This window comes from Sinohyriopsis cumingii, chromosome 7 (genome assembly GCF_028554795.1).
Source record: "Sinohyriopsis cumingii isolate HCF-2022 chromosome 7, ASM2855479v2, whole genome shotgun sequence".
NCBI classification, from domain to species: Eukaryota; Metazoa; Mollusca; class Bivalvia; order Unionida; family Unionidae; genus Sinohyriopsis; species Sinohyriopsis cumingii.
In genome coordinates this window covers 66,771,287-66,830,998 of record NC_142967.1, presented here as the reverse complement: position 1 = coordinate 66,830,998, position 59,712 = coordinate 66,771,287, and the positions used below count along the sequence as shown (strand labels likewise).

The following is a 59,712-nucleotide window of genomic DNA, read 5'->3' as shown; positions in this document are numbered from 1 at the left end:
TCGCGACGGTATTGTTAGAAACCGCAGACTGAAGAAGCCGGTTGGTACCGTAAATAATCACGGATACTTGCGATTTAATGCTGGGAAAAAAATCTGTCTTATTCACAGGATGGTGTATGAAGCGTTTAACGGACTGATCAACGACGGTCTCGTTATTGATCACATTGATGGATGTCCTCAAAATAACAGACTGTGTAATCTAAGAGCTGTTACACCGAGTCAAAATTCCAAATTTGGAAAAACAGGAGGGATGAGAAAGGCAAAACCCGTAAAGTCATTTGATACAATAACGCACGAGGAAAAAATATTTCGCTCTATGAATGCGGCTGGTAAATACTTCGATATTTGTAGTAAATCAGTTTTAGATGTTGCGGAGAATATAACTAAAACAGCGATCTCAAAAAAGACGGGTCACAGAATTCGATTTTCATATATAACATCAAAGGGAGATAACTCGTTTTGTGATAGCGTCGCATGACAAGAGTTACGTCCCTTGAAGTCTAATTAATGTTGCGTCCCTTGAAGTCCAATTAATGTTGCGATTAATTAATCATTTTACGATGAAAACTAATGAAATACACGCTATTATATAACAGCTGTATTCTTTTTTTTAATGTTTTATTTGAGTATTTGGTTTCATTTAAATGCCGTGAAACACCATTAATAAGTATTTAAGGATTCAAACGATTCAAGGGAATTCAAATTAACACACACCTTGTGACTGACGCCGCTGTATTAGTCACTTTATATATAAGATGACTCGTTATAAGCCTGGGGCTTTCGAAAGCCAATTCAACTAATCAAAACTAACCCACGCTCTTGACCCGGGCGTGTGGTTGTCTTTTGTTCACAATCATGCAACCGGGTTAATTTAATTGGGTTGCTTTTGATTGGTTGAATTGGCCGTAGAGTTCCGCCCCGCCGTTTTATGTTTGTGCTGTCTTGTGCCGTCCCATCATCCATCAATCATTTCATTGTAAATATATTCATCCTTAATTAAGTACATGTAGTGATGTCCCCCAAGCATATCTTCTGGGCGGTCTACGATGACGTTTGTCACCCTAGGCCTCCCTCCCGGAGATGTATGCTTTGGGGTTCCAAGATGTGAATGTCCTTAATTAAGTATATGTATATGCCTGTAATCTGCCACAACACTCGAGTGGAGATCTACGGCATTGTACTGTCCATGTATGCCTGCAATCTGCCACAACACTCGAGTGGAGATCTACGGCATTGTACTGTCCATGTATGCCTGCAATCTGCCACAACACTCGAGTGGAGATCTACGGCATTGTACTGTCCATACAAAAAACGGGGTCAAAAATGGCCCCAATAATTTTATTAAAATTTTTGATATTAGAAATAAGATGTTTTATAAGAATAATGAATATCGAAGACATCAATAATATATTAACTGAGATTTCAAAATTAAAAAATCAAGGAATTGAATTATCTGATGGTCTCGACAGTGAAAAAATATTATCCGATTATGAGATTATTAACGAACAGTCGAAACGGGGGCGTTTTACCCTGGCCCGCGAGTATTTTTTTATAAAACGATTACAACATACGATCAATGAAAACTTGTACCACAATGACGCAAATGCATTCATTGGACTATTCACTGCCGTTGAAATAATACGAAAAAAACTCGGACGTGTTTATGAACGACGCCGGGAGATTTCTAGTAAGATCAAAAACATTAGAAGGATTATAGACGAAAACTCCGTGGAGCCCCCGATGGTACACTCGGCGGAAAATTAGAAAATTGCGGATCAATTTACAATAATGGTAGGTGAATCACTTACTACTCGGCTAGCCAGAGAGCGGCTAGCAGCGCTTAAAAAGTTTATACCGTTACGAGACAGGGTGAGAGAGAAACTTCAAACGCGACAACAAATGCAAACCGATTTTACTGTTGGAAGCGAACAACTCTTTGCCCCGGTAACTAAAGCGACTAAGGATGTTACAGCGGCAACTGTACCCGTTCTTGGTGCGCTTGAAAAGATAGCGGCAGAGACAAAACAAACAAAAAGGTCTTTAGAAACACTCCCTGCAAAAATAGCGGCTGCTACAACACGGAGGCCACCACCACTCGCTATAACCGAACCACAAGAACCTTATGTTACAATGGCCGATGAAGAAGAACTAGGCGCTACTGCGAAAGAACCAGAAGAAGAAATACCAGAAGAAGAAATACCAGAAGAAGAAATACCGGAAGAAAAAGAGGGGAATATACCCCGTATTGTACTCAAGAAGAGCACAATAGATCAAATTAGAGGCTTCAGTAACAGGGAAGAATTAATTAATTTTACTGCCAACAATTTTGCTAAGAACATACGAGATAAGAAGCATATCAATAGCGGTTACGAGAAAAATATAAAGTCGTTAAAGGACTGGGCAAGAATAGTGTATTTAGCAAGTAAACATAAAGATGCATTACCACATCGTAGTAAATCCGATTACGACGCATTCCACAAGGAAGTTAAGAGTATAACACCAAAAAAAGGAAAAGGATACTCTGTTGGTAAAGAATCCTACGGCGTTACCTGTCCTAATAGTGTTCTCAGTGATATATCACGGCTGGAAGTACTAATCGGAGGAAAACGAGCCGGAAATAACTCTACGGAAATAATCAATGAGGCCGCTGATATTTGCAAGCGGTTATTTGCAGGCGGTATTATGGACATTAATGCATATCGAACGCTCATAGACGAACTCGTGGATGATTAATTGGAAAACTGGTGTTTTTAATAAGGATGATCATACACTACAACCATGATAAACCAGTACTCGTCTACGTGGTAAACTCGCGATTGCCTGTTTACCGCGCGTACTATGGAGATGGTCTCGGTAGCACCATTGCGGGGTTATTTACAAGAATGGCTCCAAAAGTAGCGCCGTTAGCCAAACAATTAGGAATGAAGGCTATTGATGTTATTCGTGATAAGGGTATTAGTGCCATTGGAGATGTTGCCGGAAGGGCGTTTTCAGCCGCGCGGGACAAACTAATGTCATTGGTGAAATTCAGGAGAAAAAAACAGAAACCACCGGTAATGCCATCAACGACAGTGATGCCTGCAAATGTCAGTAAAGTAATAAATAACGCCGTGGAAGAAAAATTAGAGTCGTTGGCGGCTCAGCCATCCGCCGATGCGGCAACCAACGCGCTCATGAACGCGATAGCGGGGAGTGGTTTAAATTCAAAGAATTTACGACGAAAAAATCGCAATTGAAAACATCAACATGATAAATAATAGAATGTTTGCGCGTACCGCTGATCCCGCGTTTGATATGGACGCCCCAGTGCGCAGGGATGATTCTGTCCGTGATTATCAATATTATTCTTATTATGCAGCGCAACCCGACCTACGATCGCGAATTGAACTTCAGGTCCAAGATACCAGTAAATACTTTCTGCCGTGTGAAGCGTTTATCGAAATCGAGGGAGAACTCGTGACAAATGCCGCCGATAATGCACCATACGCAGATGACCATCGTGTTCGAGTTGGCTTCGTCAACAACGGTATTATGGCGTTATTTGAGAGCGCCAGATATCTTATTGACGGGCGAGAAATTGAATCAATAGAACGCGAGGTTGATGTTGCAACGACGATAATTGGGTTAGCGAGATACTCGGATGATTATACAAGATCGGCGGGCCCATCTATGATGTTTGCGAAGGACACCACCAATAACGCTGACCATATTCAGTACATCAACGTGCTGGCGGAAAGAGATACCGCAACTGACCCACAGGCTGAAGCAGCCAATCCAGACCGCAGAGCAAGACCAAGTGCTAATTTTAATATTATAAAAAGCACCAACAATGATTACAATCTAGGATTCGCAGCACGAGTAGGAATGTTGCAAGGACCACGCCGACAGTTTTCATGCGCGATTCCACTCCATCACATATTCGGATTCTGCAGAAATGTCAGAAAAGTTGTCTATGGGGCTAAGCATACAATCGCGCTGACGCGAAGGGGCGATGATAACAATGCAATATGGCATGCTGCTGGCGTCGCTGCCGGTAAAGTCATTTTAACTAAAATGGCATTGTGGATGCCGGTGCTGACTCCATCAGTTACCACGGAAGCACGATTGTTAGCATTTATGGAACAGGGAGGGAAATCGCTGTTGAGTTGGCTAGCGGTAACAACTGATGCTAAAGAGGATAACGTCGCCGATACGTTTACATGGCACCTGGCGTCAAAACAGGGTGTTTCAGCCCCGCGTCATATATTCATAGCGCTGCAGAATAGGAATCGATTGGGTAGTCAAGAACACAGCCATATGATATTTGATCAATTAGGAGTCAGGGATGTTTCGCTGAGAATAAACGGACAACAGGAACCATCCGAGGATATACAGCTTAATTACGGCGACAACCATATCGCACGTGTGTATCATCGATTGCTGTCATATATGGGTCGTGATCAAAACGTCGACACTGGTTTGCAAATATCACAACTTGATTTTAAAAACCTGTATCCGATTTATTACTTTTCGTTGGAACATCTTGATTTAACGAGACAATCCGTCGTTGATATACACTTCCGAGCTCGTATAGCCCCGGGTGGTGTTAATTATAGAGCGGTTGCTGTCATTCTCAGCGATAAATCAATGCTGTTGGAAGGCGTTGGTGGACGAATGAGAATCGTTGATGCACCAGTGGAAAACATGTAATTGAAAACACAAACGCGTTTACAATAAAATGTCGTATAGTGTCGTCAGTGTAGAGTTGACTGATGGTCAAGTCAAGAAATTACGATCAAAGTCGGCTAAACAATGCGGAACCACAATAACGCTGAAGCCGTCACAGATGGCGGGTGGTAATCATAAGATATCGTTGACGGCGCGTCAAATAAAACATTTCAATGATGCGATGAAGAATAAAAAGGGTGTTCAAATAGATTTTTCCGCCGCAGCAATTAAAAACATGGAAAAGACCGGTGGGATATTTCCGCTGTTAGCTGCGATTCCAGCGTTGATTGCCGCGGCCGCACCAGCAGTGGCTAAGGCGGCGGCGTTGGGGGCCGTTGGTACCGCGGCGGGAATGGCATTAAAGAAGGCAACCGGGAAAGGCTACAAAAAAAAACGACCCGTGGCCGGAAAGGGTCTAAGACTACCGGGAACCCCGTATTCATGGTATTCGGGAAAGGGTCTAAGACTACCGGGAACCGTTTATTGACTCGGGAGTCATTGACTCCAATGTCTAATTTTGATTTAATAGACGCCGCAAACGCGCTAGCGATAAAAAACTTCAGAGGTGTTTTTATGAGGGATCAATTACCGGCGGCCCCAAGGAATACTGAAACAGGCATAATTAACCTCGATGGGTCCTCCGGAGCGGGAACTCATTGGGTTGCATACGCGATTGATCCGCGTGCGATCGTCTATTTTGATTCATACGGGTTAGCCCCGCCGAAAGAGTTCATGCGGTATATCCGGGAGTGTTCAGCCCGGGCGTGTTCGGCCCGGGTTTTTTATTCCACGCTGCCAACACAGCGATTAAGCGACCCACCGATATGTGGCCGTGAGGTATTGAACGTACTTGCGGCGATTTCATCATCGCGAAAACCACCTCATATGGTTGTAAACGAATATACTAGTGGGGTCGTAGAAGCTCAACGGATTTTAGAGAATAACATTTACAATAATAATGATTGATATTTGGGGACGACCGGTTTCGGCGCTGAAAAAACCCACGGAAACGCCCGCCACCGATGACATAAAAAAACTAATTGAGGATGAAATCGCTGATACGTTGAATTTAACCAGTGTTGACCCGGGCGAAATAGTTGTATTTCAAGACCGCCAGGGTAAATTGAAATCCAGTAATGTGTCACTGAATGACGTTTTAATACGACAGCGTGATGCCGCCGAGGACACTATCGCGCTGTATACCAGCGACGGACGACTCAAACCGGGTGAACATCTATCGACGATAACATTAATCCGAGACGGTTTTACAAGGTTGGATAAATCGGTGACCGAACTTGACGCGCAGGTGAAAAAATCTATCACCGATATACAGCTCACTACCGCTAGTTTTTTCGGGACCCCGCCGGTAACCGAACCAAATATTACAACAATAAAGAATACTATTTTGGAGTTTACGATACTGTCGGCCAATTTATCCTCGTTACGAAAAAATGTTAACAAGATTGATAGCGCCGTTGATAAATTCTTTGGTAAAAAAAATATCAAACCGGATGAAATCACAATAACTATAAATGATATCACTGCGTATGGACAGGAAATAGAAAAAATCAAAATTATTGCTGAAGCGTTTAGACAATCACTATTGAAAACAGATCAATCCGAAAGAATAAAAATCTCTCATGAGAATATCATCAACACAGTATACACAATTCAGCATGGATCATTCGATTGGACTCTTACACAGAATACAGTATATATCACCGCAACTGTTAAGGGTATTTATCGATTGACATTGATTTCAAATACGAAGTTTAGTATATCATCGTCGAGTTCATCCGGGTTTAACAATACAATATCAACAATTATAGACAAGGACGCAACTGAACGGTTTGTGATTAAGACCGTTGATAGCAATATATTTAGGGCAGACATTACATGGTATGTGGAATTTGTAGCGAATCTAAGTAATTAAAAACACTAGCTCTTTTAAAATAAAAATGACCACCAAGGAAATTGAATCAGAGGTATCACCGACGTCACATCAATATCGATTCGATACCGCAAAAGAATTTTCCGCGAATTTGAAAACGCTTTCCGAACAATACCGTGCAAAAATAAAAAAATACCGCAGAAAAATAACCGCCATCGACGCGGTCGTGTACTCGGTGTCGGGTATAGTAGCTGGCGCCGGTGTTATTTTATCCACGGTGACCACGATAACCCCGATCGCTGTTCCAATCGCTGTCTCCGCGATGACAACAGTTGCTGGAGTCGCCAACGCAATCACTAGGAAGATATCATCGTGTTTTCAGAAAAAACTCAACGAGTATACAGTAAAACATCAAATAGTATCCGACGCGTACTCGAAATTATCCGGGTTGATCTCGTTATCGATTGATAATTTGTTCGTATCCGATATTGAATTCTCCACGATGGTCCAGTTGTATAGCTCCGCGATGTCAAAAATCGAGGATTTTCAACTGGAAGCCGAAACCACCTGGTTGTTGAAATTAGACACTAAAGAAAACGAATAATAATAATGTCGCTGAACCCCGAAGGGTCTCAATTACTTCAGCGGATCGTGGAGAACACCACTCCGGTACAAACAAATATGATATCGATAACATCAACGAAACCCGAATTCAGTGTAAACTTCCCATCGCCGGTTCCAGTAAAGGAAATAGCGCTGGCAAAATTGCGAGTATATCACAGTTGGCCTAATATCCGAGCGGACGCATTTAACGGACAACAACCTAATAACTCGCTGGTTTTTGCATGGACAAATAAGCCCGATGGGACCCCAGACTGGAATGAGGTTACAATACCAACTGGGTCATACCAAATAGAACAAATCAATAAAGAATTTCAACGCAGGATAAAATCGATCACAGGAAAGGAATCAAAAATCGCTATTACGGTTCATGAACCGACGTTATCATCGACGATCGAAATAAGCACACCGGGGTATATGGTTGATATTTATAACAGTTCAATAAGAACCATACTAGGATGGCCTAAGGAAAAACCCGCGGACTTGCACACGAATGTACAATCGTATTATAAAATTTTTCCCATTTATCTTGGTAATTTGTCTATTATGAAAAACACGTCATTACCCAGCAGGTTTATATTTCAAGACAGGGACGCCATGCAGTGGTATTTTCAGCATGACAAAACCCCTGAATCGATCGTCGTATTAACAGTTAATTTAAATGATATCACTGATATGTTTGCCGAGATTAATCGTATTTACCAATCACAACTAGAACAGCTACGGGAAACAAAAGAACGAAAACACGTTGAGATGTTAAATCAACTTATATCAGACATGGAATATATCAATAAACGAATCGTCGGGATAATATTCTCTAACAGCGATGATAATAAACAAAAATTCCTAACCGAGTATAATATCACAGAAGCCGATTTACCCGATTTCAAGTTTCCAGGATACAACGCGCCAGAACTAAGAAATTCTCTTAATGATTTTCTCGGTCCATCAACTATCCTCAAACACGATAACGGAGATGGTGGTAGGCATATTGCCCCGTACAACGTAAATATCGCATCAGTGATAGCAATCAATCTAGTGTGTGATGTTATCGAAGGGAGTTACCAGGTAGATACCAATCAATCAAATCAAGCTCAACAGGGATATATCCTTTATTCATTTTCACCAACAGCCCCTCCGGGATTTTTAATCGTTGAGAATCCGATTAATCCGGTCTATATGCGATGCCATGATCGGTTTTTAACGAGAATTAATTTTAAACTCACCGATCAGTCAAATAACCTAATTGATCTACAGGAGGAGGAGTTAGTGATCACTCTGTTTGTAAGATCATTGTAAATAACTTCTTAGCAGCAGAGGGGGCGATGACATCGACGCGGTCGTCGATGTGCTTACCGGACGCTGACGACGCTGGGGATCGGCGAGCAGAAGGTGTTAATTAAACCAAATGACGTCACCATCGTGTAGGATGGACCGTCGTCGTTTTTTTTTTACCAGGCGCTGACGACACTAGATCGTTGAGTGCAGAAAGTAATAATTAAGCAAAATAACGATTGGACAAAATGTCCGATTCGCCCCCTCTGCTGCTAAACCACATACCATAAAAAAACATGTATTTTAAAGTGTTGTTATAAAGCAGTTTGATGTAATAATATTATTGGTATATCAAATTGTGATCTGCCTATGGCGCAATGATATGCATGTATGAACGTTCCTGAAACTTTGTGCCGTTGTTCTATGCCAATAGATCAATGAAGTATTTCCACTCGTTAATCATTAGTGACATATGAAAATAACGATAAAAAGTATTGATAATCCCCGTTATCTACACGAATTGAAAATGTTACACTTTTTTTTTATCGGAATCCTTTCTGCTTTCCGTTCCCACCTCTCCTCTCATGCATAAGAAACAAAATATGCAAAAATCTGGATTGAGAGAGGAAAAGAATTTGGGCTGGATGAAAACCTTGAACTAAACCTACACCAAGTAACCTACAAGAACGATTCGTGGTAACGGTATGTTAACACTTTCCTTGCGATTTATCTACAGTGTTTATATTGTCACGGAATCGTATAAATCCCTTTATGTATTAAATACATGTACTCGGGGTTCGTTTTCAGTGAACAACGATACCCGAGAGTGATTTTTGTATATCGTACAAATATTTTGAAACAGTGAGTTCGGTTCATCGTATGCCGCACATGCGAAGTGCTTTCGATGGGAAAAACCGAAGTCTGTCAAGCGCACGGATGATGTAGGGCTACATCGTCTGGGTATAAATACCTCACCATACATTACGGAAGGTCTTGTCAGTGAGCAGTCTACTTAAGAACTTTCAAATCTTAAGCTGTTAGAGGTATGTGAGTCATTTATTAATTTCTTATGTATATTATAGGTTAATAACTATTGTACTACCACGTTTATTTTTGTATATTTTCTATGTAATTCCGGCTTGCGTAGTATAATGCAAATACTTTCTGTTCTTGTATGTGACTTAACAGGACTTGCATTTTATTAAGAAACGTGTAGTACCATAGGCTTCTTATCGGACACAGGTGGGTTCACTTCGGAACCTGCTTATTGCTTTGTCATGTTCTGCTGATAATGTAATTTGTATAGCGTAGCGTATATAACGCCATTATGTATTTTCATATGTGCGCGAGTCATTAATAGTACACGGTGTTAGATTTATTTTCAGCTGATCAGAACTGACCATGGTGATCAGAGCTGACCGTGGCAACTGTGGAGCTGATCATGGTGGTCAGGGTTGACGGGGTACCAGCTGTAGAGCTGATCATAGAAGTTGGCCATACCGGCCGTGGAGCTGGCACGGAGCTGGTTGAACTACGGGGCAATGGAGCTGATTGAACAGTGTGTTGCTGGTTGAGTGGCAGCTGATCGGGCGTTGCTGACCGATTGATGGGCGCTGATTGCTTGATTGACCAAGGAATTGAATGGTGGTCGGTGACTATCTGTAATACTGACTGCTTGAGTGACCAGTGTGACTGGTAGCCAAGTATGCTAGTGACGGAGTGTTTTGTGTAACTCCATACATGTAATCTTTTAGCCGTGGGCTAATTTTGGGGTTTGTTATACAGTGTTTTGGGACTGTAAAGATATTTTGTATGATATCTGTCCCATTGTTTTATCATTTCACTGTTTGAGTAAAGTACCTCATTTTTCACTATTTGAGTGAATACATCATTTTACTATATGAGTAAAGAACATCATTTTTTACTATATGAGTAAAATACATCATTCTTTTCGTCGTGTGAAATTACCATGAATCATTTTAAATATTTGAGTAAAACACGTCATTCTTTTCATCGTTCGAAATGACTGTGAATCATTAACCTTTCTCCATGTACTGTTGAGGTCATTTACTTGTATTTACATTTATGTTACATTATTAGGTTCGTACGGGTTGCGTTAATTAGTCCAATATTTAGATCTTATACACGCACGTATTAATCATAATTCTTTTTTTTCATTTGAGTCATTCATCAATAAACATTGTATCTGTATCACCATCAAAAGTGTTCTGTTATAAATTTGAAATCCAACCCGGTTATCTTGTTACATATATAATCAATGATATAATGTTCTAATAGACTTTCGACAATATACGGTAAATTTCTTGGTTACAAGGCACACATGCTGTAATGTCTCAGGCTCGGCTAGCGTGGGTACGTGGGAAAGCCTGCCAGTAGTTTCTCGTGGGTCGGTGGTTCTTCCCTGGGTTTTCCAGGGTTCTTCCTCCACCAGTTATACTGGCCGCCATGTATAGCCTATCTTGTGCTGAAAAATGGCGTTAAACCCTAGAACAACAACGACTCCCATTTAAATGCTCTAAAATTATTATTAATTAAATATGATAATGTTCAAAGTCTCTCTCTCTCTCTCTCTCTCGATCGATCGATCGATCGACCATCAAAGCAAGATATGGGCGAAAGTCCATAAAAAGACGAGTGTAGAATATTTTCGCTTCTGTCATACGACAATGTCTCTTGACCTATGAATTGTGGTAAAAGTTACATCAAACCGACCAAAGGAAATGAGAGAGCTGAGAGAGACTTTGAGCACCAATCCATAAATATAAAACGGCTTACCTTTAACTAGTGGTGATAACGAGAGTTTAGCCTTTTTTGTTGTAACCTAAGCACTTGCAGCCAAGATGATATCCAGCATGCTCCTCTGGTACAGAAATAAACAAACACTTACGATACGTCATAATCATTGTGAACCTTTCCAATGAATTTGTCAAAGTTCACGTAGAATGTTATCAATAGCTAATAGCATGATAATGGAGCAGAAAACCTAAAGCGCCAAAGGTGATTGTGTAATTTCTTGTGTACACTCTTCGGACGTAAAGTACGCATCATTGCAGGACAATTGATTTGCAGTTCATTATTTGTTATAAATGCCCTTCCCAGGCATCACGGTTTTCAGTTGAAGCATAGACAACAGCATTACAAATCTTACACGAGAGGTGATTGTTTATTTGAAGCTTTCCGAATTCAAGAGGTTGGTGTATTGATCACGATCCATGACCTGTGGCAGATGAACTGATCGTAAACCCAGATTGAATTTGTTTTCAAATACAGAAGATAAAAAAACGCTGTATTAAGCTCAGCCGATGATTTCACTTTTTTGCTTCAACAAAAAGGTATAATAGTTCTCTTCTTACTACGCTAGATTTATTGATACATCACGAAAACGACAACAACAACAATAATAATAAATCAAACCCAGCACCAACCCGCACCCAGATTAAATGGTCTGTGTCTTTATTAGAGCAACACTCGTGGTAAGTATGTGGACAGAATGATATTCCAACGAGAAATAAAAGTTTGTTGATAATAAAATAATAGTTGCAGGACATAAAACTGATTAGTGTACCGCCAACAGTTTTCAGTTTCGTTGCCAAACAAGCAATGGGAAAACAGTGACGTAAGTGTTAACACCATCATTATTTGAATAACAAACATAAACTGGTCCACTGTACGTCGTAAAATGGAAAGACAGGAACACACTATTAGCTACGTCACGCTCAGAACTATGAGCTAGAGCCTTTCCCAAAGGCACACTGAAGCACCCGATAAGGGCTGGTCTGGGCAGGTAGTTAACCCTCGACCCTTGGATTACGAGTCATACGCTTGAGCTACTGTTTTAGTGATTATAGACTCCGTCTCAGTCAATTCCAAGTTTTGGCAAAACCATAAATTTGTTCTACAACTCTACTGATTTATCTGATACTTTTTCTGACTTGGCTGATGCATGTTATCGACTGCATCAACGACTTCTTCTTCGTGTATCAACCAGCTCCAACTCTCTCTCTCATGTGCGTATATACAGGCTCGGCCCTAGGATGTGCGGGGCCCAAGGCAGCAAGCGATGAGCGCGGGGCCCCAAGCAAAAAACTGTATTAACGAGTTGATTTCCTGAATACGCGGGGCCCAAGGCGGTTGCCTCGTTCGCCTTGCCCTAGGGCCGGGCCCGCACATAACTACAGTAATTCAAATCATTGTACTTTATATATTTTGTATATTGGTGTGTTTTATTGTGCGAGTCTTTGAATATTAAAAAGATCATTCTTCATCATCAACTATAGATCAGCTAACAGGTACATTCCACTCGATGTAGGACAGTAACACTTAAAACAATCACTACAAGCAATGATGTGGATAGCCACAGTAACCACTATGCTAGGTCGTAGTTGATACGGAGTGAATGGATTAAAATGTTCTCCCACGACGATGTGGATTTTCCGAAATCTACGATGTGTGTAGTGTGCTTAGTTTAAAAAAAAACAATCTACTAAACATTAAAAGAGTAATTGCACTTCAAACTTTTGTTTATATACTGCATCGAGCTGCAAGCCAAAATCATCCAAACAAAAACCATTCTGACAACACATGACTGATGACATAGTTCAACGGATCTACACGTCTTGGGTGGTAATAATAAAAAGTAAAAGAATCTGCGTAAAGATAGATAAACATGTGAAAACGGTATTTTCTTAATTTATTTAATGACTTTTTTAAAGCGATTTATGACATCAAGATGGTTAGACAGTTATTGCCATTAAGTATCTTGCAAGATTTTTAAATGCCTATGTGCGTATGGACTCAATACTGCACTTTCAACAAATATTATGGTTTGTGACAGGTTTGGCGGGAAACGGCCTGCCTCTAAACCCACAAGGTTTTCTTATTTTTTTTATAATTGTTCTTGTTCTGTTTTACTCTCATACTTTGTTCATGCATTTATTCTCTTCAGTTCTCCTTATATTTTAATTTTTTATTGGCATCATGCCCAATCCATGACCTCTTATTTTAAAGGAACTGTAATTCAATTTTACTCCAAATTCTGGTTCATATCCACATTTTCAACTTTTATAACGTTATCTCTGCACTATATGTGTTTTAGAACTGTAGAAGATGGAAACTTGTTTGAAATGTTGAACACTTTTGGCATTTCTAAATCTGATGATGGTGACAGAAATTCTTTGGAAGTGGAACAACCTTATCTGAAACTTACAGAATTTAAAAATAAGACAAACAACAAAAGTCCAGGATCTGATATCTGGACTTTTGGTTTTAAATTTTTCATAAAACATATGGGCCATATCTTAATTTGAGCAATGAACTATGCTTACATTATGGATGATCTAGCAGCTACCCACTAGAAGCAGTATTACCTGCATACTCAAAGATAAAAATAAACTTCTCCAACAAGGCCCCCAATTTCTCTTCTAAATTTGACTTTATAAAAAAAAAGTATCAGAATGCTTAGCCAATAAACTTAAACAGTTTTTGCCAATTTTAATACATGAAGAAAATGCTGTTTTTCTGTCAGGCAGGCTCAGTAGGGAAGACATTACAATTATTTTTGACAACTTAAAATTATGCTGAAAAAATAAAACATCAACTGCTACTGCTAGTCGAGTTTAAAATAAAAAAAACATTTGATCCTTAAGCCTGCAAATTCATAAAAATAGTATTTTAATTTTGGTGAATCTATTATAAAATGTGTATGATCTTTTATCATAAATTGAATTTTGTGTAATAATCCATCATGTTGATTTACCCTTGGCTCAGGATGTGGGCAAGGAGATTCCCTGTCACCATATTTATTAATTCCTTATGCGGAGATACTGGCAGTTATGATTAGAAACATATGCGGCAATGAAGTACAGAAATTTAGTTTAAAGAAACATTGCCGACCTCACCTCCTTATTCCTGGGTGGTACTGAAGAATCACTTTGACAAATTTGATCAACGTTTGAGATAGCGTAATGGACTGGAAACATGAACAACAGCAATCTCAGGCTATGTGAAGAGTTCAAATGTTAAGTGGGAAACAGGAATTTTTACCTTGCTGTGCGCAACATTTTCAAGAAACATACCTTAAAATGTAAAAATAAACTTTATTCCAAAATTAAACATAAATGAGAAGAGTATTCAGTGGTCTAAAAAATGATTGCTACATATGGAAAAATAGTTATGAAAAGTTTGGTGGTATAAAAAATTAATCATTTATTAATATCATTACCAAAATGATTGTTTGTTTGATACTTGGCTAATGGGTCATCTGATAAAATCAAAAGAAGTAATGTTTGTAAAGAACATCAAGAAGGTGGGTTCAAAATCATATATTTAAAAACCTCTAACCTCCCATTATGGTCCATCATATATAAAGTCCATATATTTCTTATGGTTAAATTCAGAGGTCATATATTTCAAAAAGTGATGTATATTCAAGTATTTTTGTAAGCCATGACAGAGAAGTAATAGGGACTTTTATGCAATATAAATATTCCAAGTCATATACTTCCTTTCTCAATGCTTTGCCCTCCCTCAGACTGTCAAATTGTTTATGTGTATTGCTTATTGTATATTGTATGTACTTATGTATTGTAAGGTAATATACATAAAAACTACAGAAAAATGATTGCCACTAAAATCTCAAGTGTGTATCACTGATCTTAACACATGCTGTCTTATTACAATATGATTGGAAAGGAATGATTAACCATTTTAGAGTGAAAGGCATTTGTCACAGATGATGATTGGTCTGTCACACAGCAAGGAAAACAAAAACTATTTATTGATGATTTTTATACATATATTTCCATCATAGTGGTATTCATCCTACTTAAAGAAAGAGAATTAATAATATATTTGTAAGATTGCACATTCTTCAAATATTTTACTTTCTGTCATGTGTTTTTTCCAATATTTACCTATTACAGTATTGATTGTTTATAACATTTCACAAGAGAAATAGATTTTTTATAACATTATAACCAAATTCAATATATATATTTCAGAATGTTTATGTACATGTCCAGGGCCTTCCATTAAATATGAAGCTGGAGGGTGAGTTGATAAAGTAGGTGGGGGGTGGCAGACATTCTACATTAGGGATACAGTTCTTTTTTTTAAAGTAGCTGGGTTTAAAGTAAAAGGAGCCAGGTATATCACCTGTCCTCCAGGTGATAAGGAAAGCCCAGCATGTCCATTTCAATGTACATGTCAACAATGGACACATGTAGTAAACAATATACTGGTACGATTTATTTGAACATGTACCTAATGATAATGGAAGTTTCAAACAACATGCATTTGCAGAAATACATTAACATGAAAAGCATGATAAACCAGCAAGTTTTACCATGTAATGAAAGTGTCAATGTACATGTATGTGTACCAGTCAGTGTTTGTAAAAGTGTCATGATTAAAAAAATAAAAGATGGTCCTTTATTTACTTGGATGGAAAGAAAATGTCCACAATCACCTGCTTTTTACTAATCTGATTTCTTTTGCTGACATGTTTTTTAATGACATGCAAATACTCAATAAGAATTTCAGGTCTGCCACTGAGTTGTATTTGGGGTATTCAAAATACAGGTATAGAACAACAAATACTGACTATTTCTAAATTACTAGTCAGAAAGTACATAACATTTCTTTTTGTACCTTAATGATTCTAAATTACAAATTATGAATGAAGAGTGATTAAACCTTTGTAGTTAATTTAATGATCACTATTGTTTACCTGGCTTTGTAGTTAATTTAATGATCACTATTGTTTACCTGGCTTTGTAGTTAATTTAATGATCCCTCTTGTTTACCTGGCTTTGTAGTTAATTTAATGATCACTATTGTTTACCTGGCTCTGTAGTTAATTTAATGATCACTGTTGTTTACCTGGCTTTGTAGTTAATTTAATGATCACTAGTTTACCTGACTTTGGTGAATCAGGTTAAAAAAATTACAATGTAGCTGATTTTCTCCAACAGACCGAACAAATCAAATGCAGTAAACAAATAAGATTAAACATTACAGAGTTCCTGCCACAAATTTAGAAAAAGATAGCAGACCTTTTCCAAACTTTTTGCAGATCAAAAAATAAAAATTTCCAGACCTAACCATGAGACATGTTTATTAACCTAATGATAGCAACAAGGGATGATTTTTTCAAAATTTTAGAATATATCAAAATGAAATGTTTTCTGCATAATTTGTGTGCTGAATCTAAAACTGAACTCACCTTCATATATTTTCAGATAAATTCTCAAGAAGCATTGAAACACATGAACTGTCCACCATTTTTAATATTGGTCCTGGTCACTTTTTTCAAAATCATGACTTCCATGTCATTTCAAGCTGACATTTGCATATCATTTTTTTCATGAAATATCATGATTATGAGTCATACACAAGATGAAATTAAATCTTACTCTTAAAACAGTGCATAATTATGACGATATTCTTGTACATATATCTGTTGATCTGAAATCACAATTTAGTTAACAGAAATTGCCACTTTAGAATTAAATCATGATAAGATAGTGTTGGTCAATTTTTATATCTATAAAATTAAAGGCAAAGAATGTACAAACAGAAAAATAACTTGCATTGAATACTTCCAATATTCTACAATGGATGTCAGTCACATGGGCAAAATTGTTGAAAAATTCCTCATTCACTCTTTCGTACTGTACAGGTTGTCCACTAATTTATTATTACAGTAAATCTGCATTTCTATGGTGTAAACTGTGTATGTTGCAACATTAAAGTTTGGCTGTCAATTTTTTTGTACTTTCTTAATAATTCTGATCAATTTTGAGCAATATCATTACAGTTCACGAAGTATTAAATTGTGAAATGAGACAGTGTGAGAGAAGGAACTGCCACAGAGTTCTCACAAAATATTTATAATTATTTTATTTTTTTGCATAAAGTGATTTGTACAGATCGACTGTTTGCTCATTATAATGTCAATATTCAGAATTGATTGATATTCACAATAAATGCCATGAATTGGTTTTCTTTTCTTCAAAATAATGTAAATGTTACTCTTTTTATGTAAACTAAACATGAAAATTTTTAATTACCAATGCCTTTAGATATCACCCTTCATTTGTAAATACAAGTCTGAGTCTAACCTTGAAAATACATTGCACACAAAAAACTGTACCAAACGTTTTTATTATATATAGTTTAATAAATGAAAACATGTATCATCTGATCCCTTGGTATAAATGTTCACTTTGTCATAAAATGAGATTTTGTGTGTTTTTTAACTCAATTTATGCCATAGTGTTGCCATTATTTACATTTTTATACACCCACATGCTGGGAAGAGTCATAGGTAAGCGTATATATTCGTTTAATATTTACTTTTGCTGCATTTTGAAAAATGATATTCTTGTTTACTTCCATCGAATATGTTGTACATAAGGCCCAATATCATATATGCTAAATATAGCCAGTTGACCTTTAAACTATGAATACATTAAGATGTAATAATGTTGGCTTTTTACATAGGAAAGCGGAGAAAATACCAGGAGTAATGAGGTTGATATTTTGAGAAAAATCAAATATTGATCATAAGCATCTCCAGTGGCTACTTATGAGGCTAAAATATTTAAAATTGCAAGTAAAATGTGCAGAGATGAAAAAATATAATTTAACCTTTAAAATAAATTTTACCTTAGCAAAATCTTGCAATCTGTTGTTTACAATCCACAATAATATATATAAAAAAATTATAGTTGCAATATATGTAACAAATAATGCTTTAGTCTTAAGATTGGAAGGCTCTATCCAGACTTGAAAGTCATCAGCTTCTTCACACTGAGGTTTGTAAATGTAATATCAAGGCATTCTTTAAATGTCAGGTTCACACAGGCACACACAAAGATTGGTCCAACAATGTCAAATCAAATAAAATCCAACAAAATTAAAATGAATACTCACTGGCACAACATAAAACAAGAGTTAATGAAATAATTCATGAATAATCCATGAAATGGAAAGTGAAGATTAATCCTCAACAAATCGGCAAACACCAGTCGAAATTGTGTGTTCTTCTCCAGCAAATTTATCAGCTATACTCACCTTAGGATGTTGTGTTCTACAGTAATGCCCGAAGAGCTCTGAAAAGAGCAGTCACAGCCCAAGTTTCAGGAACAACAAAAATTTAAGACTTTTTTCAGACTTTTTAGTCATTATTACATTTTTCCAGACCTTTTCAAGTCCTGGACAAGTAATTTTCAAAATTTAAGACTTTTTCCTGAATTCCAAACCTGTGTGGGAACCCTGACATTATAACAATGCTTCTGGAGTAGACAGTAATTAGGAATTTTGGAAGAGAAATTAAACTCAAATGTTCTAACAGAAAACATTGTATCCAAGAATGTAATAAACAATCATTACTATATTAATTTTGTTTCTTGTTTTCCTGTCCACAATCATCAGAGTATACGCTGCAATCGACTCAAAAGTTTAAGTTATGTATTAAACCTTCACATAAGAAAAGGTCACAATATATTTCTTCTCATAATTTCCCTCAGTTTATTCCAACAATAAAAAGAGATTCACTGGTAGAAAATCATGCATCCTGCAAGTTTATTATTTTTTAACTAATGTGACAAGTTAAAAAAGTGAAATAGGTGACAATGTCTTTAATCTCATACTATGATGAAGTAAACTGTATCATAATTAACAAGAATGTGTTCCAAAATTAAAATCTTTAAAGATCAAGACAGTAAATGAAATGCATTTATATTGTAAACATCTCCAATTAATTACCAGTTTATAACTCAAGACATGTACTTTTGATTAAATTATTTTGAAAAACACTAAAATTCCATGTCTTCAAAAATTCTTGATATTTTTGTTTCGCGGTTATTTTTCTTATTTTTGACATATATATGGAACAAGGTTTATCATGCATGATGGTATTGGGATATTAAATCTATCATAATTCAAGATGACTTATCATGGAAAGGAAAACCCTTGTAAACAGTACAATCACCCAGAATTAAAATTTTCACTCAATTGCACTAAAACCTCTGTCTGCGTGGGTTCGAGTCTCGGATTCAACCAATGTTGGTATGTGAGAAAGCTTTCCAGTAGCTCCTTGAGGGTCGGTGGTTCTTTCCGGGGATTTCCCGGGTTCTTCCTCCACCATTAGTACTGGCCGCCATGTATGGCCTATTGTGTGCTGAAAAATGGCATTAAACCCTACAACAACAACAACAACATTGCATTGTTTGCTTCATATCTTATTACAAATTCTAGAGAAAATACCAAAAAAATTATTTGCCATGAATAAAATTTTCAGCTTGCCTTGGGCTCTTTGACAATTGGTTTATCCACTTGCTGCTTATGTTTTGTATTAAAATGATAATGAACCAGAACAAAACCTCTTGAAATATAAATTCTTGCAACAATTATACATTTAATTTTTTAACTAGATGCATTTGAAGTCTGCGGACAGTGGTTCATGAATGACAAGTGGAGGAAACTTAAAATCACAGAAAACTCCCAATTTAATATGGGAAAATAGTACTCTTTATGATGCCATATATTAAGTCTTTAAGAAAGTAACCAAATGATGCAGTAATTACATATCATTTGCTGCAGTATCTGATTTGCTTCAGTGACGTCAAACTAAAAACTAGTTACATGTTTCAACACATAAATTGTGTCCCATTATAATGTATGAAATATCACTGACTATCCCAACACCTTAAAGCAATATCAATTAAATATATTCCACCAAAAATAAAGGTATTACTTAACAACAATGAAAATTTCAGATTTTACATTTTTAGCACCTGCTTTATAACCAGACAAAGGCTGAGATCATGTGTGACCTCACTATTAAAATTATTTAAGACAAAAAAATCCATCTTTGAAATTTGACAAAATGGTTGAAGGTCTTTTCACAAACAGCACGATGCTGGGATCACACTAGGCCTTGTCTGGTTACGATAAGCATGCTGTGTAAATGATGGCAGTATACATATCATTTCTTATGCTTGATGCACTTGACTTTTGTCAACAATATCTTGATCAATGACAGACCCACCACACATTTTGAAAGGGTTCACACAAATTTTTACAAGCACATCTGACACTATGAAATTTAATTTTCTTAAAGTAATATAGATTTCTTTGCTTAGTATATGTGAGAAATTCTGAATAAATCTTTAAAGATGTATTTGAATTTATCAAAGGAAATTACTTATTTTTTGTGTAATAACATCCAAACAATTTTTTAAAAAAGGATTACCGTTCACAATTTTTAATACTTTTTCTTCTTCTTTAGGATGAAAAATGTGTCTGTTAACTCTATAACAAAGGTAATTTCAAACCTAAATTCTACATTTTGTTTTCAGACTTTTATTGACTCTACAAATTTTTTTGATTTATTTATGAACACATCCAACTTTCTTTGCAAAATTTCTCAAAATGAGAAATGAGATTGCTTGCTCACAACAAATATTTTTTATTATCTGTAAAATGCCCAGTCCAGCCAGCTTGTATGTCCAAGAACTATGAAAGGTATGTCACTGTCACCTAATTTTGTACTGAGCAGCATTCATGGAGATAAAGGCAGCCATTGGGCTGTATAACAGCACATACACAAGTGTCACATAAAGATTGATAAATGACAAAACTAAATGTGATCAGTGCAACACTGCAAGTAGGTCACTGTAACCTACTCAAAGTGCTGGTATGTATTTCTCCCCAAGGTTAATCATCCATAAAGTTTAAAAAGTTCACTTGCAACAGAGTCTGAAAATGGAGGTTAATGCAAACAATTGTTATGAATGATGGACATGCCAGTAAAAATACCATCATAAAAAGTCATGTATGTTTCCTTTATATTTTGGAAGCGTGAAAAATAAATAGTCCATAATCAAGCATCCTTGCACTGAAAAGCAAGAAACATACCTCTATATGATACAGTTATGGTAAGGCAGTGCTTAGCTTTTCTTGATGCATGAACATTTTAACAGAAGGTTAATAAATAAAAAGACAACAACAAAGATGAAGCTCATTTTCCATTGATGTACAATTTACCATATTTACTTGCGTATTATGCAGACCCAGCTGCAATCTGCATAGACAATTGGCACATTTGTTTCGATGCTGATCATAGCTGGGTACAACTTTCATATACAAATAAATACAGAAGGTGACTAATGACCTATATTTGGCATGACAATGTAGCAGTCTTCAACATATACAGGTAAAACCTGTTATAACGCGATGCTCAGGGTCCAAAGAATAACATTGTGATATAAGCAGGATCGCGTTAACAGATTTGTCTAATAACTTGCCATAGAAAATGTGCATTGAAATTTCAATGTCATCAGTCTGAACTAACCTCTTGATCATATAATCTGCTAGGGATATGAGTAATTGGCTTTACCGAGATCATGTATTTAGGATGTTAAAATGAGAGGTCACCTTAAATAAAAAAATGGGAGCCATGCTGCCATTTCATTATAAGCAGAATCGTGTTATAACAAATTGTGTTATAACAGGTTTTACCTGTATGTAATAGTAACCTTTAACATCAAAGCATTAAATGGTCTCTAGAAGATCATGACATACAAAAAATACATTGTCAACTTTTAATGACAATAATTATAGCACATGCAGTTAAAAGGATTTAGTGGAACACAATGTCTGGCCTGCCAGGCAAACTATGATATATGGTACACAATGTTTGGTCTGTCAGGCAAACTATGATGTATGGTACACAATATCTGGCCTGTCAGGCAAACCATGATGTACTATACACAATGTCTGGCCTGTCAGGCAAACTATGATATATGGTACACAATGTCTGGTCTGTCAGGCAAACTATGATGTATGGTACACAATATCTGGCCTGTCAGGCAAACCATGATGTACCATACACAATATCTGGCCTGTCAGGCAAACTACGATGTACTTACTATACACAATGTTTGGCCTGTCAGGCAAACTACAATGTATGTTATATAATGTCTGGTTTGTCAAATTATGATGTATGGTACACAATGTCTGGCCTGTCAGGCAAACTCTGAAGTAAGGTAAACAACTTCAAGGTGAATGTTACTCATGATGAAAGTGACACTGGAAAAGAGTCAAATGCTGATGCTGGTGAAACAATAACACAAAACTTTAATACACAATATTAACTCAGACAATGATGCTGCCATTGCTGTTAAAATAATGATGCCTTTATCAGGCTATCTGCTAATGCCTGGCAAGACATAATAACATAAATCTTAAATACACAATATTAACCCCGACAACAGTGATGAGATTGATATCAAATAATGATACCTGTGTCTTGCTATCAACAATGCTTGGCAAGAGACAATAAAACATAAAACTTTATAATTAACTTGGACAATGATGATGCCACTGCTGTCAAAGAATACACATCTCTAGCAATAACTGACAGACCACAAAATTTCCATTTAAGACTGGCCTGGAAATGGTTAAATGATACAGTGGTCCATCACTATGTAATTAAGTGAGGTAGTCTTAATGGGGTGCATCACATAAAATAATATAATTCAACCAATGTAATGGGATCCATGACCATAACTGTTATATCATGGTCTGTGTTATACTAAGGTGCATAATAGTGAGGGACACATGTATAAGGTGCATCACTTTAACAACATAAACATTTTAATGAGAAATACTACCTCAGAAATGTGATAGATCTTTGTCACACCTGCCATTGGAGGGGAGACAAAGATGATATGTGCAACAAGTTGCAAAAGTCAGTTCTCTTACTCTTTCATGTCTGTACAATAAAATAACAAGAGTCCCTATATGGGACTGACACTCTACTAGTCATGAAGAATTTCCAGGAATTAAAATTAAGACCGTTTCTTCCTTTTAACTGCTGAGTGATGACACCATTGCTGATATTCTTCTGCGATAACAAGATTTTCAAATTAACTACTGTGGAAGACACAATGGATGTCATACTGGCATCACTCATTTAGGATCAACTGCAATTCATAAGAAATCTTTCATGAAAACCACAGGTTGATAAGACCATCCATTCAGGAGGAGTATCAGTTAGAATATTTTAATGATCGCTGTCATGGTGGTCATATTGGATGTCAAATTAGCACCATTTTCATTCAGAATCAACTAGAGATCATAAGAAGTCTTTTAGTGAAAACATGTTTGTACAACCATCCATTGTTGAGCAGTAGCAATAAAAAGATTTCCCAGATGGCCAATATAGTGGCCATATTAGATGTCCAAACAGCACCGTTTTCATTTAGGACCAATTAAACCATGGGAGGAATGTGTATTTAAAGTTTCATGGCAATCATTCAAGTAGTTTAGTAGAAGAAGCAATAGCAAACTTGTCCTATTGGACAGAAGAACCACGTATGAAAGACCATACAATAAGTTTTTCTGATCTAAAGACTAAAAATAAAGTAACAATATTTTGATTTTAACTTCACATGTATCTAAGATGTATTTACAATCAATTTAATTGAATTTTCTTTGCCTGAACAGGTGCCTCTACTGCACTGACTGTTAATGGCCACATGCCTCCAATAATACCTGCCTGAATAGATACACCAATTGCTACCGCTAATTCTGGATCCACAGAAACATTTGGAGGTTTGTTGAAAAAGTATTGTATCAGCTCCCTCACTTTTGGAATTCTTGTAGATCCCCCTACAAGGATAACTTCATCTACTGCTTCTCTAGGTAGCTGCACTACCTCTAAAACTTTTTCTATAGGCTCCAACACCTTTTTAAAAAGATCTATGTTTAAGTCTTCAAATTGGGTCCTTGTCATTTTGTCTTGAAATATTACATGTTTGCCCATGGAATGTAACTGAAGTTGTATATCAAATGATTCATAAGTGGTAAGATGAAGTTTCAAGTCTTCAACATGATGCCTAAGAGACTGCAAATCTTCTTTATCTGTCAATGGTTTACCATATTTTTGTGCTATAACTCCCTGAAAGTGTTGAATTAACCTCTGATTAAAATCCTGGCCTCCAAGACGATTATTGCCTGCAAACAGAGAAAGAGAGAGCAAAATTAGTACAATGGTCCCTCACAAATAAAGACCCCCAGTTTTATAACACGGGTATGGTAATGTACCCTATTACATTTTTTGGATTTTATTTTATAGTACTCAAATTGTTTCACTTAATTTTCAGTCTTGGAAAATATGAATGAATTATAATGTAACTTCATCACATAGGTATCTGCATGCATGTTTACAACACAAACTAGTATCCTTCAGTTTAACTCTAAGTATTGCAGGTCACTTTTATGGCTGCCATGAAAAGTGTCATAATGAGAAGCATTGTTCTATAAGCATCTGGTGTAATAAAAAATCACAACACTCACTCAGTGAAGCTTTTAGTAGTCTCCAGCAGCCACTGTAATCATTCATAATTATACACAAAATAAACTCAGACCAAAATGATCTTGACAGTGGTACACTGGTACCTTTTCTAGCTAACTTTTTTTATATAATTTTTTATCTTTATTTTTAACTTTAAATGTTTTCAGAAGCTGAAAATTTGAATCAGCACAGTATATTAGCCAGTAAGCCAGTATTGTGTCGATATCTTGTTAAACTATATACATACATACATACATAGATACATACATACATACATATGTACGTACGTACATATGTACAAAGAAACAAACATACACATACACCTACATACATAGTGTATTTTTTTTTTTAAATTGTCATTCCAAAGATCTATTTTAGAATCATCATCATTGTGTACACAGAGAAGCCAGATTTTACTAGATGAAAGTTGCAGGCTTTACGTAACCTTGACATGACAGCAAGAATAAGAATCATGTATCAATGATTATGCTGATTAGCCACTATAGCAGTTCACTTACCCTATACTCACCCAAATTGGGCAAAGTTCTTTACTTCAACTACTTTGTCATTAATTAACCTACATGTTACCACAAGAAACCAAACCAACTAAACTCGTTCACATGTACAATGCACAGTTAACCGGTTTAGGGTAGTCTATCATTATATACAACATATGGTCATTAATATGGAAAATGGAACAATTTATGCGGTCAAGAACTAAACATAAATAATAAACCTACATTGGTGGAACAAAAAAATGTAAGCCACAGTGACCTTTTTTGTTTGAATGAGTCTAGTACTAACAGACATGCGTCTAATTACCACACTTCATGACTGGAACATAAACACCATTAAAAGATTAACACAAAATTTCAACAAAGTTATTGGACATGAAATATAAGTCATGTAGACATATTTTACAGTAAAGGTTTACAAAATTTAATGATTCTATGTTGGATAGTATGCATAAAGCATGACTGAAACCAGGTATGATCATGAGTTAAATGCAAAAATGTAACCAAAGCCCAATAAAGATTCAATATAGGTGACAATGAGGTTCTTTTCTTGTGAATGTGTGGTATTAATATAAATGCATAACATAAAATTTAACCATAGTTATCTCAGCATGAAGTATGGGCTATAATGAACAACTATTGAAATGAAAGTAGTGCTCATTGAGATGCATCCCTTTATCAAGAGCTACAAACTTTATCTAAGGCAAGAAAATATGAAAAAAAGGTCACAGTGACCTTCTTTTAATGTAAAGGTATGGTACTAGCAAAAATATGCAAGTCAATGAATCTGTTGATTCTGTCAACAGAGTTTGAGAATTAAACAAAAAATACAAATTTTAACTTAAGTCTGTCAAGTGTGAAACTTGAGTCACAGTGACTTACTTTCAGGATAGCTGTACAGTAGTTGTCAAAATTTAGCCTCTCACCAAGTTTCATGCTACAACACACTTTATTATAACATGAATTTGGATATGGCATGATCGTGGCATGCCAAACCTTTATGATAATTTCACCAGAAGTATGTATAGAATGTACAAAAATTCCTGAATTAAACACAAAAACATAACAATGTACAACTAATATTCATGCATGCACAAAGTTTGCAATGAAACCTATCCCAAACTGTTGCCAAGGACCAAGGAAGAAAGGATGTTAGAGATGCAGTGAAGCTATACACAAGAACATGCTTTTATCTGTGGATGCCTATGCTGTGGGTTAGTACAATAGATCTCCTCTACTTAATCGAGTTGAACTAAATAGTAAGGATGGAATTACTATTATGGATATAATGTGATTGATTGATGAGTACAGGCACTCTATTTATACTATACAGTTGCCAATTTTCTTATACATGTATTATGTACCAATTAATAGCTCTCTGCCAGAAGATATATACTAAATATGTAATCACTGTTTTTAAGAATTTCTCACTTAATATTCATCAATTTAACCTGGTACTGCATCAATGAAGTCTGTAATTTATGCACATCGCACCCCCTCATCCTGTATAGCTGATTCACATGCAATATTGTCTTCAGTTAACTAGTCTAGATGCTGCACAATACATTACATAACACAATGGCACTTTGTTGACCTTGACCATCATGTTATAGCAGGTTTCACTGCACATGTTAATGCAACTCAGTTTTATGATGAAAGAATATATCACAAGTTTAATTCAGTCCTCTCTTTCTCAAAATGTCTTATTTTGAGGACATATTGAGCTCAATGCAGAGACATGAGCAAGACTTAAAATTACCCCTCAAGGAAAACTAACTGGGACATTCAAAATTACGACCATGACAATTTTATAATTCCAGAACAGTACTGACCTGCCATTGCAAGAGTAAGAAACATTCCGCCCTGAACATTCAGAATTGAAACATCAAGAGTTCCTCCCCCTAGATCGATCACCATCACATTCTGAAATCCCAACACCCTGTGAAGACCATATGCTAGTGCTGCAGCTGTTGGTTCATTGATGATGCGGAAAACATCTAAACCTAAAATATAAAGGAAATAAATCATACTGATATACAAGCTCATTTATAGTTATAGCCTTTTCTGTACTGATTTATTTATTAGCCTATCCAATCGCAGGCAAACTGAAGTTAATTTCTGGCTTGTAACACCACTGGCTCAAATTCTTTTTATTCCAGATAAACATTCTCAACACCAAAAACCTGATAAGCTGATTGAAGATACAATGATTCTGTAAACTGGCTATAATTAAATTCAGTTATTTGGTTTGATTTGGCACTGTATGGTAAAGCAACACAAGTAGATTATTTTGCGCCCAGTGAAGTTGTTGTTGTTGTTGTTCTAGGGTTTAACGCCATTTTTCAGCACAAGATAGGCTATACATGGCGGCGAGTATAACTGGTGGAGGAAGAACCCTGGAAAACCCAGGGAAGAACCACCGACCCACGAGAAGCTACTGGCAGGCTTTCCCATGTACCCACGCTAGCCGAGCCTTGGACTCGAACACACGCAGACAGAGGTGAGATGGCAGTGATCCGGAACAGTGAGCGCTTTAGACCACTCGGCCAGTTGGGGCCCCAGCCCAGTGAAGTAAAGTGCCTACACAATGGTAACTGACCTGAACTGATCATATGGTAATGTTCAAACTTGTACCCTTTTAAATACAAGACTTGCACACTAACCATGGGTCCCAAACTTCAAAGTTTTAAAAAATACTTGATATTCAGATAGCTAGATTACAGATATTCATCTCTCTCTCTGGTCATATCATACCAATTTTAATATACATCACGTAAATATTTTTATGATAGAGTGGTCCTCTTCTGAAGATCCCGAACTCCTTCAGCAGCAGGAAAGTGGCCCTATAAGAGGGGTGACCTTTCTAGAGGGAGATCACAGAAAGTGAGTAATAATTACATGCATTGTAACAAAGGCATAACTAATTCAAAGTATTTAATATCTTCATTTAAAAATCAATGCATGTCCATGAATCAAGATGACAACACTTTTTCTATTAATATTGTGTAAAAAATAATTATAAATATGCATCGATCACATTGCAAAAACCTTGTCATTAAAATCAACGTGTAACCATCTGTCTGTAACTATCTTTCTCTTTCCATTCGATTTACCCACCACTGCATAATGTTTTCTTTATCTGTTACAATGTATATTTAAATCTTTTCAATGTAAAATTTCTCAGCAATGATAATAGAACTATCTCCCTTTTCAATCAGTTCACTTTTTTCTTCTAAACTGGGTATTTTCTCTTCCTTGACAACATTTGGTACTTTTCACCACAATGTATTCTTTCCTTGGTGACTATACCAATGACAAAACTCATTTATAACTACCGTATTTGCCGGTCTATCAGATGGTACTTTTTGTCCAGAAAATCTTAGTTTCGTCTTTTGCTCCAAATAGACTAATATATGAATTATGTCATCCTTTATCACATTTTCTGTATGGAAAATAATTTTCCAAGAGTGCAAAAATTAATGTGTCAAAAATATTTCATTTTGGGGAAGAGATCATTGTTTGTAATATACATTATTTAAATTTAATTACAGGTAGGTGCGTTAGAATTTACAAGTTAGAAGATGAATAACCATGACAAAGACATGTTCCATCACAATCTTCTTCCTGCACAAAATGATCAAATAATCCATTTGCCCCATTGAGAGAGAGAGACATACATACAGAGATGTCTTCACGATTGTAAATCTGTAACGTTCACTTACCTGATGACTGATTCTACTTGTGTACAAGTGCAGTACCATATTCCATTATCAATTAATACCACTAGTTAAGCAATTCCTTCTAATTTTTGTTTCTACTTCCATTATTAAAAGAATCACATGGACTTGAAGTAGTATTTACATGCTAATTAAGTCATTCCAAGATAACACCTGTTTGAGGTCAAGATTCTGCAGACCAGATCAGATTAGCAAGGCTACCAATAGGGAAATGAGGCTACCCATGGGTATTCAAAATATATAAAAATTATTCAGAATTATTCAGAGAGCAAGAAAAGTGATCATTTATTTATGTTTAAAAAAATGGATGAGGTGGCAGAGATTCTGGCTGGGGTGAATAATACCTCATATTACCTCACATGAAACAAGGGGTCAATATGACAGGTTTACTGGTTCATAAAACACCAAATTCAATAAAACAAAGATTTATAATTAATCTTACGAAAATTCAATTAAATAGGCTTTAGAATTGTGCTAGTACCATTTCAAATTCATGATGCTAAGAATTTAACATTATATCACATGAAAGTCATTGATGCTATGACCATGAAACATTACGAATGATCATGTGATATGAAGAAATATTACATATCACTGGTTGGCAAAACATCCAATGAAAAACAACTTCTTTAAGGAATCATGTAATAAACAGGATGGTTTTGAATGGCTTCAATAAAACTCTCCAATTCATTGCATCAAACCAAGTCAGAATGTTATCTTAGCTCAATAATGATATTAGACATGACCTTAATATAAATTGGTCAAAACTGTAAACAAAAACCCACCAACCCAACCCACAAGAAAATAATAAAATCAAACAAAAAAATGTCCATATAACATGGACCTCCCAATGAAAGCTTTTTTCAATATGATAAGAGCAACAGAAGCATTAACTATTCAACTTATATTTTGAGATAAATGTTGATTTTCAAACTTGCATACAGTTTTCTTATCAAAAAGCCTCATAACAAATTTGGTTTCAATCTTCTTGTTGTTGTTGTTGGGTTTAATGCCATTTTCAGCACACGATAGGCTATGCATGGCAGCCAGCATTAATGGTGGAGGAAGAACCCAGGAAAACCCCGAGGAAGAACCACCGACCCACAAGAAGCTACTGGCAAGCTTTCTCAGATACCCACATAGGCTGAATCCTAGACTCAAACCCACGCAGACAGGTTTCAATCTATCATGTACTTCCAAAGTTATTAGGTACAACAAAATTGTGCTCAACTGATAGATAGGTCAGTATCAAAGGTCATATGCACACCCATGCACACTCCATATATGTGGCAGGGGCATATATGAACATTGACATTTCATACATGTTGTAAGAGGGACTAATAATTACCTGCCAGTGTTCCTGCCTTTCTAGTGTAGTTTCTCTGCATTTCATCAAACTCTGCAGGAACAGACATTACCACCTTTGTAACTGGAGTTGACAGGTTATGTTCAGCAGACTTTCGCAATGTGCTGATTATTATTGACCCCACATCCTCAGGAGTCACATATTTCTCCGTCTTGTTCACAGATATTACAAAACGCACCATTCCATATTCATCGGCCTCCAACTGCAAATTAATAAGCAAGCATATTAATGATTGAATAAATACATAAATAAAAAAATAAAAAATAAATTCATTAAATAATAGTTTATCTATTTAATTCTCACTACAGTCCTACTTACTTATATTGACATCACTTATGTTGACAAGATGCCTATATTGACAAAAATACAAAGTTCCGGTACCCTTGGTCTATTATTAATACGAAATTTGTCATGCTTGTGTTGATGTCGAGATAAAAAACATAACTAGACAAGTCAACTCAAGCCTGGGTCCCAACCTGAACAAATTCTGCGTTTTCTTATTGTTTATGTTGACAAGCTACTAGTTCTGACTCATACTTTGCTCAACAGTTATTTGATGTTGACACCAGGCTTTAATGATGTCACATTAACAAAATGGGCAAATTTGGTCCTCAGAAATTGATTTTATCTGTGACTTCTATAGTATGTGAACCATTCATCAAAACAAGAGAGCTACAATCATTTATAAAAACAATGCATCCTTCATCAAATGAAGTCAAAACTAAACTAAACTTGTATAAACGTAATGAAATCTATCAATTGTTGCATTTTCCTAAGTTATCAATGATTGGAACAAATTTATTGTGTCATGCAAGTTTCATTTAGGCCAATGTAAGTACATGTAGCATATAAATACCATAACACCTAACCAGCCACGTAGTGTTGGCGACTATGCATATCATGGTTAATCGTTTACGGACACATGTTGGTTGACAATAGATTATACAGAGCATAAAATGAGACTAATATTTTTTAAAGATGTGTTTATACACTGCATATATTTTTTTAACGGGATATGACTGGGACAGGAATTTTCTAACATGCGACCCATTTTTCATGTGCATATATTGTACTTCATGCATTATGGATTGTATAACACAAAGGTGACACAAATTATGTTGTCAGTGTACAAGTGTATTTCATACTAGTTTTGTCTTTGGTCTTCATTTAATCAAAATCTCCATTGTTTATTTTCTCAAAGTGTAAATCCCACACACTGATGACAAGTTACTACTTACAAATGAATTTCACTTTTATGGTAAAGTTTTTTTTTAGACACCCCCACCCCCTCATCAAACGCTTATCTTGACAGCTGCTTATGTCAAAAGTATTAACTCGGACCCAAGGATGTCAAGATAAATGGGCAGTATTGTATCAAATTGAAAAAGAATAATTTGATGGATTAGACAAAAAAAGTAAAGCAACAGACTCCTGTGTTTTTGAGGTTAATCTAAAATTCTTTTATACTGAGATTATTCATGTACATAGAGATATGCCAATCGATTGACATGCACAAGACAAAAGCCTGCAAAGGCAGGCTTGACAATAACTCATGGTTCCATACCTCAAGTTTTCATTCAACAATGTATCACAAACCTGCAAAATCAGGATGATATTATTTCAACTATCATTATTATAAATGTAGTTGACTGGAAGCAACTTTGTAGGACTATTATCACTTTATTAACACAAGTTCTTCAAAGGTACTGATCCTCTCCTGACTAAAAAGAATTTCCAAGAATCGAAGACAAGATGGCTTCTTTGTTGTAACTGCTGAGCATTGAACCATCTTCGATATTCTTCAGCAAAGAGTATCTAGATGGCCATCATGGTGGACAAAAAGTGGGGTACCGTTTTCATTAAGGACCAACAAAATGTCATAAGTTTCCTTATGAAAAGACCATGCTGACACAAACATGCATTCAGCAGAAGAAGCTAAAGCAAGATTTCAAGATGGCAATCATGGAGGCCATACTGGATGTAATGTCAGCACCATTCTTATAAAAATAACAAGATATCATCTGAAATTTGTTTGTAAGAACCACATGTTGATATGACCATGTATTTAGAGTAGCAAGTATGACTTTCAAGACTGCCACCATGGTGGCTGTACTTAATATCAGATCCACACCATTTTCATGTAGGACCAACTATACACAAATCTTCTTGTGAAACCTTCATGTTGATATGGTTTTCCATTTAGGAGGAATAGTGACAACAAGATTTTCAAGCTGGTTGCCATGCTGGCAATACCGGATGCCATCATTTAAATGTAGGACCAATCAAGCATCATAGCACAGCATAGTGTTCAGGTGACAATTGATTCAGGAGGAGTGGCAATATTCTTACTCTACATCCAAGCTGTCATATTTTTTATTTAAAACCAACTAGACATTGGGATGAATGTGTATGTAAAGTTTCATGGCAATCTTCTAAATAGTTGAGAAGGGGTAGCGATAAAAATTGGTGCTAACCGACATATGATGAGCAACATGTTGACCCAATAACACCTGGTCCACAATCAGAAGAATGACCAGTAGAGTTAATATAATTACTGATATGACAAGAGAATCGTCATAGTTTTCTATCATGTCTTGTTATCTTTGTCATTTAAAACCTTTGATGGATATCTGATCTCAAAACTGTGCTTAAATATCCCCAAAGATATTCTGACAATTTTCATTTGATTTATGAATTCTTTTCGATAGTAAAGGAGTGACTTCATGCTAAAAGTGTTCTTTATATCATAATCTACCATTTTCTTTTTTTTCATCTGTCAGTTATTTTTTCCATTTCTTTCAATGTAAATTGATAAGACTGAAAAAATTAGCACATTTTTGAAAAACTAAAACATATTGGATGTAGATTGTATTATTGATGAGAGAAAAAAAATAAACATACAAACAAAAAAAACAGGAGAAAAAGACAGCAAGTTTAGTTAAGTAATATTGGGCCACTAACTAGAATGCAGAAGACAAAGGACAGTAAATAAATATACCTGAGCACAGTGTTGCGTGTATACAATTACACTCACAAATAAATGTATAAACCTGTCCCGACTCAAAACCATACATTATTCCTACTGTTCTGCTGTATATGGTGAATAAGATTGTTCAAAGGTTTAATAGCTTCGATGATGTAACTTCAAAATCAGTATGCAGACTTTGACCTATTATTTCTGAAGGTAACAATTTCTAGAATGTGTAATTCAATAACTTTGAAAAAACTAAGCCAAAAATCAAACAATGGAATCAAATGATTTTTAACCCATTATTATTTATTTGCCAAATATCTAATATATTTACACAACCCAACCCCTTTCAAACACGGGCTGGGTGGCGGGAATTTTCCTACTATAAATTTTAGTTTTAGAATAGATCCTGCTTTGTGCACTCTTATACAGGCTTTTATTTTACCCATGAAACACCTTCACAAATTTTGACGATGCTACATTGTTGAGAACCGAATTCCTTTTTTTGTAGAAACTATTTTCATCTTTCAATCACAGTAATCTCAACCTTTGACCTTTCAACCCCAAAGTCAATAAACTTTTTATATACTCTAGGTACAAGCAATCCACAAAGCTTGATCCAGGTCTGATTTTTAAAACTATTATTATTGTGCAGAAACCATTTTTTTTCTTTCAGTCACAGTGTCCTTGACTTTTTTGAACTTTTGAAACAAATATCAATATGGCTTTTCATTACCCAATGTCCTTGACTTTTTGGAACTTTTGAAACAAATATCAATACGTCTTTTCATTACCCTATGTCCTTGACTTTTTGAACTTTTGAAACAAAAATCAATACATCTTTTCATTACCCAATGTCTTTGACTTTTTTTAAACAAATATCAATATGTCTTTTCATTACCCTATATCCTTGACCTTTTGAACTTTTGAAACAAATATCAATACATCTTTTCATTACCCAAAGTCCTTGACTTTTTTGAACTTCTGAAATAAATATCAATACATCCTTTCATTACCCCAAATGCAAACCATCCCCAAACTTTGCTAACTGTAGATGGTCGAAAAATTAACTTTATTGTGCAGAAATGAAATTTGCAACACACTGACAGACAACATCGAAACATAATATACCCTGCTTTATGACAGGCACATAAAAATTGCTTTAATAAGTGTTTGTCAACAATGAACCAAAAATTCTGACAGAATATACCTTAAAAGAATATTGTTTCTGCACTTGCTGTAATTCTGCTTTGGAGAACTTCCTCCCAATGAATCTCTTGGCATCATATATTGTGTTATATGGGTTGTGTTCTGCTTGGGCTTCAGCATGATAACCTACCAGAACACCTTTCTCACTGAAAATAAACAATCTGAACTTGAATGATGTGATACAAAAAAAGCCACAGCTTCAACTATGAAAGGTTATCAAAGGTTTTGATGGTACCGTTTGGTCAGGTCTGAAATTTCAGGTCACCAAAGTCTATGTACAGAATGTGTATATATGTTCTTGTATTGTCTACTTCTGCTGGAAGCAAGAGTCCCTCAAAGGAATGGACAATGTAAAATTTGAAACGAATTTTCAGGAATTCAAGATATAAGACCATTTGTTTATTTTATAACTGCTCAATGTTGAAACAATTTCTGATATCCCTGAGTGATAGGATTTTCAAATTAACTACTGTGGCAGTCACAATGGATGTAAGATTAGCACCATTTTCATAACATTAGACGACTCACCATCCATTCAGGAATTAGTGATATTCAATATTTTCATTGTAATAGCCACATTTAATATCAAATTGGTACTAATTTCAACTAAGAAAAACTGATTTTAGTAAAAATCCCATGTTGATGTGAATTTCCATTTTCAAGAATCAACAATACCAAGAGTTTCAAAATGGTTACAATGGTATCAAGACTAGATGTCACAGTGGCACCAACGTCATTTTGTACCAGCTATGGAATCATAATAAGTCTTCTGGTGAAAACCCAATGTTGGTATATGGCAACCATATTGGCTATGAGATCAGCATAATTTGTAGTTAAGACCAATCAGATACCATAAAAAGTGTTCCAGTGAAAACCTTATGCTGATATGACGAGAAGAAACATAAACAAGATTGCCTGAAAGGGCTTGAAGCATGATATCCTGTGTTCTGACTCACACCGGAAGGAAGAGGTGTTTGCATGTGCCAGGATTGTCACTGTGCACTTTAAGTTAGTGCTTGATAGCACAACATGGCTGCTGTTCTCGAATGAATGAAAACCAAATTCTGATATGACCATCCATTCATGTGGAGAAATGATAAAGATTTTCAAGATGGCTGATGTGATGGCTAATGTCTGAGAAGTACCATTTTTAGTCACGACCAACTAGACTTTGGGATGAATATGTGTGTAAAATTTCATAGCAATCCTCCAGGTAGTTTAGGAGGAGTTTCAATAAAATAATTTCAGCATCAGCTATTGCAAAGGTCACCAAAACAGATGGATACTGAAAGCAAATTTTAAAGTAAATTATGTTTCTCCAAGAATACTTTATCAATCACATTACATTAAGAGTATTAGCCTGCTACCTCGCAAATCCAGCCCTACTAAACAACAAAAATTTGTTCTTCCCTGTATAAGGCAATAGACAAAGGGCAATAACTCTTGCCCATTACCTCCCCTTGACACCAACAGGTGTCACTAAATTTTAACCAAGGGATTACTAACAAGGATGCTTGCATGGCAGGGTGATTTGGAATGTTTCTGAGTAATGTGATTGGGTAAGTATTCTTGGAGAAACATAATTTACTTAAAAACTTGCTTTCTCCTTCGAATATGTTCCCTAATCACATTATGTTAGGAGAACAAGTATTATGAGGAGGGGATGCTGAGTATCCGACCTCTACCTTAGGTATCCTTCTAAAGAAGAATAGCTGAATTCACCCATGCAAACGATAAACCATTCTCCTAATTACATAAGCAACACAGCTTGGAGCCACTTGACCTACTTATGGTTAAGATTATTGAAATCTTACCTACAAAATTTCACCAGCAAATCCAACAGGCTGTGTTGATTGATCCAGTTGGGTCTGGTGGATTTCTATGCTACCACCATTGAAACTACAAGGTTCAACGTTGCCTTTGTGACACCACATCTCTGATATGGTGGCTCGAAAAGGTTGACTGCATGCCCGCCAACAGCTTCTATTTATATCTTGGGTTGGAACATTGCATTTGAACATGAGGCTCACAGAGATTGATTAAAACTTCTGAGCAACTCTGATTTGGTGAGATGTCAGAGTACATCAAGTGTATGACCCACTTCAGCCATGAAGAAAGGGCTTGAAGCATGATATCCTGTGTTCTGGCTCACACTGGAAGGTAGAAGTGTTTGCACGTGCCAAGATTGTCTCTGTGCACTTTAAATTAGTGCATGATAGCACAATATGGCTGCTGTTCTCGACCTGTCTATGGAAGAGAGTGAGTAACAATTCTTTGATTACTGACAGAAGGTATATTGGGTTATGAAGCTATATTGTGTCAAGAGATCTGAACTGAAGAGAGTTCAGGTTGACATAAAGGACATGCAGCTCTCTTACCCTGTATGCAGAAGCTAAAACCTTCAGGAAACATGACTAATATGATAGTGACTTTAGCGAAGTGTAGGCTAGAGATTTTAATGGATTCAAAACGAGCCTAGGATTGGTTTCATATGGAGATAAAATGAGGGACATTGGTCGACTGAGACCAAAATTATCTAAAATTATTCAATAGGTCTACATCCTGCCCCCAAAATATTGACAATGCAAATCAAAAAAGGTTTAAACTTAGTAAAAAACAAAAAAAAGAGTCAAGGTAGACTTCCATGTTTTGAAGTTGCAAACAAATCATTTAAACTGACATTCTGCCAAAATGACAAAAATGCACAAAGCAAATATCTAGTAATGTATTGAAATTACCAAGTTGCTAAACACTGGCATAACTAACAGAGTAGTTTAAGTCTCATATCAGAGACCTATGGCCCAATTATGAACTTATGCACAATGCTTAGTTATTAATTAAACCATAGTTCTATCAGAATAGCATGAAATATGAACAAACTAAGCATAAATATCATGCATCACTTCCAAATTTCACTAAGGAGAGCTCCATAACAGATGGTATAAGCGAACCAAGTCAAAGGTACGTTATTCATAATGACCTTGTATAAGGTCAACAATAGTGTTGTGTGACCGTTTTCTTAAAAGACAAAGTTCCAAAAAGTGAAAAAGTCACTCAGAAATTGGCAGAAATTGTAAAATAATGCATATAACCTACAGTAGATTGATAAATCTACACAATAAATCCACAATGAACATTTTACCAGCAGGAACACAAAAACAGCTGGATTGTCGGAGGAGGAATTGTACGATGGGTGGTCTATACAAACCTGTATTAAAGCATATAGATAACATTCTGCTGATGTTACCAGTAAAGACATAAAGCTAAAAACTAGTGACACAAGGCAGTGCCAATGGGGGGGGGATAATGGGCAAGAGTTATTGCCCTTTGTCTATCGACTGGTATGGCTGTATTCGTGAGACAGCTGGCTAATATTCCTAATGCATTGTAATTGGGGAATGTATTTAAAGGAGGTGAGAACAGAGATAAAAGTTTCTGTGTTGTGGTGGAGAGGGTAGGGTAAATGGTTGAATGCTCATTTTATAATCACATCTGGAATAGCTCATAATAAAATAGTATTAATCTTATGAACTTGTTCACATTTCTGAGTAAATTACTTGTATTTATAAGGTCACCAATCTTTGAAAATCATAAAAACATTATTGTAAGAGGTTTAAAGACATAACATATCTACCAGTGAAAACACTGTGTAACAGAGCACTTTTCCTCTTTGCAAATGAATGTGGATACATACTAGTGTTAATGTTGATTTTGAACAATCAAAATCGTTTTTGTTTTTTAAATGACCAACAGTTATCTTCAAAACAACAATGAAGCTCAGTTTTCTATTTTTATATAGGTGAAATATTTATGCTGTGAGTTCACTGCAAGTAATGATGAACATTCTGCTAAACCTTGAGAAAACCTCAAAGTGCCAATTCATCAACGTTTGGCTCATTAAAAAACATTGGAGATGGTTCTCCAAAATGAACCATATCAAAGAAGCTTGGACAGAAGTAAACTTTTTTGTTTGGTTCCCTTGCTAACCTTGATCACATCTATGAATGATTAGGATATGCCAGTGAATAATGTTAGATACATTAATGATGCTATTTACATAATAATATCAACGGAGTAAAATTGTTCAATTGAAACAAGTTGACTTTATTACATGTCTGTGTCCACTAGCTCTTACACAGGTAAGATCACGTCTTTAATTGGTTTTTATTTAACCCCTTGATTTGATAAGAAAGATGTATTTATTGTAATAATACAAAGCTGGTGTAATTTTTATTGACTGTAACAATGCATATCAACAGAATACAATTAATACTAATTAGATTTTAACAAAATGCTTTGACAGTTGATCAAAATCTTTCACATTTTAATACAAGAGGGCATATCACATTTATAATGAAAACACTGAACCAAATTAAAAGATAAAACTGAAACATGAAATTCATTTGACAAGACTTATGTAACTGATATTTATTTCTTACAGTGTTAAAACCCATATGCATTTGGAAAATTTTCGTTGGTCAACATTGCATCATATATTATCATTTACAGTGTACTGAGAAATTTTTATAAAACAAATTCACAAATACATGACGTTTTATTCAAAGCAGCAAATGTCATGATGCTGATCACAAATTTCAAGACACTAACTTAAGTTTTTGACAATAAAATGAGCAGCATATCAAGGTTTTGCTTATTAATTTTTATCGCAATTTTATTAAAGTTCAGCAAATATCATCTTGGTATCTTCTGTAAGGACAAAGTAGGATCCACCCAAAAATGCCCCCATTTTATAAGCAGGTTATCAGGGCAAACTGAAATGAGGGAGCAGTGTAAATGTACCTGGATAATTACCTGTAAGGACAAAGCAGGATCCACCCGCAAATGCCCCCATTTTATAAGCAGGTTATCAGGGCACACTGAAATGAGGGTCGGAGCAGTGTAAATGTACTGGGATAATTACCTGAAAGCTACAACGCTAGGAATACACTTGTGTCCATCTTGTGTATCCAGGATATCTACTTCACCTGTAACAGCATGATACAGCCCTACACAGGAGTATGTTGTTCCTGAAATAAATAAGATAAATTTTAAGATGGACATTGACAGGTGCTCATTTCAATGAAATTGATGAAACAAGCCAAATTATTTCTAACTAGACTGAAATTATTTGACAAGATTCATAAAATGAAGTATGGTGAAATCAGTGACTTGGAAATGCATTTGGATGCCTTGGTCATTATGCTTGTCCTCTACATGATTTTATATCAATCGTGATGTATGAGGTATTATTATATGTTACATAAATAAAAAAAATGATATGGGTGTATTAATGTAAACAATACAAGAGTCATGTGAAAAAATAACTGCTACCTTTCATTGTTTTTAATGAAAATCTTTAAGCCTATGTATACATAAACATAAAACAATTTAGTTCTCTCAATAGCGCTCCAAAACTAGATTTTAAATTAGTGCTGTAACAAGAGATTTTAAATCTCAATAGTGCTCCAACAATAGATTTTAAATCTCAGTAGTGCTCCAACAATAGATTTTAAATCTCAATTGTGCTCCAACAATAGATTTTAAATCTCAGTAGTGCTCCAACAAGAGATTTTAAATCTCAATAGTGCTCCAACAATAGATTTTAAATCTCGATAGTGCACCAACATGAGATTTTAAATCTCAATAGTGCTCCAACAAGAGATTTTACATCTTTTGGTTATGATTGGGAATGGTTTGTTACACTCAGCACGATCAACTTCAAGGCTGATAGAGTATACACGATTCATATACATACATTCTGTCATCTTGTGCCAACCTTCAACTGAATGAATGTCTGAAAATTTAAATTTGCAGAGTTTTATCAAAGGTATGTAATCCTCCAAAATGTTGTCCTCCACCTGCAAAAAGGTTTCTTATCAGACTTTCCCATCAACTCATTTGCAAGATGAGTCCAACTGCAAACAACACAGACACTGATCTGCCATTACACAATGTGCCAGTAGTGCAGGGTCTATTTTATTTTTCTACTGAATCACTGCACTGAAACTCTGATCTGCTGGCACATAATGCAATGGCAGATCTTGGTCTCTGCAGTTTGCATTTGGACTTGACTTCTAAGCAAGCATAGATGGCATATATCTTTCATACAAAATGATAACATTGTTCATAGCAATGATGCTACTGTTGCCACAGAAAAAGTGATCCCTATGCAATACGCTGTTTAGTTACTCCTTACAAACTGCACAGATCCGGATCTGCTGGCATGTTATGTGACTGCAGATCTGGGTTTGTGCAGTCTGCAGTTAGACTTGTCTTATGAGCGAATATACATGGTAGCAAGAATGCACTGTAGACACCATGTGACCCTAGGAATTCTGAACACCACTTTCTTCAACTTTCATCACACAGTTATATATTTACCCAGGTCAATCCCTACAATCTTGGGTTTTGGAGGAGGAAGATACTTCTGAGCCAAGTAACCAGCAAGAAGAAGTGCAAGTATGGAAGTACCTGCAAGAAAATGAAAGAAATGGATAAAACACTGTCATCATGTATGTAAAGTTCAACTGTCAGTGTGTTGTGAGACGTATGCATCATGATAACCAATATACATAATCCTACTTTTGCACATTGACCGATCACTAATTTATCATTGCACAGTGGCACAGTTACTATGCCAGGATTGCAATCGTAAGGACACTGGTTCAAATCCTATCATTTGATCAGTCCAGTTCAGTTACTGTGGTGTGCAGAGCACATTACTCAAATTAACTCTGCTATAAATAACCTACCTTCATTGTTGTAAAAAAAAGAAAAACACCCTTTCACACTATCAACAACTGTAAGGTCCAATGTCTGGACATGTAAAGAAAAAACTTACAGATGAAAGTCAGAAATGTAAAATCGGAATGTGTGTGTCTTGCTTCTTTGCTAATATTTATCCTGTTACTTTTGAAACAAATTCTGGAACACTGAGTGTCACAAGCAGAAACAAATTTCTTCTAGCAAAATGTTTCTTAAAAAATACTTACCTGATCGTAATAACTTAAGGGAACAACTACTACCTTGCAAATCCCATCAATCCAGGCTAAAACATTTTAGCCACGAGTCTAAAAGTTGTCTGTCCACATAGCGTGCTGACTCAGTGATCTCCGCTTGATACAAGGATTGAAGCCAATTGCCAAGAATACTTTAGTTACTACTGGAGTGGAGTGCACACTCTATATATGGATGCAACTGCAGGAAGGCAAAAGGATGTATGACTAGGTAAGTAGTATGGAACAAACATATTTTACTATTCAAGTATGTTACCTGATTATAATAACTACTGAAAATAGGTACAAGGTGGAGTGAGTTATATCAACTTATCTAGAAAAGTCATCTTCAGTCTCCTGAGGTATGTGAGGCAGCTTCAATAGAATTTACTATATATGCCTGGTAGTGGCTTCTCAAAGGGAAATATTTCTGTCCTGCGAATCCAGTGGAAATCATCAAGTCATATCCTTAGGAAGCTTTGAATGACCCAGGAAGATAACCTGTTAAGCCATGGCAATATGCCCCACCAGGTCTTGCTGAGCCCTTTAGGGCGTATGATCTCCGAGATCAAAGCTGGAGAAAGTGTACTCTGATCTCCATCCTCTGACTTGCATAATATTAGCTAGGGAAAAGTTAAGCTTCAATGCAATACTTCTTGCAAGAACCCTAACTTCATTAGCCAAGCTGTGTACCAATTTTATTTCATATGGTTGTTTACTGATACCAGGAGCAAATAACTCATTTTATCCAGGATGACAGTGCTGGTGCTGATATGTTTTTCTGTCACTCTTTGAGATGAAAGAAGAGGTGAGCACTTTCTTGATGCATGTTCCAGATCAGTCATTTTCTGGTACCACTTCAGCGGTCTCACTGGGTTCTGTAGACAACCTTGAGATGAAGTGTCCAGAGAAGAAAGATTTATTACCATAAAAAAACCTCATTTCCCATGAATGGGAGCCTATTCTTGGCAATGAAACCAGGGGCTGTCGTAAGTGACATTGACCCCTCACATGAGCACTGCAAGAGGTTTGAGTCAACTGATAACACATCTATTTCACTAATTCTGCCTGGCGTGACTAGTGAAAGCAGGGAACAGGACTTATATGAGGCAAACCAATTAAGAAATAAAGAATGGTTAAAGTGATGTCAAAGTGCTTTCAAAGGATAAGGGATTTTCCCTTCAATGATTCTCTCCACCACTTATTGACAGAACTGTTTGGACGTGAGCACTTGTTTAACATGATCCAGATGTGCAGGTTTAACTCTATATTGGGACATAATGACTGCTTGGGAAGATGAGGAAAAGTCGCTATTTTCCGGGGGATTTCCGCTACTAGATTTATGAGGTTGGTGATTCAAGAATTTTCCTACTTGAGTTGATCAGTTAGGATGAAGCAACGCTCTGACGTTCTTGTTTTCCGTATCCCGTCAGAAATCATAGGTGTTGGTGGGTAAGTATAGGCATTCAAACAGTTCCAATCAATGGAAAGAGGATCAATACACATGCACACAGGTCTTTGGATCAGGGACTAGTGAGACGAAAGTAGGGAGTTTGTATTCCATCTAATCCCAAACAGATCCACCATTGGTTGATGCCACCAGTCAAAATGAGGGATGAACAGACCATTCTATTCACATTAGTTGATTCTTCCGTGACAATAAGTCCACTAAAACATCTAGTCAGAGTGTAATATAACGAACTTGTAAATGTACATGGATTTGTCACTGAAGACACCACCTTAGAAAATCTAAAGAAAGGGCATACAAATCGGTCTTGGTTTCTCCTTGCTTTCTGACAGAATAAGAACAATCTTTCCATTTAGCTCCTCCTGCCACCAACGAAATGCTTTCAGTATGGCTTTCATATTGAGGATGTTGCCATGCAAATGATCGGCCACACTCTCAAGGTGAGACCATAAACCATGTTCAGTTTTTTGGAAGATCACTGTGAGAAAAAGAGTCAGTTGATGCTCAGGTCACTGATGAAGATGGAGGACAAAAGTCTGCTGGCAGCAAGCTGAAGATTTTCTATATTGAAGCCTGGAAAACAATCTTTCTCATCATAGTGACATCTAGCGAAGGCAAGGGGGCTTGCAAGTAGATCTTATCATCTCTGTCAAAAAGGGGACATGGTTGGTCCTTTTTAATTAACAAGTCAACAAATGCCGCAACTTCCGCCCAGGTTGTTGACTGAGAAGGACAAAACTCTGGTGACAGCAACATAACTCAAACATTTCAAAATATAGTAACCTTGTAAGATTTTAATTCAGAGAAAACTGAAAATTACACTAAACCTTAAGGAATGGGGGTGGGTGGCGGTAGAACCAGACCTTGCAAGATCAAATGTTTATCTTAAAACCCAGCCAGACCTGTTATTTCTGAGTAGTGCAAAACCCACCCATCACTACAACTTAACTGCCAAACAGCCCGGACTGCTAATATATCACATGTCTTAAAGTTAGCGATCGGCAAACAAGTAAATAAAGAAACTAACTTTCAAGATACTATAATGTAAATTTTGATGTTCTCTGATATTTATTACAATGCATTTAATTTCCATTTTAAATCAGATGACTGCATGAAATACTAAACAGATGCCATGTAGATTCCAGGTTATTCAAGAAGAGTTACTCTGATATTGCGGTAATACCAAACAAATATCAGTATGATGGCATGTACTTGTCCCGATGTTGGAAACTTGCTGCAAACATTTAAAACGAACTTGAAAAATGGATGCTACTTTAAAGCTGTATCAATTAATCAGACATACTCATAATCAGGCCGATTATTAGAACAATCAGTATAATCGGTATCGGCAGAAATAATCGGTGCTGATGTAAACAAATTTCCAAAATATAAATTCAATCATAACATTCATCTTAACATGGCTTGAATTTTAAATCAGAATTAAATAGTGGAAATAAAGGAATAAGCATTTGATTTGGGGGTTAATTGAAAGACAATATTTTCTTAAAAGTAAATACCTTTTAACACACTTGCTGTAAACTACTGCTGATTGTCTGCACACAACAAATTATCAGTAACATTCATGCACTCGTCCCAATCACAGCAGCCAACCAGCCAATGAGGCCTTGTGTGGCTGTTGAACTTCCAGCATACATATTAGCAAATAGCTAGGCAGATTAGATAGATAGCTAGCGAAATTTCCAGCTACTACAAAACTATGACTCACAAGAGTTAATCTGTTCTTTAGCCAGTCCTGCAATGCTGTTAATCAATGAGGTAGCAGCCTAAAGCAGCTGAACGCTGACATACAAATATTATGCAGCATTGATATTGGCATGCCAGTGCCAGCAATGTTACCCCTGGATACCCAAGCTGCTGAGCTGCTTCAATGCACGACTCACCGCATGGTGTGTTCATCCATCCAGCTACATGGACAACTTAGTAGTAACTTGATTTATTATGTTGTTTCAAGAGCGCAACTCGGTTGGATTGTAAATATTGAAAACGATTGTACACTTTTAAATATACCACCAAGCCTATGCATAATGTGGATCTTGAAACACTCAGTTTAGTCTGGAATTACTTCAAAGTAAATGCAGTCGACAAGTCCAAAGCAAATTGCACACTTTGCAATGCAAGCATTTCTAGAGGTGGAAAGGATTCTAAAAATTATACGATATCAAATCTTGTCCAGCACTTGCGCTGAAAGCATATTGTTGAACATGGCCTGTTTCTGGCCGATAAAAAAGAAAAGTTGTTTGCTCAGTTGCATTTGATGACCCAAGAGTTATTAGTTGGCACAAAACTACTGCAGAGTTCATAGCAGTAGATGTGCAACCATTTTCAATTGCTGAAGACATTGGATTTCAATGTCTGATGACCAAGGCAAAACCAAGCTACAAAATTCCAAGTCAGAAGTACTTTACCACATCTTTGATACCTGACATGCATAAGGCAATACAAAGCAAGGTGCATGATTTAGTTTCTGCCCAATCTGACGTCAGTTTAGCATCTGATGCATGGTCAGACCCCTTTCGGCATAGCCTTCTTTAGTCTTGCGACACACTGGCTGATGGAAGACTTTCAACGGAAACAGGTGATTTTAGCAGCAATGCCTCTCGATGAATCACACACTGAATGTTTAGTGAGCAAACTGGATAAATTATGCGAGGAATACAACATTCCCAAAACTCATATCCATATTCTTCTGCGTGATGGAGGTGCAAACATGGTTAAAGCAATGCGGCTGGCTGAAATTGACAGCATCAGCTGTTTTGCACACACACTGCAGCTCATCAGTGATGGCATTCTGTCGCAATGAGCTGTCAAAGATGTTTTGGTGATTTCGCGATCCATAATCAGCAAGTTCTGGCACTCCAGCAGCTCGAACAGCAGCAGCAAAAATTTGGCACCACCCATAAGTAACTTATCCAGGATGCCCAGACACACTGGAATTCTACATACAATATGTTGGTTTCATTATATTAACAAAAACAAGTCTTGGAGGCTTACACTACTCTCTATGACCTGTCTAGCCTAACAGCCCAACAGTGGGTCTTGATTAACAATACTGTGGACATGTTAGGCCCATTTGCGGACATTATCAAGGAAATAAGTGATAACCAAACATCAGAATCCGCCATTCTTCCTATGCTGAAAATGCTCCAAATGTTGCTGGCTTGACAGCATGAAGCAAGTCAAGGTATTCAGACAGTGCGCCATGATATGTTGACGTCACTGAACACACGTTTGCTGACACTGCCAGCAACAAGAAGCTTGTCTTGGCCACCATCTTGGATCCACGATTCAAACATCGCCTATTCAGCGAAGAATTACTTGTGACCAGATCCAAAGAATGGTTTAGAGCAGAATGCATCATAGTTGCATCAGCTGACAAGCAGGAGGAACCCCACAACCAAAACAAGAAAAACTGAAATTGAAACAAACGTCGCTGGACCATCAATGTTGCATCTCTGGGATTTGTTTTTTTTGGCCTGTGACGAACCTGTCCGTACTGTCAACGAAACAACCCACGTGGATGATGCAGTTGACACAATGCTTGAACTGTATCTGGCCAGCCCTCTGTTGCCACGAGAAGAAGGCATATACGGCTGGTGGAACACTCACGTTTCAGTTCCCCATCTTGACCAAATTAGCTAGATGCTATTGGTCCGTACCAGCTTCAAACATTCCAAGCGAGCAGCTGTTTAGTGGCACAGGCCAGAATTTTTCGGAACGTCATTTATTGAAATCTAGTAATGGCGACCTGCATCACTGAACGGAAGTTAAAAGACTAGCTGAATACATTTTCATTCATTTATATCTTGAATTGGCAAACCATAAGTTTTATCAGTGTTAGTTTTAAAGTTTTTCAAGTTTTATGTTTGTTTTCTATAAATAGTAATGTACTTCTCATCCGGTTTCTGTTTGTTTTTGTACAGAAGTTCAAATTCACTTGCTGCATAAACAACCTTGTTATAACTCACATGGCAAAATACCTGCTCATATTACACTAATAGGTTTGTTTCTGAACCAGTCATTGTTATAGAACAAATAATAATGAAATAATTGGTCTCATGATAAATATCGGCAACTTTAATAATTGGCTGTATGTGGTATCGACATAATCGGCAAAAAGTGACATCCGTACAGCTCTATGCTACTTCCATGGTCCTCACTCTGAAACCTCTGCCCTCCAACAACAGAAACCTGTGATGAGGGAGTGGCACCAGGATTGTCAGTGGGAATGGGCCTACCAACATCAGCATCAAACTACATGTTGACCACAGACTGTTTGAACTCTAGGTGTTCCATCGAAAATGAATAACTCATTTACAATTAAGTTTTGAAGTCAACACCTGTCAATTGCAAAATCCACTAGAAAGCAAAAACATTAACATATATCACATTTTGACTCTTATATGCTACCAAAGATTCAATATATTGGTTCGTGACAAATATGGTAACCATGTTATTTGATTCTTGCATAACATCACTGGGTATTATCAGACAACTGGTTAGCAATTTGTTATAGTGATATCGATTTTAAGAAGATATAGATTCTATCTGAGAACATGGAGTATCACCTGTTTAAAAACTGAAATTCATGGGCACATTTTTAAAATAGTATGCTCACCAGCAATCCAGACATTTCCCGAAATCAACTGGTGATGCAAAACTAGTAAATTATGGTCATCCAGTATATATAAGATACGCGTGATATTGTAGGAACTCCCCCACTCTGATATTTTGTCATTTCTTGCTAAATTAATAGCATTTTAAAGGTCTGTGCTCCTCTAATGTGGGATGAAAGTTATTGGAGAAGTAAAAAAAAGATTCTGAAAATTATATCATTTTGATCATATGTCATCAGTGAATCTTTACCGGATTAGAGGTATATATATATATATATATTTCTACCACATACATTAAAAATAACATGGCTTTAAAGTGTTAGTATAAAGCACTTTGATATACCAATACTATTGGTATATCAAATTGTAATCTGCCCATGGCACAATAATGTGCATATATAAACATTTGTGCAACTGTGTTTTGTAGATTCTAGGTCTATATATCAATAATACATTTCCACTCATTAATCATTAGTGATGTATACAAATAACAATAAAAAGTATAAATAATCTGTTTTCTAAATGAATTTAATATGGTACACAATATCATCGTAATCCTTTCTACTATCTGTTATACCTCCCTCTCTCATGCATATGGGACAAAATACACAGAAATATGGAGAGAACAAAAATGTGGGCTGGATGAAAACCTTAAAACTGAACTTACACCATGTAACCTACAAGAATATGGTTTATGGTAATGATATGCATGCACTTTCCATGGGATTTATCTACAGTGATTATATAATCAATGACATGAAGTTGCAACAACCTCTCAATATTATACACTAAATTTATCGGTTACATGGCACACATATTTTGACATATTTAATGCTTTGTTGCTGTTTTATCTTAAACATATTATAATGTTTTAAAAATAAATTATTATTAATTAAATATGAAAATGTCCCAAGGCCCCAACTATCTCTCTCTAAGGACCATCACAGCAAGATACAGGTGAAAATCTATGAAAAGGAAAGGCATTTAAGATTTTCACTTGTGTTATACAATGATGTCTCTGTACCTATGAATGATGGTAAAAGTTGTCAAACCAACCACGGGGGGAGGGGGAGAGAGAGAGAGAGAGAGGGAGGTGGGAAGAATTTTATGGTCAGACGTAATGTTATTAAAGCAGAATAATGACTTAGATCAACTGTGAAAATATTAAAATATTTTAATTATCTCTTGTTGGTTCGTCATTTTACTTAGTTTCTATTCCACACTAATTTCCATGCACCTGAACATGAATGGCTGAGTGTTCATGTGAATGGCTAAGCCAACCATGTATTTTTTTGTGTTCTACTTTCTTCATTAAATCATCTTTAATGTTTAAATCATAAGTGTATCTTATATTGATTTAATCAATGTGAATAAAAATAGAAACTCAAAAAAGAAAACAATCAACTTATCAATTTGCAAAGTTGATAGTAAATAGCCACAAAAGACACAGAACTACATTTTGTAGGACACTTATAAGGGGAGTGAGTTCATTTACTCAGTCAATACACAGCTGCTATGTGAATGAAATACAATACTTTGGTAGACTGTTTCTGTCAGCATTTCGGTTGAGTAATTAGGTCAGTTTTTTTTTAAATAGTTTTACAAACTTCAACGTAACAATGCCAATAAATAGCAAGAGATAATAAGCAAACTAAACTGATCATTTAAAAAAATTAGTATGTTGAAGAAACAACAATTAATAAGATGTAATGTGTTTAAAACTTTCATTTATGGGGAAAAAAATTACTAAAGAATTTAGAAACAGACTATATGCTGGGGAATTTCTTGAGAATCCCGTTCTTAATAGCAGCAAGTTGACATGTTGTATAACATATAAAAGTATGTGTGGGACAACTTGCAAAATTGGAAACTTGGATCAAAATGCAGTATTGTTTTAATGTATACATTTCCATCTTTTATATAATGTATTTTATGATTCTAAAAGATGCATAGTAAATAGGATTTTCAGGGTTACAAGTTTAAGAAGGTCATGGAGTGGGTCTTCATGTTGACATTTAAATATTATATTTTCATATGGAATTAGGGTAGAAATGTGAGATAGTTTTGTACACTTCAAGAATATTACTTCCTTAGAAAAAGGACAATCGTTCTTTCTTGATACAAACTGGATATTCAATCAAAAACAAACAAGTGATCCTATGTTTACAGGAATGTCGTATCGCTGCGCAGAATTGCCCAACACGCAGAATTGGCCAACATGGTACATGTATGTGTGTGTGTGTGTGTATATATATATTTTATATTTAAAGTGTTGATATAAAGCAATTTGATATACCAATAATATTGGAATATCACATTGTGATCCACCCATGGTAGACATTCTTAGAACTGTGTGCTGTTGGGTCTATTCCTAGAGATCAATGATGAATTTCCACTCATTAATCATTAGAGACCTATGAAAATAACAATGAAACATAATAATAATCCCCGTTTTCTAAATGAATTTAGCATGGTACACAATTTTTTAATCTCAATCCCTTCTTGTTCCGTTTTCCCCTCCCTCTCATACACAAGGGACAAAACATGCAGAAATCTGGAGTGAGAGAGAAAAAGAAGCTGGGCTAGATAAAAACCTTGAAACTGAAATTGCACCAAGTAACCTACAATATCGTTCTTCGTAACAGTATGTTTACACTTCCTCTGGGACCTATATAAAGTGTTTATATAATCAATGATACAAAATTGCAATTGCCCATCAGCACAGTAAGGTAAATGTCTTAGTTACAGGCCACACATATGTAATGTATTTAATGCTTTGTTGATGTTGTTGATTCTTAAACCTATTATAAAGTTCTAAAAATCGATTATTAATAATTATATATGAAAATATCCAAAGGCTGCCTCCCCCCCTCACTCTCTCTGTTGACCATCATATCAAGATAGGGGCAAAAATCCATGAAAAGACGAGAATAGAGGATTTCTGCTTGTGTAATACCACATCGTCTCTGGACCTATGAAGAATGATGGTAAATGCTAAGTCAAAACAAACAAAGGAAGAGAGAGAGAGAGCAATTTATGGTTGGCAGTAATGTTAAATAAAGCAGAATAATGACTTAAATCAACTTTAAATATATTAAAATATTTTAATTACCTCTTGCTGGTTCATCATTTCACTTAGATTTTATTCCACACTAATTTCTTTGCACCTGTACATCAATGCATTGATGATCATTCAGTATTCAAGAATCAATGTGTCTTCAGGCCTAGTGCTCTACTTTCTTCATTAAAACTTTCATATAAAAATCGTAAGTGTAACTTATATTGATTTAATCAATGTGAATAAAATTTGAAACTCAAAATGAAAGCAATCAACTTATCAATATGAAAAGGTGATTGTGAATAGGCACAAAAAGACTGAACTACATATTGTAGTGGACACACTCGGCAGGGATGTGAGTTCATTCACCCAGTCAATACACAGTTGCCTCTCGTCAATCTAACTCCGTTCAAATGGTAAATATATTATTTGTGTGTGACGTGTGTGTGTGTGTGTGTGTGTGTGTGTGTGTGTGTGTGTGTGATTAGGATTTTTAACGTAGCTTTAAAAAAAATTCAGTCATATCGCTACGATCACATTATGATGACACCAGGCCGACCAGTCCTAACACTAACCTCTAAATCCTGAGCGCCTAGCTATTAGTACACGTACCATTTTTTAAAGTCTTTGGTATGACTCGGCCGGTGTTCGAACCCACCTTATTTGTATGTGATAAAAATAAAATGTATGTATAGACTATAGTGTGTACGCTGTATCAATGATACACCACTCGTAAATAAATTTTTCATCAAAACTTATCAAGCCCAGTTTCCTTTTAATGAAAAATGTATACATCTCGTGGTATATCACTAATACAACGTACATACTATACACACGATATTTTTGTTTGGTACTGCAAAACATAAAAACCATATGGACAATATCTGACAGCTGGAACGATTCCACAATTACGGATCTAAATAATTCACCAATTAAACAGACATAATACTTACCAAGAATGATACAAGTGATATTGGCACTCATATTCTTAAACAAAATAACCTTACGACAGACTATGAGACTGAAACGTGCTTGTCACAGTGACTATATTACATCTGTCAGGTTCTTTCCGTCTTGAAAACGGATGTACACGTCTGACGCTTTTGATGGGAGTGGGATAAAGGGAAATAACTCCTTATTTACAGTAACTGCTGAATATTGAATCTTTAAATAGATCAAATCGCAGAATTTGAAGTATATTTGATATAGATCATTAGATTTACACAGTTGACATTAAAATTGTTTGATATTGATGAAAATCATGATGAGATAATTCATCATCATCGAAAGATCCTGTAGCCTACAACAATAAACAAGAATTTTTGACAGGTACTGTGATATAACTCATTAGCTTTAATTGTAATGTATATCTAATACTGGTAATAATTTAATGAAAGAACATTAATGATGGTTGAATTCATTTCTAGTGCCTTGATGATCACTATATCTATAGACAAGAAGAATAAATACTGCAATTTTGTAATATTTAAATTTTAACTCTTTTAAAAAAACTATGATTTACTAAAAGTTAATGTTTCGTTTTGAAACATGATATATACTATAAATCGAATAGGGTAAAATAGGGTAAATACTTTTCGTAAGTCGACATAAATAATATAATGCAAGACCGCAATAAATAACATAAAAGAAATATGTATGAAAATATGTATTACATTCTTGGTTTTATATTTTTACCAACTATTTATAGGAGGAAGTTTCACTGTCTTCAAGCATCTTCTGTTAGGCAACTGAATAAACGGCAAGAATCCAATTGCTTATTATATCACAGTATGTACAAATTACACACATACATTCGTAAATATTTACTTCGAAACTGGATAGACATTTCGCAATTAGAAACTTGTTTATATCAGAGTTTTAAAAAAATCTCATTTCACATGACTATATAACACAAACATAAAGCAGAAATCTTGTAGAAACTAATGTTTCCCAGTGAAAAAGCACGAAGGTGTGTGTGTGTGTGTGTGTGTGTGTGTGTGTGTGTGTGTGTGATGGGAGAGCAGTAGAACCCAATATTTATCAGTTGAAACGTGCATTTTTCATTGAAACTGGTTGAGAGTTTTCTATATTTTTTTTAGAAAAGGAACAACACCTTGTCAGATGTGAACATCCTGGGATAATTTCTGTATCATCACCTAATATACTAATTGATTGGATGCGTAGAAACACGTAATCAAGCACACGATATTCAAAAAATGTATTTCAAACATTACTCTAATGCGTCTTGCAGTTTTGCTTAATGCGTGTGTCTATTTCACGCATAATGTACTGTTTTATGAGGGGGACCCGAGTGGCCCAGTGGTCTAAAGCGCTCTCCGTTACGGATCATTGCCATGTCACCTTTGTCTGCGCCGGTTCGAGTCTCGGATTCAGCCAGTGTGGGTATGTTAGAAAGCTTGCCAGTTGCTTCTCGTGGGTCGGTGGTTCTTTCCGGGGTTTTCCCGGGTTCTTCCTCCACCATTAATACTGGCCGCCATGAATAGCCTATCGTGTGCTGAAAAATGGCATTAAACCCCACAACATCAACAACAACTGTTTTATGATAACTAGTAGATACAGAATGGGAGTTTGGTACTCAGCTAACTCGTTAGTGTTAACTGTTACTATATCCCCTGACTTTACCCATTTTGCAAACTTCCATGAATCTATGATGAATCCCTGTGGGTTCCAAAACAAAACTTCAAGAAAGTTTTATGCCTGTTTTAAGATGTTCCTTTCCTTACTTAAATCATCAAGGTGATCCCGACAGTGTCTGGAGCGATATTGTAACTGGTACATGTGGATACTGCATGCAGAATTTGTTAGTCCGGGGGGGGGGGGGGGAGGGAATCTCGTTAATATAATCAGGCCAGATTAAGATTAGTTCCCAGCATACTGTGGAGATTCAGTCGAGATGGCAGAATTGTGGGCTCGTGTTCATGTATAAAACATTTATAATCTTTGCCAACGAAATCCTCTTTCGGATCTTACCATTGATCGAGTCAATCTCGTTTGACCCCATGGGATGACCAACTAGGTTCTAGATAATACCACCGTCCGACGATAATAGTAGTGAATTATTTGCGTCGAGATTTCTCAGTGGTGTCGATCGAATGTTAGGCCAGCTGTGATAAACTCGTAACGACGCCAGTGCAATCTCACGCGTGAGGTCGTCAACCATGACAATAGGGGTCGGTAATAGCACGTATAATTCTGGTTTCGTTGAAAAGATTGTCATCATTTGAGTGATGGTTGGGGTTGTATTTTAATAACGACACGCTGCATGCGGCATTGACTTCGTATAACTAGCGGGAAGTTTCAATTCGTCCAGAGCTCATCACTGGTGTTATACGCGCTTTCGATGTCTCTTATGAGTTAGTATATTAATTCGCGAAACGTTTCCGGGTCCATGATACTGTCGGTAAGCAACCTCTGATATATCGACGTGGTCTCATTGATTATTTCTAGGGCGTTGTTGCATGCCCGAACCGACCACACGACAGTGTGTGACACCGGTCCACCAAAATCTTTCCGAAAAGTGGCTTGTCTACCTCTTGCCCCAAGCAAAGGTTATTTACTTTTTCTCGCTACATGTGTTCGGGTTCGGGTGTAGTTTCGGGTTTGTATTTATGTTGGGATGTCGTTTTGGAGTCTGGTGGACGTTTGGATGGGGACTCAGGTTAAGATGGACCAATATATGTTTGTTGCCAGGGAAGGTTACTTGATTCTTCGGGTTTTGGTGAATGAGTCACACCGTCACACCATTTCCATGTTTGTTTGTTTTTTATTTTGCTGGGGGTTGGGGGGTTGGGTGTGGGTGTGTTTTGTTTGTTGTTGTTGTTATTGTTATAGTGTGCCTTAAATTCTTACAACAATTTGTTTCCTTTATCGATGTTTGTATTTTCAAATATATCAGAAACGTGTTTAAAATGTTTCCACTAATCACCGGTGGTGTATTTGTTCCCAGTAAGATCGCTAAATACCATGTTGGTCTATTCAGGGTCCATGGCTGCTTAATATAACTGTGATGGTATTTTGAGCATGAGCTCTCTCCATTATTATTTTCGAGGTAGGTGGAATTTTCAAAATTCCACTCGCAAGCTTCTTCAATATAGAACTGAACTGCTGTCTGGTTTTAAACTTGTACACGGGAGTAGTAAGGTGGGCCACCTTAGCGACAATGGGAATTAGCATTACAGAGACCCCTGGGCCACTTTAGCGACAATGGGAAATTTAACATTACGAAAACCCCTGGGCCACTTTAGCGACAAGGGGAATTAACATGGGAATAGATTTTGGGCTTGTTGAGCGACAAGGGAAATTTAACATGGGAGAAAAAAGCAATATTAGGGACAAGGGGAATTGAACATGGGATTTTTTTGTTTGTTTTTTTTTTTTAAAAATAAAAAAAAATTTAAAAAAAGGGGTAGGCAATGGAAAGTCATTCTCTTTTCGAGAAATATGGGTGGCCCTGAAAAGGGCCTTTCGTTTTATGTTAATATGCCCTTAACATAAAGGGCATCTGCGGCATCTTCTTGTCCTCAAGCTGCGTCTTACTCGAGGGCCATAAATCAGTGTCCTCTTGAGGCAACCTTGTCTTTCTACGTATACTCTTCGTATCCACAGACTGGTGTCTGACTTGTCGACAACGGTCCACTTGGACCGGACATACATGAGCATGTCCATCCTAAACATCATGGAAGACACAAGGGTGGATGATTCGACTGTGGTCCACATCTTGAAGCGACGAGAACAGGTGAATCAATGCAGTGAACTGCGCTTATTTATAGGTAGAGGAAGGATTGAAACGAATTGAGTTTGTTGACCAATCCAAACACGCGTGACAAAATTCAGTCAGCCCGCATCCAATCCGAAGAGAGCAGTCTGTGACGTCACGTAGTCTATATAGATTCGCTAGCGGTTGTGTGCAGTCAATCTATGCGACAGTGATTCAACATGACGGAAACTCAGACAACGATTCATTGGGGTGCACCAGCAGTGGAGACCACCCAAGGGAACCCGGACTTACTTTCAGAAGAGGTAAATTGGGATTTTGTGGATTTTCTTACTTCGCAAGAATTTGTTCCGGAACCTTCGTTACCTTCTTCATTACCGCAAGTGGAGAATTTTAGACAGAGACAGAAAGAAGAATTGGAGAAATTTATACAACTACAAAAGGAAGCGGAACAAACTTTTCTCCTACAGCAGCAAGAAGAAGAGGTAAGAAAAAAACAACAGCAACAACAGCAAGAAGAAGTAGCAGCAAAGAAACAAGAGGGTGAAAATCAAACGGTCACGGTACTGTTGGACATTTTAGCGGAGTTAAGAAGTCTGAAACAAATGTATCAGACTTCTTTATTACGACCGAAGAGAATACGACCTTCCCGAGCTAAACACGTTAACCCTGTGACTAAGCCTGTCGTACCACCCTTAGTGATTTCAACCCAATCATCATCATCAACATTACGCAGTCCAGAAGTAGGCCTTGGCCGTGGCAAAGGCTTAAGGCAGTTAAAGTTGATTGCTTAAACTCACCCCTACACCAAAAAGAAAATAAAGCCCTTTTCAGGGCCACCCACATTTCTCGAAAAGAGATAGCCTTTCAATTTGCCAATAACTCAAAAAAAAAAAAAAAAAAAAAAAAAAAACATTTTACCCACCCCCCATAGTACGTGTCTTTGTATGCGTGCGTGAGTGTAGCTTCTTATTTTAAAATCAAAACTCAAAGACACTTACCTTCTATCATTAATTTATTCTTTTATCCATTGTTACAATCCAATTCACAATTCACAACACAACACTTTAATAAAAAGTTCACTGACTTCTTCTTTCTCCTTGTTTAGTCTCTCTGTTTTTTTGAATTTCTTCACCGTCTTTTCCTCTTCTTTCTCCTCATTTTCTTCCCTTCTTCTTTTCTTCTCCTGTTTCTCTGCCTCTTTTAAATAGAATTGTCTTCTTTCTTCCTCTGAAGAATCCCTCTCTTCCTCTGAAGAACCCCTCTCTTCTTCTGAAGAATTCCTCTTTTCTTCTGACTCCTCTTGTTTCTTTTTTGGGCAATCTGGAGACCAATGTCCTTTTTCTTGACAATAATAACAGGTATCTTTACTTCTGTCTTTTTTAGCCCCTTTTTTTCTTTTTTGTCGGTCTGGACACTCTGAAGACCAATGCCCTTTCTTCTGACAGATATAGCAAGTATCTTGACTTTTATCTCGAAAGGAAGGAGAGTAGTCCGTGGGCTGGTCTGAAGAGAATTTTCTAATGACCCCTCGCAAAGCTCTGACGAAACGTTCGATTTGGCTAGTCTCTTCCATCGTTGTGCTCACCTTGAGAGTGAAATGAATAGTGAAAGGACAAGACACACACCCTTTTATATACGCTAGTCTGCCATGACTATAAATTAGTCTATGGTGTTTACACTTGAGTCATTTGACGTTTTTCACTCAAGATGAAACGATCCTATTCATTCGAGAAGAAAGAAGAAGAAGAAAGTAAGAGGCAGAAACGTGATCTATCGCCTCGTACCAGAGCTGAAGTCTTGGCACAAATTCATGCCAGTGATTTTGAAGAGGACATGAGTGAACCAGAATTTGAACCCTCTAAACCAAGTTCGCCACCCTTAGTCAACCCTGAAAAGTAGTATTCCATTCGAGAGACGGAAAAGCGCTCCTCTAGAAAATTTAGAACCACGGCTTACAAATACAAAGTGAAGTTTAAAGATTTCAAGGCTGAAGTACCGTTAGAGAAAGCAGAAGTGTTCATCACTGGGGTGTGGGATTCTTTGTTCACCGCACTCAAGCGACAATGTCAACCCAAAGAAAACGATCGCTTGAGACTTTCCATACAACACGACGGTTTGAAATCCCCTGTTTGGATCGAGTTTAGCACCCCTGCAGAATTGACCGCTTCCAAAGTCATGGACAAGATTCGACACGTACAACAATCTAATGACCAGTTTGACATCACCGATGGAAAAGCCACACTGGACATGACCCACGTCTCTCCTCCTCAAGGGACTGGACGCAAAAAGATGTTATTGGTGGACGACCTTCGCAGCACCAAAAAGAGTCTCGTCCGAATTAACAACCCTCAAGACCAGATGTGTTTAGCCCGTGCCATCGTGGTGGGACGAACCTATGCCAACAAGAACGACACGGTAGAATGGAAAAGAGCCTGGAAAACTATTCAACGATCCGATCGAGCCAAACAACGAAACGAAGCAGAACTCCTGTTACAACAAGCTGGCCTGTCCAAAGACATACCCTGTGGCATTCCTGAGATGCAAAAATTGCAAGATGCCCTAGCTCCACGATACACCTTGAAAGTACACCCTCAAGAAATGCGCAGGCCTCTGTTGTTTCGAGGCCAAGATTTTAAGGACGGAAAATACATTCATGTTTATTATCACGATGACCATTTCGATACCATTACCACTATCACCGGATTCCTGGGATACAGATATTACTGTGAGAAATGTGATTATGGTTTTAATAATCGAGAGCAACACAAGCATTGTGGATTGAAATACTCAGGATGTTTGGCCTCTCCACCCTGTCTGAGCGAAGAACCAGTGCCTTGTTCAACTTGTCTGCGCACGTTTGTCAGCCCTACCTGTTACGAACAACATTTGAAAACACAAGGTTCACAGAAGAAATGTGCTTGTCAACTGCTGAGATTGTGCCCTACGTGTAGACAAGGCATACTTACCAATAATGCCAAGGCACACGCATGTCGAGGAAAGAAAAAATGTCACATTTGTCACCACATCGTGGACTTGGAACACCAATGCTACGTGCAAAATTACCAAGCCCCACCAGAGAAAAAGGACGGTCACAAGAAGAAAGGCAATTTCATCTTTTTCGATTTCGAATGCATGCAAGAGACTGGCATTCACATTCTTAATTTCTGCGTGGCTCATCGAGCGTGCGAGAAGTGCATTCAGGAACCTATCTTCAGTCATTGCCCTCACTGCAGCAAGATTCCCGGAGGGCGTGAAAAAATCTTTCGAGGACCGAACACGTTAGCCGATTTTGCCCAATGGGTCTTAGATCCCATCGACAAGACGTGGAACCAAGAGGACATCGAACGTTACGGAGATTGTCATCGTCATGCCACGGTGATGGCTCACAATTTCTCCGGATACGATGGACAGTTTCTTCTCAGATACTATACGGAACAAGGCACCGAGCGTCCTAAAGTGACTTTGAACGGAGCCAAAATCATTTTCATGCAAGTGGGACAAGTACAGTTTAAAGATTCGATGAGCTATTTGGCCATGCCTTTGAGTCGAATGCCTAAAACGTTTGGAATGACAGAAATGGCTAAAGGGTACTTTCCACACTTTTTCAATACGGAAGCCAATCAACACGCCGTTCTACCCCATTTACCTGAGGCTCACTATTATGACCCCGACAACATGCGTACCGAACAACGAGAAGCTTTCTACGCTTGGTACCAGGCTCACACCTCGGACCCTGTCGACTTTCAGGAAGAAATGCTAGAGTATTGTCGTTCCGACGTGGACATTTTACGGCGTTGCTGTGGAAAATTTCGAGAACTGTTCATGGAACACGGAGGGGTCGATCCTTTGAAAGAAGCTTGCACCATTGCCAAAGCGTGTTCCTTAGTGTATCGACAACGATTCATGCCTGAAAACACCGTGGCTGTCATCAGCCCTCACACAACCCACTTTGTCAAACGTCAATACTCGGTCAAAGCCCTACGTTGGTTACATTACTTGTGCGACAAGGAAGACAAGTGTATTCAGCATGCCCGCAACGGAGGGGGCGAAAAGACCATCGGAACGTATTCGGTCGATGGATGGGACTTAGAAAACCCCAAGATCGTGTACGAGTTTAACGGTTGCTTATTTCACGGATGTCCC

The 59,712-nt window shown here is 36.7% G+C and overlaps 1 protein-coding gene across 1 annotated transcript; it reads right to left on the bottom strand.

Moving 5' to 3' along the window:
• Positions 1-15,272: 15,272 nt before the first annotated feature.
• Positions 15,273-51,930, bottom strand: LOC149795445 (heat shock 70 kDa protein 13-like). The gene is made up of 7 exons (XM_089965230.1): positions 51,785-51,930; positions 41,058-41,147; positions 39,598-39,703; positions 34,678-34,822; positions 30,479-30,698; positions 27,226-27,396; positions 15,273-24,538 (listed from the first exon to the last, which is right to left on the bottom strand). The coding sequence occupies exons 1-7, from the start codon at positions 51,813-51,815 to the stop codon at positions 23,997-23,999; spliced, it is 1,305 nt and encodes a 434-aa protein (XP_089821356.1). The 5' UTR covers positions 51,816-51,930; the 3' UTR covers positions 15,273-23,996.
• Positions 51,931-59,712: the final 7,782 nt, after the last annotated feature.

What these genes read in the sequence shown, in the direction of transcription:
- LOC149795445 (XM_089965230.1), bottom strand. Translation starts at nt 51,815, where the DNA reads ATGAGTGCCAATATCACTTGTATCATTCTTG. An exon ending in GATTGTAGGGATTGACCTGG is followed by an intron (nt 39,704 to 41,057) that starts GTAAATATATAA and finishes TATTTATTTCAG; the next exon opens with GAACAACATACTCCTGTGTA. An exon ending in AGAAACAATATTCTTTTAAG is followed by an intron (nt 30,699 to 34,677) that starts GTATATTCTGTC and finishes ATTAATTTGCAG; the next exon opens with TTGGAGGCCGATGAATATGG.